The sequence below is a fragment of the Carassius carassius genome, chromosome 15 (assembly GCF_963082965.1).
Source record: "Carassius carassius chromosome 15, fCarCar2.1, whole genome shotgun sequence".
Classification (NCBI taxonomy): domain Eukaryota; kingdom Metazoa; phylum Chordata; class Actinopteri; order Cypriniformes; family Cyprinidae; genus Carassius; species Carassius carassius.
In genome coordinates, this window is record NC_081769.1 from 34,361,616 (window position 1) to 34,433,704 (window position 72,089).

Below are 72,089 nucleotides of genomic sequence, written 5' to 3' on the forward strand. Positions count from 1 at the left end.
GCTCATTATACCATGGTGTCAAGTGTATAGGGGCAACTGTATTTAAAATGCTAGAAAAGAGAGAGTCCATAGTTTCTGTTACATCATCCAGTTGTTCTGAGGTTTTGGATATGCTAAGGAATTTGGATACATCAGCAAGATAACTCAAAAAGCAGTCTTTTGTGGTAGAAGTGATGGTTCTTCCATAATTGTAACATGAAGTAGAATTTACAATTTTGGCTATATGAAGTTCGCACAACACTAAATAATGATCTGAGATATCATCACTTGGCTGCATAATTTCAACACCATCAACATCAATTCCATGTGACAGTATTAAATCTAGAGTATGATTTCGACAATGAGTAGGTCCTGAAACGTGTTGTCTAACCCCAATAGAGTTCAGAATGTCTATAAATGCGGATCCCAATGCATATTTTTCAGTATCAACATGGATATTAAAATCACCAACTATTAAAACTTTACCTGCAGCCAGAACTAACTCAGATATAAAATTACCAAACTCTTTAATAAAGTCTGTATGGTGCCCTGGTGGCCGGTATACAGTAGCCAGTACAAACATAACAGGGGATTTATCATTGATATTTGTTTCTCTGGATAATGTTATATGATGCAACATTAATTCAAACGAGTTATACTTGAAGCCTGGCCTCTGAGAAATCCTGAAAACATTGTTATAAATTGAAGCAACACCTCCCCCTTTACCTTTTGGATGCAGCTTATGTTTATAAAAGTAATCTTGGGGCGGTGGACTCATTTAAAATAATGTAATCATCAGGTTTTATACGGGTGTGACGAGTTGGGCGGGGCCAAGGGACGTGGGAGCGAGGCCGGTGGAGTGATTGGAGATGAGCTACACCTGTTCGACCCGCTGGTCTCGAGGCCCACGGAGGAGATGGAAGGATATAAAACTGGAGCGACGACAGTGAAGGACGAGAGAGGACCAGGCCTGGGCTTTATTTTAAGTTTTGGTTTTATTTTGTGCGCATCAGTCGTCCGTGAGGGGCTGGTGCGCTGTTTTGTGTTTATTTGGATTATTAAAGTTTCAGTTGAGTGTCCGCCGGTTCCCGCCTCCTTCTTCCCGAAGATTTCGACGGTTTAATTCATTACAACGGGTTTCTGTCAAACAAAGCACATCTAGCTTATGATCAGTGATCATATTATTTATAAAAAGTTATTTCGTAGAAAGGGATCTGATATTCAATAAGCCAAGCTTTATCATATGTTTGTCCGTATTGCATCTGTTTTTTATTTCGTGAAACCTCAATTAAATTGTTACTCTTGAATTGGTTTGGACGTTTTTTTGTATTTTCTAGTTCGGGGAATGGACACAGTCTCTATAGTGTGATATCTAGGTGAAAGAGTCTCTATGTGCTGATAATTAGCTGACCTCTGTGACGTGGCTAGAGACGGTCGGTTTAGCCAGTCTGTCTGCTTCCTGACCTTGGCCCCAGTTAGTCAAGTATAAACTATATTTCTAGAGAGACGAGCCAGGAGGGATGAAGACCATCTCTTTTAAGCAGGTCAGGTCTGCCCCAAAAGCTCGTCCAATTGTCTATGAAACCTATGTTATTCTGCGGGCACCACTTAGACATCCAGCCATTGAGTGATGACAATCTGCTATGCATCTCGTCACCACGGTAAGCAGGGAGGGGACCAGAGCATATTACAGTGTCTGACATCGTGCTTGCAAGTTCACACACCCTTTTAATGTTATTTTTTGTGATCTCTGACTGGCGAAGTTGAACATCATTAGTGCCGGCATGAATAGCAATCTTACTGTATTTACATTTAGCATTAGCCAGCACTTTTAAATTTGCCAAGATGTCAGGCACTCTGGCTCCCGGTAAACATTTGACTATGGTGGCTGGTGTCTCTATATTCACGTTCTGTACAATAGAATCACCAATAACTAGAGCACTTTCATCAGGTTTCTCAGTGGGTGCATCACTGAGTGGGGAGAACCTGTTTAATGTTTTGATCGGAACAGAAGAGTGGTGTTTTGACCCACGACTACGCTGCCTCACCGTCACCCAGTTGCCCTGCTGCAGGGGCTCTGTTTCCGGAACCGAACAATGTACAGGAATCCCTGAGCTAGATGCATCCAAAGCCGTATCTAGAGCCCTCACATTCTTACTGTCCTTAATTAAAGTTTGGATGCGTGTCTCTAATTCTGAAATCTTCTCTGTCAGCCTAACTATTTCCCTGCATTTATTACATGTGAATCCCTCATCAGCGACAGAGATAGATAAACTGTACATGTGGCAAGCAGTGCAAATAACAATAGCATGAGAAGCCATTACTCACCGTGCTTGATGAAATATTACCAGAGTTGTTTGATAAACTTGTGAAAAACTGGAGCGAGAGAGAGCAGAGGAGAAAAGAAATAAGCGATAGGTATGAATGGAAACGCTATCGACAGGCTAACGAATGCTAACGCCAATGCTGAATAAAGTCGTTATTTTTGTTATTTTTGGACCGAATGTTATTTTCAATGCTTTAACAAATTCTAACTGATCATCTAACTGATGTCATATGGACTATTTTTGATGATGTTTTATTACCTTTCTGGACATGGACAGTATACCGTACATGCATTTTCAATGGAGGGACAGAAAGCTCTCGGACTAAATCTAAAATATCTTAAACTGTGTTCTGAAGATGAACGGAGATCTTACAGGTTTGGAACGACACGAGGGTGAATCATTAATGACAATTTTAATATTTGGGTGAACTAACCCTTTAATTAGGAAAACAATCTGTCAATAATGCAAAATGACAGTTAAAGGCAGTTCATCATTGAATTCAGTGATGTCATCATCTCAGTTCAGTTTAAATATTATCTGTGAAATCATTTGCAATCAAGTCAACAATATCGCTGTAAATGAAGTGGCCTCAACTAAGCAAGCCAGAGGCGACAGCGGCAAGGAACCAAAACTCTGTCTGTGACAGAATGGAGAAAAAACCTTGGGAGAAACCAGGCTCAGTCGGGCGGCCAGTTTCCTCTGACCAGACGAAACCAGTAGTTCAATTCCAGACTGCAGCAAAGTCAGATTGTGCAGAAGAATCATCTGTTTCCTGTGGTCAGTCACCACTGACAAGCTACTACTAAATATATTGTAGAAACGTAATTTCCGGTAAAGCTGCTTTGCAATCATTTGTATCGTGAAAAGCACTAAACAAATAAACTTGAGTTGAATTTAATATAATGAGGAAGAGGAGCCTGCTTTACAGATTCACAGACACTGACAATGATTTACACAAGCACATAAACAGGAAACAGGAAACACGTGAGTTCAAGGAAATAGAAACTGAAGTGTGCTTGAGCTGTTGTGTGTTGTGTCTCTGTATTCATGCAGTAAAATGGCAGAAGCCAGAATTTTTCAGGATGAGTTCTTGTGTCCAGGGTGTCAGGATCTCCTGAAGGATCCAGTGACCATCCAGTGTGGACACAGTTACTGTAAGATCTGTATTACAGACTGCTGGGATCAGGAGGATCAGAAGAGAGTCTACAGCTGTCCTCAGTGCAGACAGACCTTCAGTTCAAGACCTGATTTAGCCACAAACACCATACTGGCTGAAGTGGTGGAGAAACTGAAGAAGAGGAAACGTCCTGCTGACTGTGACGCTGGAGCTGGAGATGTGCAGTGTGACGTGTGTACCGAAAGAAAATACAAAGCCATCAAGTCCTGTCTGATGTGTCTGAACTCTTACTGTCTGAATCACCTCGAACAACATGAGAGTTGGTTTAAAGGAAAGAGACACACTTTGATTGATGCGACTGGACGACTGCAGGAGATGATCTGCCAGAAACATGAGAAGCTCCTCGAGGTTTTCTGCCGCACTGATCAGAAATGTATATGTATGCTGTGTACGATAGATGAACATAAAAACCACGACACTGTATCAGCTGCAGCACAGAGGACAGAGAAACAGGTATTAAAGATCAAGTTAATACTCAGTGCAGTCGTCCAATAGTCTGTTTATTTTCTGTGTAGAGCTGCAGCTTAATTACACAGAAACACTGTCAGTGTGAAGCTCTACTGTTTCATTTTCATGATACTTAAGCTTACAGTGTGAAACATACCTTAATATTCATCATAATTCATGTCGGATGATTTAAAAAAAATCATCAATTCTGGAGTTTGAACCTACAGCCATATCAGTTCCACTTTTCTTAGATACATTGATGAGTTAGTGGCAGTAGTTTACTGTGATATTCAGTATCTTCCATTTGTCATGTAGCACCAGCTGAAGGAGACACAGAAGACGTTCCAGCACAGAATCCAGCAGAGAGAGAAAGATCTCCAGCAGCTGAGAGAGACTGTGGAGTCTCAGAAGGTGAGTCTGGAGAAGAAGAGAAGTTTGTGTCAGTCTCAGTTCAGACTCACTGAAGCTGAATCACAGTGTGTCCTAACAGCGCTCTGCACAGACAGCAGTGGAGGACAGTGAGAAGATCTTTACTGAGCTCATCCGCTCCATTGAGAAACGCTGCTCTGAGCTGATACGACTGATCAGAGATCAGGAAAAGACTGCAGTGAGTCGAGCTGAAGAACGACTGGAGCGACTGGAGCAGGAGATCAATGATCTGAGGAGGAGAGACGCTGAGCTGGAGCAGCTTTCACACACACAGGATCACATCCAGTTCCTGCAGGTAACACAGATCTAGAAGAACAGGATCATAGTGGACTTGAGCAGATCCTGCTGTGACAGAGACTCACAGAGAAACCGTTCATGATTGTCTTATTATATAATCATCAGTCAGACTCTCATCTCATCATCTTTTGAAAGAGATGCCACTTACAAATATCTTTCAGCTCTGGAAATCTCTTAGTAATCATTTCTCTGAGCTCTTTTATATTGAAGATACTTTTAGCTGTGAAACACCACTAGCGCATCCAACAGTTTAAAACTTATTACCAAATTTTGCATCTCATTCTTTATTTTTCAGTGAAATCAGTATTTTTCAGACTTGATAGTACTGATTCTGAGTAACGTTTATCAAAACTGGATCAGACAATCCCGAATCCTGATAAAATTTAACCATGAAGACCCCAAACATAAAGTAGTCTGTATATTAGCAATACTTCAGTGTATTCAAACCAAATCAAACCTGGTTGTGCATTAGGGGTCCTTGTGAAGTTTCAGCATCTCTAACCACTCTAAAGTTATAAATGATGGTCAATCTAATCGTAGCCTTGGAGCTTCTTTTGAATGAGACCAATTAGACTCCATTGATGTGCTTGAGCTGTTAGATGGACATGTATGTTCTCAGCAGAAATTTTATCATCCACACAAATTCCTAAAAGTTGACATATAGTATAAGTGAAAAAAGACTAGAATCTGACATCAAATCTGATGTTCCTGTAGGTTATTCATGAGGTGTGGAGCTGATGAGTTTTGATTACTGTTTTCTGTAGAGTTTCCAGTATCTCTCAGCACTTCCTGAATCTACACATGAAAATAAAGATCTCCTGAGTTCTGTCTTCTCTTCTGATGGTCTGAGAGAATCTGTCCATCAACTGAGAGACAAACTGGAGGATTTCTGCAAAGAGGAGCTCAAGAAGATCTCAGGCAGAGGTAAATACCTGGAGATTCATCTGCTCTCATAAACCAGTCCATCAACATCTCATATCATGGAGAACATCATATTAGAAATCTCTTAGGAATGGATGCAGTATCACGAGAATCACACTGTTCATGTCTGTTAATTTCTACAGTCACATTCACCAACATGGTTCCCAGAACCAGGGACAACTTCTTACAATGTAAGTCAGTAACAAGCAAGCGGTTAACAAGCAGAAAATCTCACTGATTATGTCCATGTTCTTCCTGAAGGTGAAAGAATAGTTTTATAATTGATGAGGCAAATCATTATTTGCACAGGATAATTGTTTATCCATGCTGAGACACTTAGGATACAATGAACATGAAGAGTTCAGCTACATGAAAAGATCACACAGATTCATAATTCGTAATTCTGATGTGTTTTATCTCCATCAGATTCCCATCAGCTCACTCTGGATCCAAACACAGCACATAAAAACCTTCGTCTATCTGAGAGCAACAGAGTGATTGTTCACACTTACAGAGAGCAGTCATGTCCTGATCATCCAGACAGATTTGATGTGTATCGTCAGGTGTTGTGTAGAGAGAGTGTGTGTGGACGCTGTTACTGGGAGCTGGAGTGGAGTGGAAATAATGGTGTGCGTATATCAGTGTCATATAATAGCATCAGCAGGAAGGTAGGTGTTGAGTGCTTGTTTGGATCTAATGATCAGTCCTGGAGTTTGATCTGCTCTCCCTCCAGATACTCATTTTGGCACAATAAGACACAGACTGCTCTCCCTGTAGAGTCCATCAGCAGTAGAATAGGAGTGTATGTAGATCACAGTGCAGGTACTCTGTGCTTCTACAGCGTCTCTGACACAATGAGCCTCATCCACACAGTCCAGACCACATTCACTCAGCCGCTCTATCCTGGGTTTGGGTTTGGATCTGGATCATCTGTGAAACTCATCAGTGTTGATGAATCAGATTAGATTGACAAGAGATTCTACAGTGAGATATTATAAAGTCTTTTCTTTTCTCTTCATGGCATTTATACTACAGTGAAATAACATGTGTGTAATAAATACTTATATAGACAGTAAAATGCATGTGTGAGTCCTGCAGAGTGACCATGTGTTTCTGTGCTTATCTCAACCTCTGTTTGTGTTGATTTAGTTTTTGATGTAGTGTCACACCTATCATTTTCTTATCACTATAATAATTACCTTTCAATTAAGATTATCACACACAGTCAATAAATCATTTTCATTATTCACTTTATGGAGCTCCGGCCCTTGTGTTCTTTTCTGGTGTCACAAGACTCTGTTTTTAAAGTCACACATTTAATTATTGACTGTGAAATTTGTCTTAATTTTAGTTAAATTTAGTTAATTTTAGCTCGTTAATAATATATTCTAACATTTATCAGTGGTTGAAACCTGTAAATGACATGAAATTTCAAGTTTTTAAAACTGTGAGTGTGTGTGTTCTTGTTTATGGTACATTGTAGGGACCAAATGTTCCCCCAAGGACAGTAAAACCTGACATTCTTTACATTGTGGGGTCTGTCCTGCGGTCTCCATGAGGGGAAAAAATAACTAAAAATAGTAAATGATGTTTAACTGAAAGTGCAACAATGCAAACAGGTTTTCTGTAAGGGTTAGGTTTAGTGGTAGGGTTGGGTTACAGAAAATGAATAGAAAATGGTCAGTATAAAAAAAAAAAAAAATTCAATTCAAAGGGGACATCAGAAGCCTGAAATCGTTTTAATTTAATATTTAGCTTTTATGCAAAATCTGCGAGTGCAGCACACCTGCAGCGCGTTAGCATTTGTTTGCTTGTCATTAGCATTTCAATTCATGCCTTTTGCTGTTTTCTTTTTTCTTTTCTCCTCTCCTCTCTCTCGCTACTCTCTCACTTTGGTTTTTCATCAAACAACTGTGGTAAGAATCTTTCATCAAGCACGGTGAGTAATGGCTTCTCCTGCTATTGCTATTTGCACCGCTTGTCACATGTATAGTTTATATCTCTCTGTCGGCGATGAGGGATTCACATGTGATAAATGCAGAGATATAGTTAGGTTGACAGAGAAGATTTCAGAATTAGAGACACGCATCCGAACTTAAAATGAGGACAGTAAGAATGTGAGGGCTGTAGATATGGCTTTGGATGCGGCTAGATCAGGGATTCCTGTACATTGTTCGGTTCCGGTAACAGTGCCTTCACAGCAGGGCAACTGGGTGACTGTGAGGCGGCATAGTTGCGGGTCAAAACACTGCTCTTCTGTTCCGATCAAAAAATTAAACAGGTTCTCCCCACTCAGTGACACACCCACTGAGAAACCTGATGAAAGTGCTCTAGTTATTGGCAATTTTATTGAACAGAGCCTGAAAATAGAGACGCCAGCCACCATAGGCAATGTTTACCGGGAGCCAGAGTGCCTGACATCTTGGCAAATGTAAAAGTTCTGGCTAATGCTAAACGTAAATACAGTACGATTGTTATTCCCGACAGCACTAAAGATGTTAGACTTCGCCAGTCAGAGATCACTAAATATAACATTAAAGAGTTGTATGAACTTGCTAGCATGATGTCAGACACTGTAATATGCTCTGGTTCTCTCCCTGCTTATGGTGATAAGATACATAGCAGATTGTCATCAATTAATGGCTGGATGTCTAAGTGGTGCCTGCAGTATAACATAGGTTTCATAGACAATTGGATGAGCTTTTGGGGCTTACCTGACTTGTTGAAAAGAAATGGTCTTCATCCCTCCTGGGGTGGTGCCGCCCTTCTCTCTAGAAATATGGCACATAGTCTAAGAGTTCCGTAAATGTCCTGGAGGGAGGGGAGAGAGCCACCAATGATATTCTCAGCTGCTTTCACTTTTCGTTGAAGGGTCTTGAAGAGCCTCTGACGACCCTTCCGGCCACACTTACATTTGTTTGTGAACTGGTTTGGGGCTTTTAACGAGTGGTCTGTATGCAGGCATTAGCATGACAGTGATGTGGTCTGAGGCACCAAGGTGGGGGAGGGGGAGAGCATTGACTCTTTGACTTGTCTCCTGTGAAGAGGTCTGCATGTTACTCTCCATGTCCAAGGGCCTCCTTGACAGTCCATGTGTGCGGCCTGGTCTATATTTGATGATAAAATTGCAGTCAACCCACTATGCTATCCATGTTGTGGGTGGTGGCATTGAGCTTGGCCGTTGACAACACATATGTCAGCGGGTTGGTGTCTGTATTGACCACAAAGTAAGTTACTTGATAAAGGTATTCACTTCATTGCTCACAAATAGCCCACTTCATTGCAAGGAATTCCAGTTTCCCAGAGTGCAAATGATGATTCTTCCCAGGAACCGTTAGTGTCCGTGATCCATACCCAGCTTCCCTTCCTGCCTCTGATTCAGAATGGCACTCTTGTGATGCATCACAATGCAAGATGAAGGGCTGTTCAAAACCAGGGTAGCCTATGATCGGCGGGTGAAGCAAGAACTCAAGAAGCTGGTTGAAGACATTCTGGTGTTGTTCTTTCCAAGTTATAGACTGACTGGAATTAAGTTGTGAGGTGGTTTTCTCCCTTTTCCCGTGCCCTTCTTACAGATTTCCCATTTACCAGCTGCCACATTTCCTGGAGGCTTTCCTGCTGACAATAGTTCAAAGAGGGATTTGGCAATTGGGGAAAACTGGTAATGTATGTGCGATGATATGACAGGGACCCCAGCAGTTGTCTCAGGTAACCCACAGTCTTAGGCTTACAGTCTTTTAGTGCTTGAATGGGTCCAATGTTTTTAGGGTCAATAGTGTAGTGCCCTTTAGAGACTATTTTACCACTGGAACTTTACCTCAGCCCTGAACAATTCAGACTTCTTAGCGGGGAGCTACACCCCATGTCTCTGGTAATGGTGTAACGGCTCTCCGACATCACAGAGATTCTCCTTGAATGTCTTACTGTGCACAAGGTTATCATCCAAGTATGGAAGGCAGGTGTCATCCCTAAATCCTGATAAACATTTATCCAAACTCCGCTTGAACTCAGTGGGGGCAGATCGGGACCCATTCATAAAGGCTCCAAGGCATTATAAAGCTGTGTATAGTCTGCTTCCCTCCTCCACAAACCCTTGATGATATGCGTTCCACTGATCCAGGACTGAGTGTGCTGAGCCCCCTCCTCTTCACTCTGCTGACCCATGACTGCACACTGTCACACAACTCCAACCTCTTCATTAAGTTTGCAGATGACACAACTGTGGTGGGTCTCATTAGCAACAAAGATGAGACAAACTACAGGAGCGAGGTGAGCCGCCTGGCCAAGTGGTGCAGTGACAACAATCTCTCTCTGAATGTGGAGAAGACGAAGGAGATTGTTGTTGACTTCAGGAGAGCACATTCAGCACGTTCCTCTGACCATCAACGGTGCGACTGTGGAGAGAGTGAGCAGCACCAAGTTCCTGGGTGTGCACATCACAGAGGACCTCTCCTGGACTGAAAACACCGCAGCACTGGCCAAGAAATCACAACAGCGTCTCTACTTCCTCCGCAAACTGAGAAGAGCCAGAGGCCCACCCCCCATCATGTACACCTTCTACAGAGGCACCATCGAGAGCATCCTGATGAGCTGCATCACTGTGTTGTAAGGCGCCTACTACGCGTCCTGCCGAAAGACTCTGCAACGCATAGTGAGAGCAGCTGAGAAGATCATTGGTGTCTCTCTCCCCTCCCTCCGGGACATTTATGGAACCCGTCTCACCTGCAATGCCCTCTGCATCACAGGTGATCCCATTCACCCATTACACAGCTTCTTCAGCCTGCTGCCATCATGGAGGAGACTGCGGAGTCTCCAGGCCAGGACCAGCAGACTGAAGGACAGCTTCATCCACCAGGCTGTCAGGAAGCTGAACTCCCTCCCGAACTTGGCCCCCCTCCCCTCTTCTGCCCCAGGAACCACTGAACTATGAACCCCTCCCCCCCAGATCCTACATCCCCAGGTCCTTCCAACCCCCCCCACTTATATACGATGACATGTTCCAGTCACTTTGTGCAGCATTGGTCTGCTCACTACCTAATTCAGCATGTAACTGTAGTCGTTCCACTACTTCATCAGTCAGTTAAATAAAATAATTCCTCTTGAGCCCTTTGTCACTTTAATCAGACTTAATAAGCTTCTTTTTTTTTGCACTAAAAATCAATTGTTCACTTCATTGATTTGCACTCTATCTGCCATTTGCCTTGCGCTGCTTTATTTAACTTTATTTTTTATTTTATTATATGTCTTTTTTACATTCCCTTATTGTATAGTTGTATCTACATTTTATATTTGATGTAGATTTTTAGGCTTTAATGTTAATGTTATCTGTATGCAACGGGGTATGAGAGTAACGCAATTTTGATTCTCTGTATGTATGTACTGTATATGTGGAAGAATTGACAATAAAGCAGACTTGACTTTACTTGACTTATTACTCTCTAACACCTCATAGAACCAGGAAACAGGAAATGCTGAATACAGGGTAAAGAGAAACTGAAATGTAGTTGAACAGTTGTGTGTTTGTCACTGAAAGCAGTAACATGGCAAGATCCAGAGATTTTCAGGTTGAGTTTATCTGTTCAGTGTGTCAGGATCTCCTGAAAAATCCAGTGACCATCCAGTGTGGACACAGTTACTGTATGATCTGTATTACAGACTGCTGGGATCAGGAGGATCAGAAGAGAGTCTACAGCTGTCCTCAGTGCAGACAGACCATCAGTCCAAGACCTGCTTTATCTAGAAACATTATGCTGGCTGAAGAAGTGGAGAAACTGAATAAGAGGAAACGTCCTGCTGACTGTGATGCTGAAGCTGGAGATGTTCAGTGTGACATGTGTACTGGAAGAAAATACAAAGCTGTCAAGTCCTGTCTGATGTGTCTGGACTCTTACTGTCAGAATCATCTTGAACAACATGAGAGTTGGTTTAAAAGAAAGAGACACAATTTGACGGATGCCACTGGACGACTGCAGGAGATGATCTGCCAGAAACATGAGAAGCTCCTCGAGGTTTTCTGTCGCACTGACCAGAAATGTATATGTGTGCTGTGTATGGATGAACATAAAAACCACGACACTGTATCAGCTGCAGCACAGAAGAGAGAGAAACAGGTATTAAAACTACAGATGAAGTTAATACTCAGTGCAGTGATCCAATAATCTGTTCATTTTCTGTATAGAGCTGCAGTTAAATTAAACAGAAACACTGTCATTGTGAAGCTCTATGTCTGTGTCTGTTTCTCTTTCATGATACTTACCCCTGCAATGTGAAACAAACCTTAATATTTACGATCATTCATGTTTAATTGTAACCAATCATCATTTCTGGAATTTGAACTTACAGCCATTAGTTATCAGTTACACTTTTCCTGTAATCTCTGATGATTTAGTTCCAGTTGTTTTCTGTGAAATTCAGTACATTCTGTGACCTTTGTCATGTAGCACCAGCTGAATGAGACACAGAAGACATTCCAGCAGAGAATCCAGCAGAGAGAGAAAGATCTCCAGCAGCTGAGAGAGACTGTGAAGTCTCATAAGGTGAGTCTGGAGAAGAAGAGAAGTTTGTCTCCATCTCAGTTCAGACTCACTGAAGCTGAATCACTGTGTGTCCTAACAGCGCTCTGCACAGACAGCAGTGGAGGACAGTGAGAAGATCTTAACTAAACTGATACGACTGATCAGAGATCAGGAAAAGACTGCAGTGAGTCGAGCTGAAGGACGACTGGAGCGACTGGAGCAGGAGATCAATGATCTGAGGAGGAGAGACACTGAGCTGGAGCAGCTTTCACACACACAGGATAACATCCAGTTCCTGCAGGTAACACAGATCTAGAAGAACAGGATCATAACCCACGTTTCCACTGTTGGGCCAAAAGCGGGCGTAAAAATATAATAATGATTTTTTTGGTTTGGGAGCTTTTATAAAAATATAGAAATGATTCTTTCTAAATGTATTGTACTGTATATAGGGTACTGTGACTACAAATACACATAAACAGAGTCGACTGAATGAGCAGTATATGTTCATAACGCTTTATTTCTGTGTGACATTTTCAGTCCTGATAAATTAATTTATTAGACTTTATTATCAGCTTTTCAATGTATTACTTATTATAGTAAAACAATGATGCTTTTGGATTTAAGTATTTAACAAAGCATGAAAACAAGTGGTCGCTTTTATCATGTTCGTTTTATGATTGCACTAGTTCCAGTGACTTATTTCTTATTAGGTTTCTGATAACTTCTCTTTGTTGGTGTAATGATGGGTTTGCAAGACGTTGTTTCTGTGAGGCATGTAAAGGGCAGGTTTTAGTTAAGCGCGACGGAGCTTCTGGCCCAACAGTGGAAAGGCAGCACTATTTTGGCATCAGTGCGTGAGGTCCGAAGCTAGCCCCGCCCAGTCTGTTTAAAGCACTGGCTCGCACTGGCTAGACAGTGGAAAAGCAGCTATTGTGGACTTGAGGAGTTCCTGCTGTAACAGGAGACTCACAGAGAAACATTTCATGAGTGTCTTATTATATAATCATCCGTCAGACTCTCATCTGATCAGCTTCTTCTGAAGGAGATGCCACTTACAAATGGCTTTCAGTTCTAGAAATCACTATGGAATCATTTCACTGAGCTCTTTCATCTAGGACAGGGATAGGCAATGTTGGTCCTGGAGTGTCCTGCAGAGTTTAGCTCTAACCCTAATCAAACACACCTGAACAAGCTAATCAAGATCTTCAGGATTACTAGGCTACAGACAAGTGAGTTTTTTTTTTCAGGGTTGGAGCTAAATGCTGCAGGACATTGGCACTCCAGGACCGACGTTGCCTATCCTTGATCTAGGAGATAGATACATTTAGCTGTCAAACACCACTTGTGCCACCAACAGTTCAAATGTTTCATCAAATTTTTGTTTCTGATTTATTATGTTTCAGTGAAATCAGTGAGCTTGAAAGTACTGATTCTGAGCAAGGTTCATCAAAATTAGATTAGGTGATCCTCAAAACTGATAATATAGTGTAAGTGAAAAATACTAGAATCTGTATCTCTAATGTGATATAATGAATATGAGAAAAATGAAGCTAATGTTGTTAAAGTGCTGGATTGAGTTACTAAAGATCAGTCAAGTCAACAAGAGACACACAAATCTGATATTGAGCCGGTTATTCGGTGTAGTGTGGAGCTGATGAGTTTTGTTTTCTGTAGAGTTTCCAGTCTCTCTCAGCACCTCCTGAATCTACAGATGTAAATGATGACCCCTTCAGTTCTCTCAACTCTTTTGATGTCCTGAGAGAATCTGTCCATCAGCTGAGAGACAAACTGGAGGATTTCTGCAAAGAGGAGCTCAAGAAGATCTCAGACAGAGGTAAAGTCCTGGAGATTCATCTGCTCTCAGAAACCAGTCCATCATCATCTCATATCATGGAGAACATCATATTAGAAATGTCTAAGGAATTAATTCAGGATCATGAGAATCACACTGTTCATGTCTGTTGATTTCCACAGTCACATTCACCAACATTGTTCCCAGAACCAGGAACGACTTCCTACAATGTAAGTCAGTTAGAAAACAAGTAGAAAATCTCACTGAGTATGTTCATGTTCTTTCTGTAGAAGGTGAAATAATAGTTTTATAATTGATGATGTAAATGATGATTTTCACAGATATCTGTTCATCTGTACTTAGACACTGATGATACACTGAACATGAAGAGTTCAGCTACATGAAAGGAACAAACAGATCCATAATTCCTGATTCTGATGTGTTTTATCTCCATCAGATTCCCATCAGCTCTCTCTGGATCCGAACACAGTGAATAAATACCTCCGTCTTTCTGAGAGAAACAGAGTAATTACTGCCACTTTCACAGTCCAGTCGTATCCAGATCATCCAGACAGATTTGACTTTTGGCGTCAGGTGTTGTGTAGAGAGAGTGTGTGTGGACGCTGTTACTGGGAGCTGGAGTGGAGAGGAGACAGAGGTGTGCATATATCAGTGTCATATCAGAGCATCAGCAGGAAGGGAGCAGGTTATGAGTGTTTCTTTGGATCTAATGATCAGTCCTGGAGTTTGTTCTGCTGTCCCTCTAGTTACTCATTCATATACAATAACATAAAGACTGTTCTCCCTTTAGAGTCCATCAGCAGTAGAATAGGAGTGTTTGTGGATCACAGAGCAGGAACTCTTTCCTTCTACAGCGTCTCTGACACAATGAGCCTCATCCACACAGTCCAGACCACATTCACTCAGCCGCTCTATCCTGGGTTTTATATTTATAAAGGATCATCAGTGAAACTGTGTTGATAAATCAGAATAGACTTCCCATAATGCTTTGAGCTGCATGATAAATCAGTAACAGTGAGATGTTATAGAGTCTCTTCTTTTCTTTTCATTATATTAATACTGCAGCTGAACTTAAGGGCATATAAGCAAAGTCAGAAAGTCAGCTTGATTTAAAATGCGCTTCGTACAATATAGATATAATGTAAACTGAAATGCAAGGGGGTATCAAACTGAGTTTAAAGCATGTAATGTGCTTATAGTTTTGCAGACTTGGTCTAAAGCTTAGGTATATGATTGAATGTTTCCCCTAAATGGACCACAAGTATCATTTTTAGTGTCTATGCAATTAAAAAAAACTGTATTACTAGCATAATTGCTTTTCAGTTCAAATGTTCACTGTCAATAAATAATTTACATTCACCTTATGGAGCTCCGGCTTTTCAGTGTTTTGTGTTCTTGTGTCTTCCAGTGTCACGAGTGTCTGTTTTTATTGTCACACATTTAATTATTAAACTGTGGAATTTTCATTTTTAAGTTACAGCTTGTTAATACTGTATTCTATTATAGATCAGTGTTGTGAAAACATGAAAAACAAAGATGTTTATCTGAACGTTTAACAGTGTGAACAGGTTTTCTGTAAGTGTTAGGGTTAGGGTTGGATTAGGGATAGAAAATGGCATTTGGCCAGTATGAAAACAACCAGAGTCTATGAAAGTCCCCTCAATTCAAAGAAAGTTAATGTGTGTGTGTGTGTGTGTGTGTCAGAGAGAGAGAGAGAGAGAGAGAGAGAGAGAGAGAGAGAGAGAGAGAGAGAGAGAGAGAGCACTGGTATATATGGATTATGAAATAATATAATATATTATAAAACAAAAGGCTTAAAAAAATACAAAATTGTGTTTTATAAAATAAAAACATTGCCAGTAGTTTTCTTTAAGTGCTAGGGTTAGGTGTAGGGTTGGTGTAGGTTGATAGAAAAACAGTTTGTACAGTATACAATCTTTTCCCCCTGTGGAAAGTACCCACAAATTACAGAAACCTAACATGTGTGTGCGTGTGTGATAGAGTGTGTTCTTGTTTATGGTACATTGTGGGGACCAAATGTCCTCAGGTAAAACCACAAATTTTTGAGGGAACAAAAATATAAAGAAATACTAAATTATGTTTATCAAAAAGTGTAAAAAATGCATACAGGTTTCCTGTAAGTGGTAGGTGTACGATTGGGTTAGGGGACAGAAATAAGGTTTTCACCATAAAAACAATAGAAATCTGTGGAAAGTCCCAAAGTTCACAGAAACCTAACGTGCGTGTGTGTGTGTGTGTGTGTGTGTGTATTTTTTTTTATTTACTCTGATCTCATTTAGTAGTTTATTCCTGGCCTGGCTGTACAATATTTTACCCCACTTCTGTAAACATCTTTTTTGGCATGACAAAGCTGCTTGAGTTTTACAGCAAATCCTGGTTATCATTATTGAATGACAATAATGTCCTGATAGAAATGCACATCATCACAGAAACTGATATAAAAAACTGATATTCATCCTTTATTTTGGTGTAACAGCCTTGCAAACAAGCCTGCACTGGCCCTTAATGGGCTCAGCTCAGGTTCCTGACCCTTGATTTTTAACTATAATGTTTCTCTGTCTGTTATAACTCTCTGAAGCACATTTGTTATAGCAAAAGTTGTGAGAGGACAAACTGAGCAGATGGTGATGGTTACTTACTGATGATTCTGTCATCATGTAGTGTCCTGAATCACTAATATCACCCAGAGGCTGATCTCTGAGAAAATTATTTAGATTTAATCATCTCACTTTACATTAGCCCTAGAATACCACCACGTGAAATTTTGTCCTGGTTTAATATTGTGAACATTTTTAAGTCATTATGCAGAAATTATTTGGACAGAATCATATAGATTCACTCATATATCAAGTTCATTCAGGACCACTTCCGTCAAGTATATTTATGACAATTATATTGCATACAGTTAGTGTTGACGGTATAGTTATGTTCTGGGCAACACTGGCTGCATGGACAGAGCGGGGAGAGCAGCAAGACAAACCCCCCGGGGTACAGAACAGAACCATTATATGCATACATAATTACAATTCACGAATACATGAGTTGTTAACAAAATGTGATAGAGGCTGCTTCCAATGAAGTGACTGTAGAGAAAGAACAAAGAATTACAGGTTCAGTTGGTGGAGTTGGGGTTGGAAGAGGAAGTTAATTGCAAGCAGCGATGCAATGAAAGAGACGCTGAAGAATGGGAATTTAAATAGACCACATGTGATAGGTGTCAACATTGGATTGGTACAAGTCAGGAACAGCTGACTGTCAGCTGACGCAAGCTTGAACAACCTGGTCTGCCTGAACTAACGCAATGCTGAATTTCAATCAGGACCACTTCCGTCAAGTATTTTTATGACAATTAAATTGCATACAGTTAGTGGTGGCAGTATGGTTATGTTCTGGGCAACACTCCACACGCCTGTCCATGCAGCCATGCAGCAAGACAAACCCCCAAAACAACAATATGCCAAAACTCCCCAACACAACTGATGCAATTTGAATGGCCAGCAATGAGAAATGTTGCTTAATACTATATTTATGGGGGAAGCTTCACCCCAACTCAAGGCAAGGCAAGTTTATTTATATAGCACATTTCGTACACAAAAGTTCAAGTGCTTTACATAAAAAAGTTAAAATAATCATGAAAAAAAACAAACAAGCAATTTTAAAATTTTGGGACTTATTTAAATATTTCATATTTAAAATGAATTTAAAACAGTTAAAAATAGAAAATGATTTTACATAAAATATAGTGAATACGTAAAATATAGTGCAATCAGTTCGGATTGGAACTCAGAAAGGAAGCATACAACAAGCATGTTCCTTAAGCTGCTCATACAGCAGCAGCAGTCTAATACAACGGCAGTTTTTATATCATACAATTTTAAATGTCTAACATGCTGTAAAATCACATTAAGGGGGAAACGTCACCCCAAGTTAAGCAATCGAGGATGTGCAACAAGCATGTTTCTTAAAATCCTTAAAGAGTACATAACATACACAGTTTCCCCTAATATCATGTTAAACTTGAGTACGTATAGAGTAGAATTTCATCCTTATGTCCAAAAAGCCGTTAGTTTTGTCATATTTGTAAAAGAAAAATATAGCTTTCCAATTCTCTCCGGAAAAAGCCGAGCTCCTGGAGGCACGTTTATGGGAGCGGTCTCGCTCTCCTCTGATCGACATATGCACGGGGATGCTTTTCTGAGAGAAATGCTCACATAAGGAGTTCCACCATCGTCTACATCATTAGATCCACTATCGAAAAAAAAAGCAGCCAAAACTTGTACCAACCCGGAAGTAAGTTATTTTTTTTTAAACTTTGGCCATGTTTAGCCTGAAAATCCATCTCTTTAACTCTGTAAACAACTCTGAATACATAAAACACCATTGTAAGCACCCCTTTATAGCAAATGTGTGATTGTAAACGAGGAAGCATACGACCCTTTGCTGCGGCACGGGGAGCATGTAATTTTAAAACAGATGAGAATTTTTTTGTATTCTTTGATTAGAAGGATCCAGAGATTAGCATTTATATGAAATAAAAAGATTTTGCAACATTATACACTATATCATTCAAAAGCTTTGAGTCAGTATAAATTGTATTTTTTGGAAAATAAATGACGATAAAGACATCATTTTACAAAAGATTTCTATTACAGATAAATGACGTTCTTTTGAACTTTCTATTCAAAGAAACCTGAAAATTTCTACTCAGCTCTTTTCAACATTATCATAAGTTTTTTTTTTAGCAAATCAGAATTATTTCTGTATGATTGTGTGACTGGAGTAATGTTAGGATGTTAGGCATCAGGGAAGCACAATTACACACACAAAGTTTCACAGCAACAATGAAATACATCTTAGGATGTAACACCCCCACCCATAAATTTACAGATTACCACTGTAATTTGTAATAGAGCAACAAAACGTGTACTCGCATACAAAGAGGCAAAATATTCACAGGTCAACTGTCTTCACTATTGGTTCCAGACAGTGCATCAGCAATGACATTTTCGGAACCCTTTTTATGACTAATATGCAAGTTGTACTCTTGCACAATGAGGGACCAGCACATCAAGCAGTGATTAGAATTACACATTTGAGATAAGAAGGTCAGGGGATTGTGGTCAGTATAAACTAACACTGGGGTACAACTACCTCCAACATAAACTTCAAAACTTTGCAGAGCCATGAGGAGAGCTAAAGTCTCCTTCTCTATGGTGCTGTAATTCTGATGACATTTGGAAAGTTTTCTGGAAAAATAACATACTGGGTGGTCCACTACAAAAGCATCTTCTTGCAGGAGAACTGCTCCTACTCCAGTAGCACTGGAATCTATTTGAAATTGAAAAGGCAGGGCGAAGTTTGGGGCAGCAAGCACAGGGGCATTACACGATGTCTTTTGAAGCAGCAAAAGCATTGACACTCTGCTATCCATACGAATTTCTTAGAGGGACTCATCATTAACTACCGGTTTAGCGGCTTCTCTTGGAACAGCGATACTGAAAAAAAATCTGCTATCAGCAGCAAATCCTGCTTTCTACACTTATTATAGACTTCAATAGTAGGAGCTAAAGTAAACACTGTTAAATCGAACTCCATACTCACCCTCCAAGAGGTCTCCTCTCAATCGCCCAAAAACGGAAACAGTCAAGCAAAGTAGAGTAAGAAATAGTCTCTTTGAAAAAAAAAAAAAAGTTTTAGAGGAGCCCCCAAATATGGTATGTCCCCCTCTGTGTCTAGGGGCGACAAGGGGAGTCACATATGCTACTTAAAAAGAAATTAATTGTGTCGGTGAACGTACAAACAAAATGGACAAAAAAAAGTGAGAGAGAGAGATTTTATTTACAATGTAAAGTCTTTGTACAGCATTAAAGGGGAAGGGAAAATTAAAGGTTTAACAATATGGATAATTAAAAAAGAAAAAAGACACTTGTAGCTTCAGGAGAGGGTTAAGGCCAAAATAACAAACAAAAAGGCGATGCTAACTGAAAGTAAAGTAATCTAACTTACCAAGCAAACAAAACATCAAAATCAACAACATGTCTCTTTCCTGACTTCCTCACTGTTCCACAAAACCAGGAGAAAAGCATACGTTGAAAAAATAAAAGTGGCACCCACCTCCCTAATGCGTCTGCAGGCAGAAAAAGAAACAAATATCAAATCACTACAGCCAGTACAACAGGTTGTCTTGAAGATACACTACAGGCCCTGACCACAAAATAGCAATCAAATACAATAGGCTTTCATAAAGCAGCACGACTGCTTAAACCACCAACTGGGAAAACAGACAAGCCAAACTCTCTCTGGTGAAGTGTCCATTCCCTCTGTTTAAATACAAGCTCCTCTCCACAGCTCTGACGAGGTACAGGTGACATCAGTTAAGCTTCTGTGAGAGGACAGGGAGGAACAGAGGAAAACAGGCAAAAACGTCTCGGTTACGTACGTAACCCTCGTTCCCTGATGGAGGGAACGGAGACGTTATGTCGAACGACATATGGGGTCTCACTTGGGAGGCCAATCATCTCTGAATTTAAGAGAAAACGCCAATGAAAATTGGCTAGTGGATTAACACACCTGAGCCACTCCCCGTGCCACGGGTATAAATAGGGCGACAGGTGCATCCACTCATTAGGTTTTACGCTGAGGAGCCGAGAACGTGTCCCGGCAACAGCGAACGGTTCAAGGTTGTGGCATGGGGACATAACGTCTCCGTTCCCTCCATCAGGGAACGAGGGTTACATACGTAACCGAGACGTTCCCTATCTGTCGGTCACTACGAGTTATGTCGAATGACATATGGGGTCCTATGGAAAACGCCACAACCTGAACACCGTCACAACCCTGTGGCGCTGCAATTGTCGACAAGCCCTGGCGTGCCACAAAAGCTACGCTTAAGTTCGTAACCTTCCCAAAGCCCCAGCGCAAATTCACTGACCTTGGTACCGAAGGGGCCAAAGGGTGAGTACATCGCTGCTGGAGAAGGCCATGCTGCTGTTCCGCCCACATAAAGTTAATGGAAGGGATTTCAACCTTCAGAGAAAGATTGCTTCAAATCTTCCCTATTTGTTCTTTCAGCTGGCAAGACAATGGGAAAGCGAGCCTAGGAAAAGGTCGTTACGGAGACCACATCCTACACGTAGGGAGGTGACATGTGGATATACCGATATGGACTGACCCAGGGGGCAGTACTACATATGGAAGGGGTCTCTGAGGCAGGTCCTACCTTGGAGTAGGGATGGAACGGCTGCCAGAAGAGACTGACAGAACGGGTCTGCCAAGGGAAGACACGGGTTTGCCAAGAGGGAAACCTTACCGTGGAAGAATACACATATGGGATTACCCGTAGGGAACCAAGCCATATGAACACCTAGCCCAGTACAGGGGCTGACTGGAACTCCGGGCATGCTAACGCCAGTACTGGGCCTGGCGACAGACTGCTCCGCCAAGTCTGACTGCCGAGGGTGCTGGAAGATGCTCGACCAGGGTACGCCAACTGGGGAACTCTACTGGGAGAAGAAAGGCGCTCACATCCCCGTGTTAGGGGGAATGGCGCAGCAAGCGTGACACCCAGCCAGCCCTTCCCGCCAATTACCTGTTACCCAACACACGGGAAGAAACTGGCTCCACACGGAGGTTGTAAACCCTCGCAAAGGTGTTAAGTGTCGCCCAGCCCGCAGCTCGACAGATGTCTGCCAGAGAGGCGCCGTGCGCCAGTGCATAGTAGGAGGCCACACTCCGTGTGGAGTGGGCCCTCACCCCTAGGGGGCACGGCTCGCCTTGGGAATGGTAAGCCAAGGCGATGGCATCCACTATCCAGTGGGCCAACCTCTGCTTAGAGACAGCCTTCCCCTTCTGCTGACCTCCAAAGCAGACCAGGAGCTGCTCAGAGCTTCTGAAGCTCTGGGTGCGGTCCACGTATATGCGAAGCGCTCTTAAGGGACACAGCGACGCCAAGGCTGGATCTGCCTCCTCCAGGGGCAGCGCTTGCAGGTTCACCACCTGGTCTCGGAAGGGAGTGGTGGGAACCTTGGGCACGTATCCAGGCCGGGGTCTCAGGACAACGTGAGAGTAGGCCGGCCCGAACACAAGGCACTCTTCACTTACCGAAAATGCTTGGAGGTCCCCGACCCTCTTGATGGAAGTGAGCGCGATCAGGAGCGCTGTCTTGAGAGACAGGAACTTAAGCTCGTCTGAATCCAGCGGCTCAAAGGGACCCCTCTGAAGTCCCGCCAGGACTCTCAGCACGGGGCGGAGCTGGTGTGAAGGACGCAGAGGGGCGCCCACGGCGACGAGCAGGCTGAGGCGCTGCCCGCGACGGAATGGTGGCAACCGGAGGCACACGTCGGGGCAAGATGTGTTGGATGGCCTCAGTCTGCTTTTGCACCGCCGAGAACTGCTGGGCAAAGTCCTCGACAGTGTTGCCGAACAGGCCTACCTGGGAGATGGGAGCATCGAGAAAGCGGGCCTTGTCCATGTCCCTCATCTCAGCCAGGTTCAGCCAGAGATGCCGCTCCTGGACCACCAGCGTGGACATCGCCTTCCCGAGGGACCGCGCCGTGACCTTCGCCGCCCGTAAGGCGAAGTCAGTCGCCGTGCGCAGCTCCTGCATCAACCCCGGGTCGGTACCACCCTCGTGCATTGCTTTGAGCGCCTTGGCTTGGTGTACCTGCAGGATAGCCATGGCATGCAGGGCAGAGGCAGCTTGGCCCGCGGCACTGTAAGCCTTGGCAGCGAGCGCGGCCGACAGTTTACAGGCCTTGGACGGGAGACGCGGACGATTCCTCCAAGTGGCGGCGTTTTGTGGGCACAGGTGCACCACAACCGGTCTCTCCACCTGGGGAACATCCACGTACCCTCTGGCTGCCCCGCCATCGAGGGTGGTGAGGATGGAAGAGGGAGACGAGCGGCTTCTGGCCGTGAAAGGGGCCGTCCACGACTTCGTCACCTCTTCATGCACCTCCGGGAAGAAAGGCACCGGAGCAGAACGAGGTTGTGAGCCGCGTCCCGCGCCGAGAAACCAATCATCCAGCCGCGAGGGCTCGGGACTGGGCGGTGTAGTCACCTCCAGCGAGAAAACTTTAAAAGTACTACAATACCAGGAAGGAAGATTGTCTTGTTGAGGTTTGTCTGCCATTCTCGCTCTCAGCATGCTCTTGACGTGTCCTGTCTGCGTGAACAGGGTGCGCAGAGGTATGCAGATACAAACGTTGACAGGCAGGTAGGAAATCTAATTAAAAAGCTTGGACCAAGAGATTTGAATGGACGAACATTTCTTGGTCCTACGCCTTCCAACAGAACATTTAAATACAGATAAATACATTTAGACCACTTAACTTAATGATTACTATCGAAAAGTGAGGAGACTTTCAACCAGCATAACAAAAGACAATCACCTATTGTACCTTTAAATATGTTAAATAAGAGAAATATAATTTATGTATTTAATCCCATTTTATCAACCAATATCTTTTCCACTGACCTACGACGATCAAATTCAACAATACTAAGAAAAATGAAAAAAAATATTTTTCTCATTGCTGAATAGTGTTGAACTTTCTTCTCCTGTGTCATACTATTCTTCATGGAATTTGTTTGAGCTGCGGCCTCTAATGTACAGACATGAATTTACATTTCCATCAACCTGAGGCATATCAATTTCACTTTCGTTGTCTAAAGGCTTTTATATTTGTAAAAGAAGAACTTTTTTTATTAAAAACAAGCAAGCCCTGCCCAGATTTAAAAGGTAACTCAAAAGTAACGTAACACTTTACTTTCCATAAAAAGTAATTTGTTACTTTAAATGTAATTTGTTACTTTTTTAGGGAGTAACGCAATATTGTAATGCATTACTTTTTAAAGTAACTTTCCCCAACACTGAATATAACACACACACTGATCTTACTGTCTATACTGGCTATGTCTATGTCATTTGTAAAACTGCATTTTTCCATCTCAAAAATATATCTAAATTACGGCCTATGCTCTCAATGTCAAATGCAGAAATGTTAATCCATGCATTTATGACCTCAAGGTTAGATTATTGTAATGCTTTATTGGGTGGTTGTTCTGCACGCTTAGTAAACGAACTACAGCTAGTCCAAAATGCTATGTTCTCAAAACTCAGGCAATTTGATAATACCTAGAATATCAAAATCAACTACGGGCGGCAGATCCTTTTCCTATTTGGCGCCTAAACTCTGGAATAACCTACCTAACATTGTTCGGGAGGCAGACACACTCTTGCCGTTTAAATCTAGATTAAAGACCCATCTCTTTAACCTGGCTTACATATAACATACTAATATGCTTTTAATATCCAAATCCGTTAAAGGATTTTTAGGCTGCATTAATTAGGTAAACCTGCTACATCATTAGAAGAATTTCATCTACGCTAATATTAGTCTGTTTCTCTCTTGTTCCGAGGTCACCGTAGCCACCAGATCCAGTCTGTGTCCAGATCAGAGGGTCACTGCAGTCACCCGGATCCAGTACGTATCCAGACCAGATGCTGGATCAGCACCTAGAAAGGACCGCTACATCCCTGAAAGACAGCGGAGACCAGGAAAACTAGAGCCCCAGATACAGATCCCCTGTAAAGACCTTGTCTCAGAGGAGCACCAGGACAAGACCACAGGAAACAGATGATTCTTCTGCACAATCTGACTTTGCTGCAGCCTGGAATTGAACTACTGGTTTCGTCTGATCAGAGGAGAACTGGCCCCCAACTGAGCCTGGTTTCTCCCAAGGTTTTTTTCTCCATTCTGTCACCGATGGAGTTTCGGTTCCTTGCCGCTGTCGCCTCTGGCTTGCTTAGTTGGGGTCACTTCATCTACAGTGATATCGTTGACTTGATTGCAAATAAATGCACAGACACTATTTAAACTGAACAGAGATGACATCACTGAATTCAATGATGAACTTGTAACGACTGGGTGAAGGAGTGGCAGGAAGCAAGTGCGAGATTAATGAGATTTAATGAAGACAATGAGACAATACAAAACTGAGACACAAATAACGCTGGGAGGAATGCACAGTCCAAGATTGTGGTGAAGAATGACGAATCCAGAAGGCGGAGGTGAGTTGGCAGCAGGAGAGGGTGACACAAGAACTGCGGGGAAGCGAGCCGAAGGTAAGTGGTGTTGCTTGGTGGTGGGTTGCGTAGAGTGGACGGGGTTCCAGGGAGACACGGACATCCAACGCAGAAACACACAAGAAAGCAAGGCATAGGTTACAAACATGAAACAAAGCTCTCACGAAAACAAGACGCTAGACAAGCCAATATATAGGGATGAGTAATGAGTGACAGCTGTTGCTGATGACAATTAACGGAGACGCCCACAAACTAATCAGTGCTGACGTGTAACACACAGACTTCACCCACAAAGTGCTAAACCCAGAGATCACGGTTTACCAACCGTGACAGAACTGTCTTTAACTATCATTTTGCATTATTGACACTGTTTTGCTAATGAATGTTGTTCAGTTGCTTTGACGCAATGTATTTTGTTTAAAGTGCTATATAAATAAAGGTGACTTGACTTGACTGCTAAAATGATTGATGAAAATGTGCTTTCGGACAAAATGTTTGCTTCCAAAAGCAGATTTTACCTTTTTAATGCTGATAACCTCACACAGATATCAAGATGCAGCAATATCAATGATGACAGTCAACAAAATATTCAGATCAACTCAGAACATAAAAATCAAGGTTTTAATTAATTGTCACCATTGTTGATTTTCATATGCTGAATCGTGATATTTGTGTGAATCTACATGATTCTGTCCAAATAATTTCTGCACTATGACTTAAAAATATTTAAAATATTATATCATGACAAAATTTCATGCAGTGGTATTCTAGGGCTACTATAAAGTGAAATTATTAAATCTAAATAATGTTCTCAGAAATCAGCCATTGGCTTAAGGGGCCAATGTTTTGCCAATGAGCAAATTCTCAGGGCCCTGAGCTGAGCCGGGCCAGTGCAGGCTTGTTTGCAGGGCTGTTACAGCACAATAAAGGATGAATATCACTCTGTCCCCTGGGCAACTTTGGGGCTTTCTGATCACTGTTTCATTTTCGTTTTTTATAACAGTTTCTGTGATGATATGTGCATTTCTATCAGGACATTTCTGTCATTCAATAATGATAACCAAGGTTTACTGTAAAACTCAAGCAACTTTGTCATGCCAAAAATGATGTTTACAGAAGTGGGGATAAAATGTTGTACAGCCAGGCCAGGAATAAACTACTAAATGAGATCAGAGTGAATAAAAAAAACGACTCTGAAAAGCTAAGAAAAAATAAGTTTTCAGCCAATGACCCAATGTCAATAAGGACTGGTCTGAGTAACATCACCAAGAACAAGACACCATCCCCACAGTCTATGGAGAATCAACAACTGGCTGACGAACCCAGTCTCACACCCCCCACCTGCTCTAATCTGCACTTCACACATTCACCTAAACTGATTAAAAATTATAAAAAATGATTTGTGTTTATATAAAAATGGCTTAAACCACTATATTTCATATTCCAGGCGAGTAGTTGGCACTGTCACCTTGTAAGTAAACAGTACCTGTAGGGAAGTACATTTATATGTTGTATATGATGCATTTCTGGTGTTGGTTGTATTATTAGTTAATTAAATCCAAACTTTGCTGAAGAAGCGTTTGCAAATTCTTGGATGAAAGATGAAAGAACCTGAAAAACTTTGATCTCCAGAGAAACAGACAATACAAACATACACGGGCATCTTCGAGACAGCGCACAGAGTGAAGGTGCAGGAGACCTCCTTCCCTTCTGTCCATTTGTTTAATTTTAAATCATATCACCCATGCTTCCTTCTACTCAATCTGCTCAAAATGATAACATGAAAATGTCAATGCTAGTGAGCTAACAGTCATGTTTGGTGTCATTTGAATTGTCTCAGGGTGAGTGGTACAATGGTCTCAACCTTACAAAGTAGACTAAAAGATAATACATATCCTAAGAGATCCTAAGATATTTTGCTTACTGTAAAGGGAGTGCCTTTCCCAGGGTCCTCCATGTAAATTACCTTCTTTCCCTTTGAGGTGTAAACTACCCTGGTCTGGGACCTGACTTAATGCAAATTCCAATTATTTTTTTATGCCTCCATTTGGGGGATGTTTTATCTTGGTGTTGTATTTAACCCTCTGAAGTCGATGAACGTGTATACGCGTTATGAGTCATTTTCTCCTGATAACCCCGAAAAGAACTTAAATTACACTTTCAGTTTTGATCATACATCAATACATCAATCGAATCTGTAAAGGGTCTACTTCTTTGTATACAGACATAATAACAACAAAACTTTGTGCACTTATAAAATAAGTGGCTGTCTGCAGCCTTTGTCTGCGCTGATCTTCATTTACAATACTCAACAAAGAGACATGAGAGATATATCTATAGAAAGCCTGACATGTCTACTTTTAAACTAAACAAGTGCTGCCGAAAACAGATATTCTGTGATAAAGTAATCCATATGAAAACAATGCAATGTCCGTTTTTCAAGTCTCCCTTCATTATATTTAATGTGACCAACCCCCCTCGCTGAACGCCCTATTCAGATTCAAATGTTTCACTGAAGCGCGTGGCTTGAATACGCCACACAACAGAAGACAACGCAGCCAGACTGCTCTTCAAGTTCTTTTTATGTTAGTGTTTGTTTCACGATGAGAGGAATAAGACATAATTCACCCCAAAAAGATGTGATGTGGTTGAGGATTTGAGAAATGGATTTCTTCAGAAAAAAAAGAATGAAGTCTTGAGTAACTACATGAGTAAGTCTCTTTTTATTTATTTAAATACTTGTACTAGTTTTCACATAATGTGTAAACATTTTACTAGTTAGACTTTTTCCAAAGACTTTTTCCAAACTATAATTCCTGACTAAATGTATAATCAAGTGAAATATTATGAAGTTTCAATAACAATATACAATACTATACCATTCAAAAGCTTGATGTAAATAATATAAATGTAACAAATAAAATATAACTGTAACAAATGTAACAAACAATGTTGTTCTTTCAATTTATCCCCTCTAAAAAACCTGAAAAATATTCTCAGCTCTTTTCAACATTAATAATAATAATAATTATAATAATGATAATAATAACAATAAATGTTTTTTGTAGAAAATAAGATTGTTAAAAGGATTTCTGAAGGTTTGTGTGATTGGAGTAATGATGCAAAAAATTCAGTTTGAAAGTCAGCTTTGATTGTTCCTCATAAACTGTTTAATTGCACTCGCAAGTGGATATTAAATTATGTTGTGGGATAATTAAATATATTCTAAATAAACTACAAACATAAAATTATATAGATTTATTTTGTCCTCACATTCTTTCTTGTAACTCCTCCCTCTCAGTGACACTGCTCATTGCAGCTCATTATGCAGCTCATTATGCAGCTCATTATCCGGCTCATTATGCAGCTCATTATGCAGGCCTTTGTCTTCTCAGGTGTAAATCACAATGATATTCATGATAGTTGACGCCTACTCGCATATGACTTTTACCAACAAAAAGTATCTTAGAAAATATAAATCAATATATTGTTTTCTGTAAGTGAGTAAACAAGATGATTTTCACATAATTTAGAAAGAAAAATTCTAGGCTTCCCTCCTTAAATCTCACAGCGGTCGGCTGCGCCCCTGCCTTCATCTTCAGGCAGGAAATGCTGAATCCGTACCCTCAGACTGCTAGTTACGGATGGGGCCTAAGCCAAATACTATCATATATATAGCTTGCTGGGTCATTAATAAATGGATGATTTGTTACAATATATTCGCAGAGTCTTTCTGGTAGAGCCAATGTTCTGTATGTGTTTTATTGCCTTATTCAAGTGATTTAACATTTTTCGTTTTTCACTAACCATGTTTTTCTCAAAAACACAATCATGTACATACATGCTGCTCACACATTATTATAGCCCAGTATGTGCTAATTACAGTGAGATTAGACTTTAGCCATTTAGAAGTATAAGAAAAAATCACAAATGTCAGGGCATGACAAAACTTCTCCAGGCCCCAAAAATACCCTTAGACTCCAGAAGGATTGCAGCAAAAGGATCAGAGCGATTCTGTAGCCAGAAAGCCTGTAGTGTGTTGAGTGTCTCTTCACTTCATACTATGTATTTTCTAAGGTCAGGTATGCATATTTTACTTTTAGATGCATTTTTGAGAATTTGATGTTTTGTATTGATATGATTTTATATGTTTGAATTGGATATGTAATTGGCAGAATACATATTTACCTGACTGATAATAAATTGTTACATTTGTTTTTATTCTGTTTTACTCTGTAATTATTGACTATATTTACGTTGAATCCTTGTTAGCAACTTGAGCACCAGAATGAACGAGTTAATATAAAATAAAGAGTTTAACTAGAATAATCAAATGTCAGAAGAGTAGGCCTACTAATTAGCCGATTAACCGATTTGCATTCCAATCTAAATTCGAGGTCATAATAAAATGGACTCAGATTGAATAATAAAATGGAGTCAGATTTGAGTTTAACCTAAATTGAATAACTCTACATGCTGAAAAGACAGAACACACAGGAAACCTTCAGCCAGCACCGGATACCTTCCTTGGACCGTGTCCATGGACCTTACACTCTTAAGCAGCAACAACAGCAAAATGCACTGTGCAGTGCTTAATTTGAAAATTGCGAGGTCCCGGAAAAAAAACTAGAAATTTGGCTAACAGATCCAGCATGTGATTACAGAAGGGACAGGTAATGGAGCATTCCACATTGGTTGCATTCATCACATTGTTGGACTAGTTTGAGTGATTAACAGCGTTCATCAGTTGCTTTTAGGGTCTGTAAGGTCATGAGTAACATGGAAATGCCATGCAATTTTAAAACAGCAAGTTTAGAAAAAGTTCTCTGTAGGTCCTAAATTTCGGTGGGGGACTGTGTGTAGCTATATCCCATGGGTTTAATAATTCCTGAAGCATTTATAATGAGGGAAACTCTTGCATTTATTCAATATAGCATGTAGGTTAGAATACTAAAATAAATCCACACAAACTATAAGATTAAATCAGTAATTCGAGCATTTGAATCCATGAACTTTCTAAGAGAGTGATTCACATCATCGCATCTTGTCTGCACTACAGTGACCTGCTGCACGTTGCAATACAATACTTTCACTTGCATTTCGGGAAAGCTGACAGAATTGTCACTTGACTAATTGAGTCATTGTTGCATTGTTATTAAAAATGATAATTTGCACGCCTTTTTTAGTATTTTAAACCAATCTCCATAGGCTGTATTATGTACCGACACAGTCACATCCAAATTTCTAGGGTATTATACAAGAGTTATTTTTTGTAGTTTGTTGAGCTCAAGCAACCAAATACACACAATATGATATCTGTTGTGGGTGTTGAAAAATAAAACAATTTCATGGCACACTCAAATGAAATGCAGGTAGATAGATAGATAGATGGCAAATAACCTACTTCTCCGGTCTTCAAACACTCAAAAATATGAACCTTTACAGACACAGTGTTTTGTAAAGAAAATGCTGTACTATTCAAACATCAGTTATTTATTCAAACTTACATTGCTTTAAAGAGGAGATCTGTTTCATCCATGCTGTGCGTGGTGGGTCAATCTGAATGGAAGCGGGGTGAAGTTACGAGGTTTTGCTAAGGGCTTGAGGATCCAATGGCGTTACAAAGTTTTAATGACAAGCATTTAATACTTGCCATAGGTTTAATATTTGTAAAACCCTCTGATTTAAAATAATAAATAAGGAATTATAATAGAGATATGAAGTTTGGATAGTTTTCACAGCACAATTGACTGGGTTATAGGGTATGGCAATTGCCGGTCATGGAGGAGGGGGATCCGCTAAAATGAGGTGCCGGATCGGAGTTTGGAGGTGGCGGATCCAGATACAAAATAAGCCCTGCTACTGTGCCATAATTGTGTATGTTTGTTTACGTTTGCCTTTAAAATTGAAACGTACTACACATGTCTACATACCAAACACATAATATGCACACGCATGACGTCACCATTTTCAAATATTCCCGTAATGGGTGTTTAAATGGAAACAATAACGGTGGAATTTTCAAAAACTTGCACTTTGAAACTGTTTAAAAAAAATGCCTTTTCAGTCTCCAAAATGCTGTTGTCAGGGAAACAAGCAGGTAAAAAGCATAAAAAGTTTCCAATTTTTGGCTGAAAACATTATCGTGTGAATGGCCCCTAAGACATCCTCAGGCCCAGACACTGTGTTACCTGCCTGTTTAAAAGTCTGTACTGACCAACTTGCCCCCATCTTCACTACAGACCTGTTGCTCTCACGTATTTGGTCATGAAGTCACTTGAGAGACTGGATGCTGCGCACCACCCCCTAGATGATTTTTCCCGCCCCTGATGACCACTCAGGAACCAATGGAAGACCTCCGGGGCTCACCAGAGATGTTGGCTAGGGCCACAAGGGGCCACACGGAATGGAGACAAAGCTGTCCTCAGGTTTTGCACCTTTTGTTGCAATTTGGCAGGCGGCCACCTCCTTAACAGAGACCATCTTTGGGAGGTGCTTTGAATAGGTTGGAGGTGGGCATCCTCAGGCAGCCTAAACCTCCCACGGAGACCCTATGTGGCAAACAACTCCTCGTTGGCCCTCTGGTCATTTAAGAACTGCCCCAGTCCCTACCCACTGACCACAGACAGCTTATACATCCCCCTGATCACCTATATGACCATGGACAGCCTTTGTTACTACTTGCAATCTAAGTAACAGCCCGAGCCCTGCCTACTGACCATGAACAGCCTATTCATACCCTTGACTGCATCTATAACCCCAAACACAATTTTTGTCCCCCTGACCTGCTATGTGACCACGAACATCAAATTTGTCTACCTGACCACCTTTATGGCCACAAACAGCCTATTCCTCTGCGGGTATTCTAAAATCTGTGACCAAGAACAGCCTATTTGTCCCCCTAACCTCCTATGTGACTACAAACAGCCTATTTGTCCCCCTGACCACATATATGACCATGAACAGTTGGAGGGCTAAGGTGAGAGGACGCGGGTGCACTGTGGCTGCCGCTTATCCATCAGCACGTTAAATTGTTTATTTTAAGGTGCTGTTGAATGGTTTTTTTATTGGCTGATATCTGCTAACATGCAGCTTTGCTGGATTTTATTTGTTTTTATACTGGCATTATTTGGTGTCTACTGCAAGATTCACTTCTAGACTGCACTATGATAAAATACTCGGCCACGGAACTTTTACAGCTTCATCATTCCCAGCCACTGGTGTTTCGAAAACACCGCTACGATCGCTACAACTTCTCGGACAGCCAAAGTACGTTCATCGTGGCTCCTGCCGGAATCTGCATTCAAGCAGAGCAGTTTGGTCTTAGAGGCATCCGGATCGTCACATTTATCTTCGCGCCATTTGTCTGCTCTGCTAATTTCTCCTACCTCCATAAGTCCACTCCATCCAGCTGTGGTGTACACCTTGACACAATCAGGTTTGCACATCTGAACACTCGCTCTATTAACAACAAAGCGGCCTCACTTTGTGACATTGTTTTGGACAAACACTGGACTTGTTTTGCCTCTGTGAAACATGGCATCAGCTTAATGACTATCTCAATCTAATTATGTGTACTCTGCCTGGCTACACTTATCTTGACCGGCCATGCTCCACAGGCCGCAGTGGCCTTTTCCTTTTATAATACAATACAGAAAGAAATAGTGAAAGCCACTTAATAATCATAATGTCTGCATACATATAATGAGGAACTGGAACCTGCTTTACAGACTCATAGACACCTTACTTATACACATCCCTCAAACACAGAACAAGGAAACAAGAAACACGTGTGTTCAGAGAAAGAGAAACTAAAACGAGGTTGAGCTGCTGTGTGTTTGTGACTCTATATTCATACAGTAAAATGGCAGAGGCCAGAATTTTTCAGGATGAGTTCTTGTGTCCAGTGTGTCAGGATCTCCTGAAGGATCCAGTGACCATCCAGTGTGGACACAGTTACTGTAGGAGCTGTATTACAGGCTGCTGGGATCAGGAGGATCAGAATCAGGAGGATCAGAAGAGAGTCTACAGCTGTCCTCAGTGCAGACAGACCATCAGTCCAAGACCTGATTTAGCTAGAAACACCATGCTGGCTGAAGTGGTGGAAAAACTGAAGAAGAGGAAACGTCCTGCTGACTGTGACGCTGGAGCTGAAGATGTGCAGTGTGATGTCTGTACTTTAAGAAAATCCAAAGCCATCAAGTCCTGTCTGATGTGTCTGAACTCTTACTGTCAGAATCATCTTGAACAACATGAGAGTTGGTTTAAAGGAAAGAGACACAGTTTAACTAATGCCACTGGACAACTGCAGGAGATGATCTGTCAGAAACATGAGAAGCTTCTTGAGGTTTTCTGCCGCACTGATCAGAAATGTATATGTATGCTGTGTACGATAGATGGACAGAGAATCAGGTATTTTGTTTGATCAAGTTAATACTACGTGTAGTGATCCAATTGTCTAACGTGTCAAACTCAATACACCACATAATTTTATGTGGCCTGCGGGAGCATATGGTTGCCTTAAAATAAAAATCTATGCTGCTTTATATAGTAAATTATGAAAATTCTTATCATTTATATTTACATTTAGTAATTTAGCAGACACTTTTATCCAAAATGACTTACAAATGAGGTCAGTGGAAGCAATCAAATCATAATCAAATCACATTATCAGTACCACAAGCTTCTGTCTCTATTTGGTGTGCTATTGATATGCAATAATTAGGATTAGGGGTGTGGGAAAGGTGTGTGTATGCCAAAACTGCATATCATATGCACACCAAGACATTATGTTGAGTGCCTGAAGTTGGCCGGCACTTTTTCGTTTGTACTGGCACTTCCAAGGATCCAGTAAGTGAATGCCATCAGACAGTTAGATCAAAAAAGCATTAATGCAGAGAAAACACGGGCAATTTCATTGCAAATTTTGAAAATGAAATAAAATAAATTTTTAGTACTTTAGTTTGTATTTATTTTTTATTTTTTTCGGGTAGGGGAGTGGGTACCACCATTTCTTTTTTCCACTTCCAATACTGATTGCATATCATGTGCACACCAAAACTGCATATCTTATGGATGCCAATCAAACAAAGAGTAGTAACATATGTACTATCTTAAAACAGGCCCTTTGAGGGCAGCAATAATGTTGAAGTGTCCCTTAGTGAAAATGAGTCTGCCCCGCTGCAATAATCTGTTTATTTTCTGTGTAGAACTGCAGGTTAATTACACAGAAACACTGTCAGTGTGAAGCTCTACGTCTGTGTCTGGTTCACTCTCATGATACTTACGCCTGCAGTGAAACAGGCCTTAATATTAATCATAATTCATGCTTGATGATTGTAACCGATCATCAGTTGTGGAGTTTGAATCTTCAGCCATTGGTTTATTAGCTCCAAATTTACTGGATTCATTGATGATTTAGTGACAGCAATTTTTTGAGACATTTACAATCTTCTGTTTGTCCTCCAGCACCAGCTGAATGAGACACACAAGACGTTCCAGCACAGAATCCAGCAGAGAGAGAAAGATCTCCAGCAGCTGAGAGAGACTGTGGAGTCTCAGAAGGTGAGTCTGGAGAAGAAGAGAAGTTTGTCTCCGTCTCAGTTCAGACTCACTGAAGCTGAATCACAGTGTGTCCTAACAATGCTCTGCACAGACAGCAGTGGAGGACAGTGAGAGGATCTTTACTGAGCTCATCCACTCATCCATTGAGAAAAGCTGCTCTGAGCTGATACGGCTGATCAGAGATCAGGAAACGACTGCAGTGAGTCGAGCTGAAGAACGACTGGAGCGACTGGAGCAGGAGATCAATGATCTGAGGAGGAGAGACGCTGAGCTGGAGCAGCTTTCACACAAACAGGATCACATCCAGTTCCTGCAGGTAACACAGATCTAGAAGAACAGGATCATAGTGGACTTGAGCAGATCCTGCTGTGACAGAGACTCACAGAGAAACAGTTCATGAGAGTCTTATTATTATCAGTCAGACTCTCATCATCTTTTGAAAGAGATGCCACTTACAAATATCTTTCAGCTCTGGAAATCTCTTAGTAATTATTTCTCTGAGCTCTTTTATATTGAAGATACTTTTAGCTGTCAAACACCACTAGCACAGTTTAAAACTTATTACCAGATTTTGCATCTCATTCTTTATGTTTCAGTGAAATCAGTGAACTTGATATTACTGATTCTGAGTAACGTTTATCAAAACTGGATCAGGCAATCCCGAATCCTGATCAAATTTAACCATGAAGACCCCAAACATAAAGTAGTCTGTATATTAGCAATACTTTAGTGTATTCAAACCAAATCAAACCTGGTTGTGCATTAGGGGTCCTTGTGAAGTTTCAGCATCTCTAACCACTCTAAAGTTATAAATGATGGTCAATCTAATCGTAGCCTTGGAGCTTCTTTTGAATGAGACCAATGAGACTCCATTGATGTGCTTGAGCTGTTAGATGGATACATATAGTACATATAGATACATATAGTATAAGTGAAAAAAGACTAGAATCTATAGCTCTGATGTGATTTTGTGATTATGAGAAGAAAGATACTGATGCTGTGAAATGTTGGATTGAGTTACTAAGGATCAGTCAAGTCAACAAGAGCCGCACAAATCTGATGTTCCTATAGGTTATTCGGTGAAGTGTGGAGCTGATTTCTTTTCTTTTCAGTTTTGATTACTGTTTTCTGTAGAGTTTCCAGTATCTCTCAGCACCTCCTGAGTCTACAGATGAAAATAAAGATCTCCTGAGTTCTGTCTTCTCTTCTGATGATCTGAGAGAATCTGTGCATCAGCTGAGAGACAAACTGGAGGATTTCTGCAAAGAGGAGCTCAAGAAGATCTCAGGCAGAGGTAAATACCTGGAGATTCATCTGCTCTCATAAACCAGTCCATCATCATCTCATATCATGGAGAACATCATATTAGAAATCTCTTAGGAATGGATGCAGTATCACGAGAATCACACTGTTCATGTCTGTTAATTTCTACAGTCACATTCACCAACATGGTTCCCAGAACCAGGGACAACTTCTTACAATGTAAGTCAGTAACAAGCAAGCGGATAACAAGCAGAAAATCTCACTGATTATGTCCATGTTCTTCCTGAAGGTGAAAGAATAGTTTTATAATTGATGATGCAAAAGATGATTTGCCCAGGATAATTGTTTATCCATGCTGAGACACTTAGGATACAATGAACATGAAGAGTTCAGCTACATGAAAAGATCACACAGATTCATAATTCGTAATTCTGATGTGTTTTATCTCCATCAGATTCCCATCAACTCACTCTGGATCCAAACACAGCACATAAAAACCTTCGTCTATCTGAGAGCAACAGAGTGATTATTCACACTCACAGAGTGCAGTCGTGTCCTGATCATCCACACAGATTTGATGAGTATCGTCAGGTGTTGTGTAGAGAGAGTGTGTGTGGACGCTGTTACTGGGAGCTGGAGTGGAGTGGAAATAATGGTGTGCGTATATCAGTGTCATATAATAGCATCAGCAGGAAGGTAGGTGTTGAGTGTTTGTTTGGATCTAATGATCAGTCCTGGAGTTTGATCTGCTCTCCCTCCAGATACTCATTCTGGCACAATAAGACACAGACTGCTCTCCCTGTAGAGTCCATCAGCAGTAGAATAGGAGTGTTTGTGGATCACAGTGCAGGTACTCTGTCCTTCTACAGCGTCTCTGACACAATGAGCCTCATCCACACAGTCCAGACCACATTCACTCAGCCGCTCTATCCTGGGTTTGGGTTTGGACTTGGATCATCAGTGAAACTCATCAGTGTTGATGAATCAGATTAGATTGAAAAGAGATTCTACCCATAATGCTTTTATGCATGATAAATTAGTAACAGTGAGATATTATATTAAGTCTTTTCTCTTCATGGCATTTATACTACAGTGAAATAACATGTGTAATAAGTACTCATATAGACAGTAAAATGCATGTATGAGTCCTGCTGAGTGACCATGTGTTTCTGTGCTTATCTCAACCTCTGTTTGTGTTGATTTAGTTTTTGATGTAGTGTCACACCTATCATTTTCTTATCACTATAATAATTACCTTTCAATTCAGATTATCACACACAGTCAATAAATCATTTTCATTATTCACTTTATGGAGCTCTGGCCCTTGTGTTCTTTTGGTTTCTGGTGTCACAAGACGTGTCACACATTTAATTATTGACTGTGAAATTTGTTTTTATTTTAGTTTAAAGCTCGTTAATAATATATTCTAATATTTATCAGTGGCTGAAACCTGTAAATGACATGAAATTTCAAGTTTTTAAAACTGTGAGTGTGTGTGTTCTTGTTTATGGTACATTGTAGGGACCAAATGTTCCCCCAAGGACAGTAAAACCTGACATTCTTTACATTGTGGGGTCTGTCCTGCGGTCCCCATGAGGGGAAAAAATAACTAAAAATAGTAAATGATGTTTAACTGAAAGTGCAACAATGCAAACAGGTTTTCTGTAAGGGTTAGGTTTAGTGGTAGGGTTGGGTTAGGGAATAGAAAATGGTCAGTATAAAAAAAAAAAATTTCAATTCAGAGGGGACATCAGAAGCCTGAAATCGTTTTAATTTGATAGTTAGCTTTTATGCTAAATCTGCGAGTGCAGCACACCTGCAGCGCATTAGCATTTGTTAGCTTGTCATTAGCATTTCCATTCATGCCTTTTGCTGTTTTCTTTTTTCTTTTCTCCTCTCCTCTCTCTCGCTACTCTCTCACTCTGGTTTTTCATCAAACAACTGTGGTAAGAACCTTTTATCAAGCACGGTGAGTAATGGCTTCTCCTGCTATTGCTATTTGCACTGCTTGCCACATGTATAGTTTATATCTCTCTGTCTGCGATGAGGGATTCACATGTGATAAATGCAGGGAAATAGTTAAGTTGACCGAGAAGATTTCAGAATTAGAGACACGCATCCGAACTTAAAATGAGGACAGTAAGAATGTGAGGGCTCTAGATATGGCTTTGGATGCGGCTAGCTCAGGCAGTCCTGTACATTGTTCAGTTCCGGTAACATTGCCTTCACAGCAGGGCAACTGGGTGACTGTGAGGCGGCATAGTCGCGGGTCAAAACACTGCTCTTCTGTTCTGATCAAAAAATTAAACAGGTTCTCCCCACTCAGTGACCTGATGAAAGTGAAACCTGATGAAAGTGCTCTAGTTACTGGCAATTTTATTGTACAGAGCGTGAAAATAGAGACGCCAGCCACCATAGGCCAATGTTTACCGGGAGCCAGAGCGCCTGACATCTTGGCAAATGTAAAAGTTCTGGCTAGCATGATGTCAGACACTGTAATATGCTCTGGTCCTCTCCCTGCTTACCGTTGTGATAAGATACATAGCAGATTGTCATCAATTAATGGCTGGATGTCTAAGTGGTGCCTGCAGTATAACATAGGTTTATGGGTGGTGCCGCTCTTCTCTCTAGAAATATGTCACATAGTCTAAGAGTTTGTACTTGACTAACTTGGCCCAGGTCAGGAAGCAGACATACTGGCTGAACCGACCATCTGCTAGCCGCCTCACATCACAGAAGTCAGTTTATTCTCAGCACATAGAGACTCTTTCACCTAGATATAACACTACAGATACTGTGTCTGTTCAACGAACTAAAAATACAAAAAACATCCAATTTAAGAATAACAATTTAATTGAGGTTCAACAAATAAAAAACAGATGCAATACAGATAAACAAATGATAAAGCTTGGCTTATTTGATTATCAGCTACCTTTCTACGAAAGCACTTTCTGTAAATGATATGATCACTGTTCATAATCTAGATGTACTCTGTTTGACAGAAACCTGGCTAAAACCTGATGATTAGTCAAGTCAAGTCCACTTTATTTTCAATTCTTCCACATGTACAGTACATAACATACATACAGAGAATTGAAAATGCAATTGTAATTGCAATTGAAAATGCTCTCAGACTCATGGTGCATACAGATAACACTAAAAGTAGAGCCTAAAAAATCTATATAATGTAAAAGAACAACGATTCAAATAAGGGCATGTAAAAAAATAATACAAATAAAAATAAAGTTGTATAAAGCAGCGCAAGGCACATGGCAGATAGAGTGCAAACCAGTGAAGTGAACAAACAGTGCTGATTAAAGTGACAAAGGGCTCAGAGAGCGGTTCTTTTATTAAAACTGACTGAAGAGGTAGTAGAATGATGTCAGTTCTATGCTGAATGAGGTAATGAGCAGACCAATGCTGCACAAAGTGACTGGTGCATCGTATGTTAGTGGGAGGGGGGAGTGGAAGGACCTGGGGATGTGGAATCTGGGGTTATAGTTCAGTGGTGTCTGGGGCAGAAGGTGGGGGGGCAAGTTCAGGAGTGAGTTCAGCTTCCTGACAGCCTGATGAATGAAGCTGTCCTTCAGCCTGCTGGTCCTGGCCTGGGGACTCTGCAGTCTCCTCCCTGCCTTCAGCAGACTGAAGAAGCTGTGTGACGTGTGAGTGGGATAACCTGCAATGCAGAGGGCTTTACGGGTGAGATTGGTTCCGTAAATGTCCTGGAGGGAGGGGAGAGAGACACCAATGATATTCTCAGCTGCTTTCACTTTTCGTTGAAGGGTCTTGAAGAGCCTCTGACGATCCTTCCAGCCACACTTATATTTGTTTCTGAACTGGTTTGGGGCTTTTAACGAGTGGTCTGTATGCAGACATTAGCATGACAGTGATGTGGTCTGAGGTACCAAGGTGGGGGAGGGGGAGAGCATTGACTCTTTGACTTGTCTCCTGTGAAGAGGTCTGCATGTTACTCTCCATGTCAAAGGACCTCCTCGACAGTCCATGTGTGCGGCCTGGTCTATATTTTATTATAAAATTGCAGTCAGCCCACTCTGCTATCCATGTGGTGGGTGGTGGCATTGAGCTTGGCCGTGGACAACACATATGTCAGCGGGTTGGTGTCCGTATTGACCACAAAGTAAGTTACTTGATAAAGGTATTCACTTCATTGTTCACAAATAGCCCAGTTCATTGCAAGGAATTCCAGTTTCCCAGAGTGCAAATGATGATTCTTCCCAGGAACCGTTAGTGTCCGTGATCCATAGCCAATCACCACCAGCTTCCCTTCCTGCCTCTGATTCAGAATGGCACTCTTGTGATGCATCACAATGCAAGATGAAGGGCTGTTCGAAACCAGGGTAGCCTATGATCGGCGGGTGAAGCAAGAACCCAAGAAGCTGGTTGAAGACATTCTGGTGTTGTTCTTTCCAAGTTATAGACTGACTGGAATTAAGTTGTGAGGCGGTTTTCTCCCTTTTCCCGTGCCCTTCTTACAGATTTCCCATTTACCAGCTGCCACATTTCCTGGAGGCTTTCCTGCTGACAATAGTTCAAAAAGGGATTTGGCAATTGGGAAAAACTGGTAATGTATGTACAATGATATGACAGGGACCCCAGCAGTTGTCTCAGGTAACCCACAGTATTAGGCTTACAGTCTTTTAGTGCTTGAACGGGTCCAATTTTTTTAGGGTCCATAGTGTAGTCCCCTTTATAATAATAAATTGTCGGGGGTGTCGCTGTTGGACAGTGTTTTCTCTACTTCCTGTTGGCCTTCTGTAGCAAATCGTAGCTCCGTGTAGCTGTTTTTATTCTAGAATCTTTCTTCTGCTCTGAATTCTTTATTCTGCTCTAGAATCTTTATCTTACTATCACTCTCTGTTTATTTAAAGTGTTAGAATATAACTTAATTCACACCATATTTCTGATATTATCGATCAATCTTATCAGATTAACTTTGATCGTTCACTTTTATTTTATATCCGTGAGTGCAGTACACCTGCAAAGCGTTAGCACTCGTTAGCTTGTCATTAGCGTTTTCATTCAAACCTATCGCTGTTTTCTTTTCTACTCTCCTCTCGCTCCAGTTTTTCACAAGTTCATCAAACAACCGCAGTAAGAATATTTCATCAAGCACGGTGAGTAATGGCTTCTCCTGTCATTGTTACTTGCACCTCTTGCCACATGTACAGTTTATCTATCTCTGTCGCTGATGAGGGATTCACATGTGATAAATGCAGGGAAATAGTTAGGATGACAGAGAAGATTTCAGAATTAGAGACACGCATCCAAACTTTAATTGAGGACAGTAAGAATGTTAGGGGCTCTAGATACGGCTTTGGATGCATCTAGATCAGGGATTCCTGTACATTGTTCGGTTCCGGAAACAGAGCCCCTGCAGCAGGGCAACTGGGTGACGGTGAGGCAGCGTAGTCGTGGGTCAAAACACCACTCTTCTGTTCCGATCAAAACATTAAACAGGTTCTCCCCACTCAGTGATGCACCCACTGAGAAACCTGATGAAAGTGCTCTAGTTATCGGTGATTCTATTGTACGGAACGTGAATATAGAGACACCAGCCACCATAGTCAAATGTTTACCGGGAGCCAGAGTGCCTGACATCTTGGCAAATTTAAAAGTGCTGGCTAATGCTAAACGTAAATAGAGTAAGATTGTTATTCATGCCGGCGCTAATGATGTTCGACTTCGCCAGTCGGAGATCACTAAAAATAACATTAAAGAGGTGTGTGAACTTGCAAGCACGATGTCAGACACTGTAATATGCTCTGGTCCCCTCCCTGCTTACCGTGGTGATGAGATGCATAGCAGATTGTCATCACTCAATGGCTGGATGTCTAAGTGGTGCCCACAGAATAACATAGGTTTCATAGACAATTGGACGAGCTTTTGGGGCAGACCTGACCTGTTTAAAAGAGATGGTCTTCATCCCTCCTGGGGTGGCGCCACTCTTCTCTCTAGAAATATGGCAAATAGTCTTAGTGTTTGTACTTGACTAACTGGGGCCCAGGTCAAGAAGCAGACAGACTGGCTAAACCGACCGTCTGCTAGCTGCCTCCCGTCACAGAGGTCAGTTAATTCTCAGCACATAGAGACTTTTTCACCTAGATATCACACTATAGAGACTGTGTCTGTTCCCCGAACTAGAAAAAACAAAAAACGTCCAAACCAAGTTAAGATTAACAATTTAAATGAGGTTCAACAAATAAAAAACAGAAGCAATATGGATAAACAAATGATAAAGCTTGGCTTATTGAATATCAGATCCCTTTCTACGAAAACACTTTTTGTAAATAATATGATCACTGATCATAATATAGATGTACTCTGTTTGACAGAAACCTGGCTAAAACCTGATGATTACATTATTTTAAATAAGTCCACCCCCCAAGATTACTGTTATAAACATGAGCCACGTCTAAAAGACAAAGGTGGAGGTGTTGCTTCAATTTATAACAACGTTTTCAGGATTTCTCAGAGGGCAGGCTTCAAGTATAACTCGTTTGAAGTAATGGTGCTTCATATAACATTATCCAAAGAAACAAATGTTAATGATAAATCCCCTGTTATGTTTGTACTGGCTACTGTATACAGGCCACCAGGGCACCATACAGACTTTATTAAAGAGTTTGGTGATTTTACATCCGAGTTAGTTCTGGCTGCAGATAAAGTTTTAATAGTTGGTGATTTTAATATCCATGTTGATAATGAAAAAGATGCATTGGGATCAGCATTTATAGACATTCTGAACTCTACTGGGGTTAGACAACACATTTCAGGACCTACTCATTGTCGAAATCATACTCTATGTTTAATACTGTCACATGGAATTGATGTTGATGGTGTTGAAATTATTCAGCCAAGTGATGATATCTCAGATCATTATTTAGTTCTGTGCAAACTTCATATAGCCAAAATTGTAAATTCTACTTCTTGTTACAAGTATGGAAGAACCATCACTTCTAACACAAAAGACTGCTTTTTAAGTTATATTCCTGATAGGGTTAGTTACCCTAACCCTAACCCCTAACCAAATTCCTTAGCATATCCAAAACCTCAGAACAACTTCATGATGTAACAGAAACTATGGACTCTCTCTTTTCTAGCACTTTAAATAAAGTTGCTCCTTTACGCTTAAGGAAGGTTAAGGAAAACAGTTTGACACCATGGTATAATGAGCATACTCGCACCTTAAAGAGAGCAGCCTGAAAAATGGAGCGCAGCTGGAGGAAAACAAAACTAGATGTATTTCATATTGCTTGGCGGGAAAGTAACATATCCTACAGAAAAGCATTAAAAACTGCTAGATCCGATTACTTTTCTTCTCTTTTAGAAGAAAACAAACATAACCCCAGGTATTTATTCAATACAGTGGCTAAATTAACGAAAAATAAAGCCTCAACAAGTGTTGACATTTCCCAACACCACAGCAGTAATGACTTTATGAACTACTTTACTTCTAAAATCGATATTATTAGAGATAAAATTGCAACCATTCAGCCGTCAGCTACAGTATCACATCAGACAGTGCACTATAGATCCCCTGAGGAACAGTTCCACTCATTCTCTACAATAGGAGAGGAAGAATTGTATAAACTTGTTAAATCATCTAAACCAACAACATGTATGTTAGACCCTATACCATCTAAGCCCCTAAAAGAGGTGCTTCCAGAAGTCATAGATCCTCTTCTGACTATTATTAATTCCTCATTGTCATTAGGATATGTCCCCAAAACCTTCAAACTGGCTGTTATTAAGCCTCTCATCAAAAAAACCACAAAGAACTAGTTAATTATAGACCAATCTCGAATCTCCCTTTTCTGTCCAAGATACTAGAAAAGGTGATATCCTCACAATTATATTCCTTCTTAGAGAAAAATGGTATATGTGAGGATTTCCAGTCAGGATTTAGACCGTATCATAGTACTGAGACTGCTCTCCTTAGAGTTACAAATGATCTGCTCTTATCATCTGATCGTGGGTGTATCTCTTTATTAGTTTTATTGGATCTTAGTGCTGCGTTTGACACAATTGACCACAACATTCTTTTGCATAGACTTGAACACTTTGTTGGCATCAGTGGAAGTGCATTGGCATGGTTTAAATCGTACTTATATGACCGCAATCAGTTCGTAGCAGTGAATGAAGATGTATCCTATCGATCACAAGTGCAGTATGGAGTACCTCTAAGCTCAGTACTAGGGCCGCTACTCTTCAAGCTTTATATGTTACTCTTGGGAGATATCATCAGGAAACATGGTGTTAGCTTTCACTGTTATGCTGATGATACTCAGCTCTATATTTCTTAGCAGCCCGTTGAAACACACCAATTTGAAAAACTAATGGATTGCATAGTCGATATTACAAACTGGATGACGAGTAATTTCTTACTGCTAAATTCTGAAAAAACAGAGGTGTTAATTATAGGACCTAAAAACTCCGCTTGTAATAACCTAGAACACTGTCTAAGACTTGATGGTTGCTCTGTCAATTCTTCGTCATCAGTTAGGAACCTAGGTGTGCTATTTGATCGCAATCTTTCCTTAGAAAGCCACGTTTCTAGCATTTGTAAAACTGCATTCTTCCATCTCAAAAATATATCTAAATTATGGCCTATGTGCTCAATGTCAAATGCAGAAATGTTAATCCATGCATTTATGACCTCAAGGTTAGATTATTGTAATGCTTTATTGGGTGGTTGTTCTGCACGCTTAGTAAACAAACTACAGCTAGTCCAAAATGCAGCAGCAAGAGTTCTTACTAGAACCAGGAAGTATGACCATATTAGCCCGGTCCTGTCAACACTGCACTGGCTCCCTATCAAGCATCGTATAGATTTTAAAATATTGCTTATTACTTATAAAGGCCTGAATGGTTTAGCACCTCAGTATTTGAATGAGTTCCTTTTAAATTATAATCCTCTACGTCCTCTACGTTATCAAAACTCAGGCAATTTGATAATACCTAGAATATCAAAATCAACTGCGGGGGGCAGATCCTTTTCCTATTTGGCGCCTAAACTCTGGAATAACCTACCTAACATTGTTCGGGAGGCAGACACACTCTTGCAGTTTAAATCTAGATTAAAGACCCATCTCTTTAACCTGGCATACACATAACATACTAATGTGCTTTTATTATCCAAATCCGTTAAAGGATTTTTAGGCTGCATTAATTAGGTAAACCGGAACCGGAAACACTTCCCATAACACCCTATGTACTTGCTACATCATTAGAAGAATGGCATCTACGCTAATATTTTTCTGTTTCTCTCTTGTTCCGAGGTCACCGTGGCCACCAGATCCAGTCTGTGTCCAGATCAGAGGGTCACTGCAGTCACCCGGATCCAGTACGTATCCAGACCAGATGCTGGATCAGCACCTAGAAAGGACCTCTACATCCCTGAAAGACAGCGGAGACCAGGACAACTAGAGCCCCAGATACAGATCCCCTGTAAAGACCTTGTCTCAGAGGAGCACCAGGACAAGACCACAGGAAACAGATGATTCTTCTGCACAATCTGACTTTGCTGCAGCCTGGAATTGAACTACTGGTTTCGTCTGGTCAGAGGAGAACTGGTCCCCCAACTGAGCTTGGTTTCTCCCAAGGTATTTTTCTCCATTCTGTCACCGATGGAGTTTCAGTTCCTTGCCGCTGTCGCCTCTGGCTTGCTTAGTTGGGGACACTTCATCTACAGCGATATCGTTGACTTGATTGCAAATAAATGCACAGGCACTATTTAACTGAACAGAGATGACATAACTGAATCCAATGATGAACTGCCTTTAACTATTGTAACCCCCTAGAGTTTAACACTGTTTCAATCTGTTTAGTTGTATGCAGTACCGTAGTTTCCCTGTAGGGGCCGCTATACAAATGAGTAGACTGAGAAGAAAATATAGAGAGAAGAAGACTGTTGAATAGCTTATGAGCATGAGGTGATCAAGCGCTGCTTTTGAATTACTGAAAAAAGAGTGTATTTTTCTGAACAAAAAGAGTTTAAACTTTCCATAAGTCTTGTGAAGTATGTTCGTGAGTCCAAAAGGAATTCCATTTGATTCTAGTGAGAATTTTCTGCGAACTCTGGTGTGTTTCTGTGTTTAAAGAAATGTTTAGTTGATGTGCTTTAACTGATTAATGATCAGAATTGTATATATGTTATACTGAATAGAAAAAAAACAGTCAGAGTTAAAATGTGATGTTTATTGAAAGTCAAAAGGTTTTTTGTATTTGAATTCACATTATACAAACGGAGATAGGGGAAACTGATAGATTTGATTCTTGATGCATTTATTTTATGATGTTTCCTGTACACATATGGAGGACAAATAATGTATTTATACATGAAAGTGTATTTTGAAGTTGCAGATGATAAATCTGTGTGTTGAGTAGACTTATTTGTGCTTAATTAGTATGCTCACGTGTACTGACGTTAATCTCACGTGTACTGATGTTAATTAGCTGAGCTAACACGTGTATAAACATGTGAGTGTGCTGTTGCGATCTCGTAAGGAGTTTATTGAATGAGAAAAGAAGAGAAAACATATTTGAATTTTTGAGAGATGTTAACTGTGAACTGTAAATTGTGTTTTGTGTAGACTGTTTTTTTTTTTTGTTGCCTGATTCGATCCTGTGAAAAGATCTGTGAAGTGAGCCAAGGCGAGCCAGTCCCGTGATTTAGAGAAGGCCCTACTGCATTCCACTTGACGTCCAACCCGGACCAGTTTGCATCTGTTTGCATCGTGGGATTCTGTGAAATTACAGCTAAGCTGTTGCTTTATAAACACACTACCCAGGTAGTAGTAGAAAAAGGCCTTAAACATAATTAACTTTACACACACACTCATTTTCCAAGGAACGAGGAGAACTTTGGACATTTTATTTTTTTATTTTTTTATTTTTCCTTTTATTCTCAGACTTTGTGTACACAACCTGGACTAAATACTGCTTTTCCCCTTTTCAGAGTGTTGTGACGAGTCCTGAATATATTTTTCTTTTTATTTAATTTGTTCTATGTACAATAAATGTGCTGGCTGTTGCTGATTTACACTATTTGGTCTAACTTAATATCTATCCTCCCAAGAGTCGAACCTAGTCCTAAATATTCAGTGATACAACCCTTATGGTATTGGGTTGACTTTAACAAGTGTTACATAACCTTTTTGTGGCGAGCCAGCCAGGAGGATTTATTTAAAATAGCCGGTTACAAGCAAATTTTGAGAGTGGTGAAGTTCTAAACTTTAGTCTCTGAAGAATTTTTTTTTTGATTGAGCACAATGAGTATGTCAGACATCGAAAAGTGTTACAATGTGAAAGCACGGCATTCATTATGTGTATTAGGCATTACTGATAATGACACAGATGACGACTTGATTATTGCAACTTTTGATAATTATGGGGTTATTGTGAAAGTAGTGAGAGTAGCCCCCCCTACTAAGCAGACAGGACAGCCCATCATTATAGTTGAGTTTGATGCACACACTCCTGTCACACTTCTTGAGCCTAATTTCCCCCTAGAAATTAAGAGTGTGCGAAACCCAGCAGTTGCATGGTATGCAGATAACATCAAAGTGCTAGCACAGCCATCAGCACAGCCCCATGCCCAAGCACAAAGGTTATCCTTTGAGTCAAGTGATGACAGTGATAATGTTGTTCCCGAAGAGGTCTCTTCTGACAACAGTGACTTTATTCCAAAGAGGTACATAAAAAGACAACCACTTAAGAAGCCAAAGTCAATGTCACGTGTCCTTATCTCAGACAGCCAGCCTAATCCTGCTGTGAGGAAAAAAACACCAAAACCTGCCTTTAACACACTTACCAATGACGACCTAAACCCTCCTGAGATTCAGCGCATTGTAGTCGAGCACGTCATCAAAAATGATGCTTTTTCTGCCCAGACACACTCCAAATGGCTGCATTCCTTCTCAGGAAAAGTACCAAAGCCCCCAGGTGAAGCTGATTTTGATACCTGGTGTCTTCATGTTGACCTTCTGTTGCAGGATTCTCTTCCAATATATATCCAGCGAAGGAAAATCTTAGAAAGCCTCTTGCCACCTGCTTCTGATGTGGTTAAACAGCTTGGTTCTACAGCTCCTCCTAGAGACTACGTGAAACTCCTAGACTCTGCATATGGCTTAGTTGAAGATGGTGATGAGATCTTCGCCCGTTTCCTGAACACCAACCAAGATCCTGGTGAGAAACCATCTGATTACTTACAAAGATTACAAAAACTGCTCAGTATTGCGGTTAGGAGAAATGGTCTAAAGCAGGCATCTGCGGATCGTCAGTTGCTGAAACAATTTCAGCGTGGCTGCTGGGATCACTCGTTAATACTTACCCTTCAGCTGGAAGCCAAAGCCAAGACACCACCTGACTTTGCAGAGCTTTTGCTGCTGCTCAGGACTGAGGAGGACAGACGTGCAGCAAAACTGGACAGGATGCAACGACACTTGGGCAGTTCAAAACACAAAGCTGCAATTCACAAACAATCTGTTGTTGACATGTCTCCTTACAGTGATTCAAGTGTGTTGCAGACCTACATTTCGGAAACAGAGGCTTTGAGAAAACAGGTGGCTGATCTCCAGATGCAGCTTGGATCCTCCAAATCTGAAAAAAAGAAGAAAACCGAGTCCAAATTGACAGAATACCCAAACACAGTGGCACCTAAAGTGGAGATGCAAGCTCAACAGGTAACAGCTAAATCACCAAAACCCTGGTTTTGTTTCAGATGCGGCGAAGATGGCCACATAGCCAGACAATGTGAAGGCTCCATTAACAAAGCCCTAGTAGACCAGAAATACAAAGAGCTTAAAGTCAAACAGGATGATTGGACAAAGAGAAACGGGATGCCTTTAAACCGGGTCGGGTTTCAGTAATGGGACATACTGGGGCCCTTTGCAGAAATAATCGTCCCAATGGATTAAATGAGGAAAGAAAAGAGAGTCAAGCTCATTCCAGTCTTCTAGGAAATGACAGTGAGTTAAATCCTAGTATTGTAGGTCCCAGATGCACTGCTGAAATTGTCATTGAAGGAAAGCCCTGTATCTCCCTTCTCGATTCAGGATCACAGGTGACAACTGTGTCCAAGTCTTTCTATGACACTCACTTGTCATTCCATCCGATCCTCTCCATGAACAATCTCATTGAAGTCGAAGGAGCTGGAGGGCAGACTGTGCCCTATTTGGGGTACATCGAAGTGAGCATGCATTTTCCTGAAGATATCACTGGAAAAGCTGAAACTGTCACCACGCTGGCACTCGTGATTCCAGACTACAAATTCAATCTTGAAATCCCGGTACATATTGGTACAAACACCCTAGACATCTTGTTCAAGTCCTGTGTCACAAGCAGTAATGGCCATGCCGTTCTTAACAGGCGTTGTCCATACTCGCCTCTAGTCCAAAGTCTTTTGCACAGATACACCATTGAGCAACAAAATGGTAAAGTGGGTCATGTCAAGTTGAAAGGGAAACAGAACATCAGAATACCTGCAGGCCAAAAGATAGTCCTGGATGGATATGTTAGAGGCGTGTCTACAGCCAGTGATTCTCCCCTTGTGGTAGAGCCGTGTGCTCACTCCAGTCTCCCTGGTGGGTTGCTTCTTTGCAGCTATGTCCTCACAAGTCCCAGAAGAACATCATTCAAAGTTCCTATCCTCCTTCAGAATGAAACTTCTCACGAAATCACCCTTCCAAGAAAGTGTTGCTTAGCTGAGCTTTATATTCCATCTGCTCTGTCTTCGCTGAAAGATACCCCTGATAAAGAGGAGAAAGAGACAAAACTCCTACCTCCCTCCGCTGTTAGCTGCAACGCTGTGTGTTCTGCCAGCCATGATAAGATCACTTTTGATTTCACCGACTCACCCCTCTCTGAAGAATGGAGAAACCGAATTGCAGAAAAGCTCAATTCCATTCCTGAGGTTTTTGCTTTGAATGATCTTGACTACGGACACACCACGGCAGTTAAGCACAGGATTCGCCTTTCTGACCCAACCCCTTTTAAACAAAGGGTAAGGCCCATCCACCCTTCTGATTATGAGGCTGTCAGACTTCACCTTCAGGAACTCAAGGACGCTAACATCATCCGGGAGTCTGAAAGTCCATTCGCTTCTCCCATAGTGGTCGTGAAGAAGAAAAATGGTTCTATTCGGCTCTGCGTAGACTACAGAAAGCTAAACAATCAGACAATAAAAGACGCCTATGCACTGCCAAACATTGAAGAAACTTTCTCCGCCCTAACAGGATCTAAATGGTTTTCTGTTATGGACTTGAAATCAGGGTACTATCAAGTTGAAGTTGAGGAAGAGGACAAATATAAGACCGCGTTTGTGACACCCATGGGATTCTGGGAGTTCAACAGGATGCCACAGGGGGTGACGAATGCACCTAGCACATTTCAGCGTGTTATGGAGAAATGTGTTGGCAGCTTGCATCTGAAGGAAGTCCTTGTCTTTCTTGATGATTTAATCGTTTTTTCAAGTAGTCTAGAGGAACATGAGGAACGCCTTATGAAAGTCTTAAACCAATTGAAAGAGTTTGGTCTAAAGCTGTCCCCCGACAAATGTCGTTTCTTCATGAAGTCAGTGAAGTACCTTGGACATATTGTTTCCGAAAACGGCGTGGAGACTGACCCCGATAAAATCTCAGCACTTACCACCTGGCCGAAACCCACTAACATCAGTGAGTTAAAATCCTTCTTAGGGTTCACTGGATATTATCGGAGGTTTGTCAAGGACTACTCCAAGATCGCAAAGCCTTTAAATGCACTGACAGCTGGTTACTGTCCACCCAGAAAGAAAAAGGAGTCCAAACCTCTCTCCAGTGCTGACTTCAGGAAGCCTTTTGGCAGTAGATGGACATCTGAGTGTGATGTTTCCTTTCAGACATTGATTGAAAAGCTCACCACTGCCCCAGTGTTGGGGTTCGCAAACCCAAAGTTGTCATATATTCTCCACACGGATGCCAGTCTGCACGGCCTGGGTGCTGCCTTGTATCAAAACCAAGAGGGCCATCTCAGGGTTATTGCATTTGCCAGCAGAAGGTTATCAAATTGTGAAAGACGTTACCCCACCCACAAGCTAGAATTTTTAGCCTTGAAGTGGGCGATAACAGATAAATTCTATGATTACCTATATGGAGCAGAGTTCGTTGTCCTGACAGACAATAACCCGCTGACATATATATTGACATCAGCCAAGCTCGACGCTGCTGGACACCGTTGGCTTGCATCCTTATCAAATTTCAATTTCAGTCTTCAGTACCGAGCCGGAAGGAAAAATCAAGATGCCGACGGTCTGTCCCGGCGACCTCACCCTCAACCAGAAGTGGATTTCAGTTCCAAGACTGAGGATGAACGGATTTCTCATTTCTCAGTTCATGAAGGAAGGAAATGGAACTTCATTCCCTAATGAGGCAGTAAAAGCCATATGTCAGAAGCACCAGTTACATGAGCTGGAGGAGGCAGAAAAAGAGGAAAGTTCTTTACCTGCTGCTTTGGGATGTTTGGCCATGAATGCTGATGCTATTCCAGCAGAGTTCTTACAGGCCAATCTACTCCCTGGATCAAGCACTCTCCCCAGAATGTCATCGCAAGAGTGGGTTGCTGAACAGTCAAAGGACCCCACAATAAGTAGGGTGAGAGAACTCTTGAATACCGGAAAGAGACTCCCTTATCGTGTCAGATGTCATGAACCTCGAGAAGTTCAGCTGATGCTCAGGGTGATGGATCAATTCACATTCATAGATGGAGTACTGTACAGAAAACGGATGAACCAAGGGAATTCATCCTCTCAGCTTGTTCTTCCTCAGAAGTTCAGAGAGATTGCATTAGAAGCCCTGCATGACTCAGTAGGTCATATGTCAATGTCAATGTCAATGTCACCTTTATTTATATAGCGCTTTAAACAAAATACATTGCGTCAAAGCAACTGAACAACATTCATTAGGAAAACAGTGTCAATAATGCAAAAATGATAGTTAAAGGCAGTTCATCATTGGATTCAGTTATGTCATCTCTGTTCAGTTAAATAGTGTCTGTGCATTTATTTGCAATCAAGTCAACGATATCGCTGTAGATGAAGTGTCCCCAACTAAGCAAGCCAGAGGCGACAGCGGCAAGGAACCGAAACTCCATCGGTGACAGAATGGAGAAAAAAACCTTGGGAGAAACCAGGCTCAGTTGGGGGGCCAGTTCTCCTCTGACCAGACGAAACCAGTAGTTCAATTCCAGGCTGCAGCAAAGTCAGATTGTGCAGAAGAATCATCTGTTTCCTGTGGTCTTGTCCTGGTGCTCCTCTGAGACAAGGTCTTTACAGGGGATCTGTATCTGGGGCTCTAGTTGTCCTGGTCTCCGCTGTCTTTCAGGGATGTAGAGGTCCTTTCTAGGTGCTGATCCAGCATCTGGTCTGGATACGTACTGGATCCGAGTGACTGCAGTGACCCTCTGATCTGGACACAGACTGGATCTGGTGGCCACGGTGACCTCGGAACAAGAGAGAAACAGACAAATATTAGCGTAGATGCCATTCTTCTAATGATGTAGCAAGTACATAGGTTGTTATGGGAAGTGTTTCCGGTTCCGGTTTACCTAATTAATGCAGCCTAAAAATCCTTTAACGGATTTGGATAATAAAAGCATATTAGTATGTTATGTGTATGCCAGGTTATAGAGATGGGTCTTTAATCTAGATTTAAACTGCAAGAGTGTGTCTGCCTCCCGAACAATGTTAGGTAGGTTATTCCAGAGTTTGGGCGCCAAATAGGAAAAGGATCTGCCGCCTGCAGTTGATTTTGATATTCTAGGTATTATCAAATTGCCTGAGTTTTGAGAACGTAGCGGACGTAGAGGATTATAATGTAAAAGGAGCTCATTCAAATACTGAGGTGCTAAACCATTCAGGGCTTTATAAGTAATAAGCAATATTTTAAAATCTATGCGATGCTTGATAGGGAGCCAGTGCAGTGTTGACAGGACCGGGCTAATATGGTCATACTTCCTGGTTCTAGTAAGAACTCTTGCTGCTGCATTTTGGACTAGCTGTAGTTTGTTTACTAAGCGTGCAGAACAACCACCAACCATATGGGAGGGGAACGGACATTAGATCTTGTCCGCACACGTTTTTACTGGCCAAGGATGTACTCCGATGTTGAACGCAAAGTACATACCTGTGAGAGGTGCATCAGGGGGAAGGCCAGAGCCGAAAGAGCATTCCCCTTAGTCAATATAGAAACCAGCAGGCCTCTGGAACTTGTCTGTATGGACTATCTCTCTCTCGAGCCAGATCGACGTGGTACAAAGAACATCCTAGTTATCACGGACCATTTTACTAAATATGCTGTGGCAGTTCCAACAGCCGATCAGAGAGCAAAAACCGTTGCCAAAACTCTGTGGAATAACTTCTTTGTGCACTACGGGATTCCAGAGCGTTTGCACAGCGACCAATGTCGTGATTTTGAGTCTGCTGTGATTAAGGACCTTTGTCTCTTGCTGGGGATAAAGAAGACTCGAACAACTCCCTACCACCCACGCGGGAATCCCGTAGAATGTTTTAACCGCACGCTCCTTCAAATGCTGGGAACTCTCCAAGAGGAAGACAAAGTGAGATGGCGGGACCACGTTCAACCGCTGGTACATGCCTATAATTGTACCAAGAACGATACAACTGGGTTCTCTCCGTATCAGTTAATGTTTGGGAGACAGGCAAGCCTCCCAATAGACGTGGCTTTTGGTATCAAACCAGAAGGGGAGAAGAAAGTTACCCACACAGAGTACGTCAAAAGGTTGCAAGAGAGTTTGCAAGAGAGTTACAAGATTGCTGTTGAACACAGTGAGAAGACAGCTCTTCGTAACAAACAAAGGTACGATCTGAGAGTGAGAGAGTCTACCCTGCATGTTGGGGACCGTGTCCTTGGCAAAAATGTGGGAATAAGAGGTAAACATAAGCTAGCGGATCGATGGAGCAACACAATCTATCAAGTGGTCAAACAGATAAATGAATCTCCTGTTTATGTAGTGAAGCCTCTTAAGACAAATGGTCCAGAGAAAACTCTTCATCGAGATTTGCTTTTGCCCTGTGGATTCTTGACTTCCACCAATTCCACTGATGAAAGTGACAAGGAGGAGAGAAAGGAGAAGATCTCTTGTCCCAGGGAAACCTTTTTAGTGAATGAATGTCTTAACCCAGATGTTATTCAAGAACCAGATGTTATTCAAGTCACTGACCATGGAGCAGAGGTAGATTATTATTATTTCCCTCAAACCACACAAGACACATATCCTACCGTAACCATTATCAGAGAAGTGCCTTACAACAAACCCATGATTGAGAATGCAAGTGGGACCACATTGGATCCTAATGCAAGGCCATTTGAACCTTCTGGTAGTAAGGAGGATGTGCTCTTACCTGGAGAAACCCTGACAGAGGAAATCTTACCTGGAAAGTCCTTGGAGTGATGATGAATAACTCACCTGTCAAGGAACTGGATTCAAAGTCCATGGATCGCAGTGATGATGAGTCCGATCAGGAGTTGCTTGTTAATGACACTGAACCTGTAGAGAAAAAGAATGAAGCAAGAGAAAATAAACAAAACAACAGCGAAACTGTGAATGAGGATTGTGATGTAGGAAATGAAGAAATACCTGTTCAAGAGATGCCAGAGCTCAGACGTTCTACACGACATAAGGAACAACCTGATAGACTGAAGTATAAGTCATTAGGAAACCCTTTAGTATTAGTTATGCATTCCCTATTTGAAGGTCTAAACCAAGCTTTCACACGAGCTCTTGAAGCTGATACTTTCCCTCAAGTTCGAGCACTAGCGCCTGATACATCTGAACTCTTATAAAAGCACTACATGCAGAGACGCATGCAGGTTCAGGAGGGGAGGATGTAACCCCCTAGAGTTTAACACTGTTTCAATCTGTTTAGTTGTATGCAGTACCGTAGTTTCCCTGTAGGGGCCGCTATACAAATGAGTAGACTGAGAAGAAAATATAGAGAGAAGAAGACTGTTGAATAGCTTATGAGCATGAGGTGATCAAGCGCTGCTTTTGAATTACTGAAAAAAGAGTGTATTTTTCTGAACAAAAAGAGTTTAAACTTTCCATAAGTCTTGTGAAGTGTGTTCGTGAGTCCAAAAGGAATTCCATTTGATTCTAGTGAGAATTTTCTGCGAACTCTGGTGAGTTTCTGTGTTTAAAGAAATGTTTAGTTGATGTGCTTTAACTGATTAATGATCAGAATTGTATATATGTTATACTGAATAGAAAAAAAACAGTCAGAGTTAAAATGTGATGTTTATTGAAAGTCAAAAGGTTTTTTGTATTTGAATTCACATTATACAAACGGAGATAGGGGAAACTGATAGATTTGATTCTTGATGCATTTATTTTATGATGTTTCCTGTACACATATGGAGGACAAATGTATTTATACATGAAAGTGTATTTTGAAGTTGCAGATGATAAATCTGTGCATTGAGTAGACTTATTTGTGCTTAATTAGTATGCTCACGTGTACTGACGTTAATCTCACGTGTACTGATGTTAATTAGCTGAGCTAACACGTGTATAAACATGTGAGTGTGCTGTTGCGATCTCGTAAGGAGTTTATTGAATGAGAAAAGAAGAGAAAACATATTTGAATTTTTGAGAGATGTTAACTGTGAACTGTAAATTGTGTTTTGTGTAGACTGTTTTTTTTTTGTTGCCTGATTCGATCCTGTGAAAAGATCTGTGAAGTGAGCCAAGGCGAGCCAGTCCAGTGATTTAGAGAAGGCCCTACTGCATTCCACTTGACGTCCAACCCGGACCAGTTTGCATCTGTTTGCATCGTGGGATTCTGTGAAATTACAGCTAAGCTGTTGCTTTATACACACACTACCCGGGTAGTAGTAGAAAAAGGCCTTAAACATAATTAACTTTACACACACACTCATTTTCCAAGGAACGAGGAGAACTTTGGACATTTTATTTTATTATTTTTTTATTTTTCCTTTTATTCTCAGACTTTGTGTACACAACCTGGACTAAATACTGCTTTTCCCCTTTTCAGAGTGTTGTGACGAGTCCTCAATATATTTTTCTTTTTATTTAATTTGTTCTATGTACAATAAATGTGCTGGCTGTTGCTGATTTACACTATTTGGTCTAACTTAATTTCTATCCTCCCAAGAGTCGAACCTAGTCCTAAATATTCAGTGATACAACCCTTATGGTATTGGGTTGACTTTAACAAGTGTTACACTATCATTTTTGCATTATTGACACTGTTTTCATAATGAATGTTGTTCAGTTGCTTTGACGCAATGTATTTTGTTTAAAGCGCTATATAAATAAAGGTGACTTTGACTTTGACTTTGTTTGCAGGGCTGTTACACCACAATAAAGGATGAATATCACTCTGTCCCACGGGCAGCTTTGGGGCTTTCTGATCACTGTTTCATTTTCGTTTTTTATATCAGTTTCTGTGATGATATGTGCATTTCTGTCAGGACATAATTGTCATTCAATAATGATAACCAAGATTTACTGTAAAACTCAAGCAGCTTTGTCATGCCAAAAAAGATGTTTACAGAAGTGGGGTAAAATGTTCTAAAGCCAGGCCAGGAACAGACTACTAAATGAGATCAGAGTGAATAAAAAAATACATGCACACAACACACACACACACACACACACACACACACACACGCACGTTAGGTTTCTGTGAACTTTGGGACTTTCCACAGATTTCTATTGTTTTTATGGTGAAAAACAATTTTCTGTCCCCTAACCCAATCGTACACCTACCACTTACAGGAAACCTGTATGCATTTTTACACTTTTGGATAAACATAATTTAGTATTTTTTTATATTTTTGTTCCCTCAAAAATTTGAGTTTTACTTGGGGACATTTGGTCCCCACAATGTACCATAAACAAGAACACACTCTATCACACACGCACACACATGTTAGGTTTCTGTAATTTGTGGGTACTTTCCACAGGGGGAAAAGATTGTATACTGTACAAACTGTTTTTCTATCACCCTACACCAACCCTACACCTAACCCTAGCAATTAAAGAAAACTACTGGCAATGTTTTTATTTTATAAAACACAATTTTGTATGTTTTTTAAGCCTTTTGTTTTATATTATATTATATTATTTCATAATCCATATATACCAGTGCACTCTCTCTCTCTCTCTCTCTCTCTCTCTCTCTCTCTCTCTCTGACACACACACACACACACACACACACACACACATTAACTTTCTTTGAATTGAGGGGACTTTCATAGACTCTGGTTGTTTTCATACTGGCCAAATGCCATTTTCTATCCCTAATCCAACCCTAACCCTAACACTTACAGAAAACCTGTTCACACTGTTAAACGTTCAGATAAACATCTTTGTTTTTCATGTTTTCACAACACTGATCTATAATAGAATACAGTATTAACAAGCTGTAACTTAAAAATGAATTAAAAAATTCCACAGTTTAATAATTAAATGTGTGACAATAAAAACAGACACTCGTGACACTGGAAGACACAAGAACACAAAACACTGAAAAGCCGGAGCTCCATAAGGTGAATGTAAATTATTTATTGACAGTGAACATTTGAACTGAAAAGCAATTATGCTAGTAATACAGTTTTTTTTAATTGCATAGACACTAAAAATGATACTTGTGGTCCATTTAGGGGAAACATTCAATCATATACCTAAGCTTTAGACCAAGTCTGCAAAACTATAAGCACATTACATGCTTTAAACTCAGTTTGATACCCCCTTGCATTTCAGTTTACATTATATCTATATTGTACGAAGCGCATTTTAAATCAAGCTGACTTTCTGGATACTGAGAGCGATGCTCGCTCGGCGCCGCTACGCCCTGGAACACTGGCAGGGTTGGCAGAACGACCCCCAGAGGGCGCTGAGGCGGGACGGGCACCGTGTACTGCGGTGTGTACCGTTCTACCCCAGTGGAGGCTGCCCTCTGAAACCCCGGGCCTTTGGCGTCAGGGTTTCTTGGCCGAGGACTTTTTGGCTTCAATAACTGCCCTTAGATCTAAATTGGGCTTAGAAGACCTCGGCCGAGAGCGTCTCTGAGACTCTCATTCCCGACGCGGAGGAGCACGAGAGGCGACGCTCTGCTTTTGGGCCTCGCGGTGTGAGGAGATAGGGTGCCGCTGGGGCATCTCCTTCCCAGATGCCCGAGGGAGCGACGAGGGAGGAACTTATGGAATGCCGCCGCCTGTTTGCGGGCCTCCTGGAACCTGTCGACGACAGAATTGACTGCGTCACCGAACAGGCCAGTCGGCTGAATCGGGGCGTCCATGAGGCAGACCCTGTCCCGCTCTTTCATATCGGACAGGGTCAGCCATAAGTGCCTCTCCGCGGCCACCATAGCTGCCATGGACCGCCCAATCGCTCGGGCGGTCTCCTTGGTGGCGCGGAGGGAGAGATCAGCGGTCCTTCTTAGCTCAGAAATATCGTTGGACTTGATCTCCTCTCCCTCATCTAGCTCCTTAAGCAGGTCGGCTTGGTACGACTGTAACACCGCCATGGTGTGCAGACACGCACCAGCCTGACCTGCAGCCGCATACCCTTTGCCCACCAAAGCCGAAGTTGTTCTAAGTGGCTTTGAGGGCAATGCCGGAGCCCTATCGAGCGACTCCACATCGACCTCCTCAGAGGAAGAGAGGCGGAGCGTCGATCCCTCACCCTGAGTGGAAGGAACCGCTGTGCGTGCTTCCGACTGTAGAAATTGGGTGCCGGATCTGGCAGAAGTGGAAGGAGATAGGGACTGGCCAGTCTCCATTCCCTCCACCAGATCGACTTGCGTCCCCACGAGTGCAGCCGCCGTTCTGCCTCGGCAGAAGCGGGACCAGCACCGCGGGGAACGCTGGCGAAGGCCCCCTCCTCGAAGAGGGCTCTCCGGGAACGAAGCAGCCGCACCGACATTCGCTCGCAGTGCGGGCAGTCGGCCCCCTCGAGAGCCGACTCAGCGTGCTTCGAACCCAGGCAAACCACGCACAGGCTGTGTGTATCCCCACCCGTTATATATCTAGGGCAGGGAGGAACACACAGCCTATAACGCGATTTGGAATCGCCAACAGAGTGCTTAACTTTCGCCTTGCTTTTTGGCATGTCTAGGAGCTCTTTTTAACTGGACAGACAACAGTAAATAAGACACACAAGACGGACAAAATGACATTCACACACAGAGCGCTTGCTAAAAGACGCAAAGCTGACCCCAGCTGCGTGGCACGTGCTTTTATAGCTTCCTGGTCGCTTACGTCACCCCGTTGGTGACGTCACGCTCTTCCATTGGACTGATTACACACGATATTCAGAGTCGCACACTCTGGACACGTTCCCCAAAGCGCTTTCGACGCAGCTCGAGTTCCTGAAGAGGAACCTGCCCTTTACATGCCTCACAGAAACAACGTCATGCAAACCCATCATTTCACCAACAAAGAGAAGTTATCAGAAACCTAATAAGAAATAAGTCACTGGAACTAGTGCAATCTAAGTCAAAGTCAAAGTCACCTTTATTTATATAGCGCTTTAAACAAAATACATTGCGCCAAAGCAACTGAACAACATTCATTAGGAAAACAGTGTCAATAATGCAAAAATGATTGTTAAAGGCAGTTCATCATTGGATTCAGTTATGTCATCTCTGTTCAGTTAAATAGTGTCTGTGCATTTATTTGCAATCAAGTCAACGATATCGTTGTAGATGAAGTGTCCCCAACTAAGCAAGCCAGAGGCGACAGCGGCAAGGAACCGAAACTCCATCGGTGACAGAATGGAGAAAAAAACCTTGGGAGAAACCAGGCTCAGTTGGGGGGCCAGTTCTCCTCTGACCAGACGAAACCAGTAGTTCAATTCCAGGCTGCAGCAAAGTCAGATTGTGCAGAAGAATCATCTGTTTCCTGTGGTCTTGTCCTGGTGCTCCTCTGAGACAAGGTCTTTACAGGGGATCTGTATCTGAGGCTCTAGTTGTCAAAGTCAAAGTCACCTTTATTTATATAGCGCTTTAAACAAAATACATTGCGTCAAAGCAACTGAACAACATTCATTAGGAAAATGGTGTCAATAATGCAAAAATAATTGTTAAAGGCAGTTCATCATTGGATTCAGTTATGTCATCTCTGTTCAGTTAAATAGTGTCTGTGCATTTATTTGCAATCAAGTCAACGATATCGCTGTAGATGAAGTGTCCTGGTCTCCGCTGTCTTTCAGGGATGTAGAGGTCCTTTCTAGGTGCTGATCCAGCATCTGGTCTGGATACGTACTGGATCCGGGTGACTGCAGTGACCCTCTGATCTGGACACAGACTGGATCTGGTGGCCACGGTGACCTCGGAACAAGAGAGAAACAGAAAAATATTAGCGTAGATGCCATTCTTCTAATGATGTAGCAAGTACATAGGGTGTTATGGGAAGTGTTTCCGGTTCCGGTTTACCTAATTAATGCAGCCTAAAAATCCTTTAAGGGAATTGGATAATAAAAGCATATTAGTATGTTATGTGTATGCCAGGTTAAAGGGATGGGTCTTTAATCTAGATTTAAACTGCAAGAGTGTGTCTGCCTCCCGAACAATGTTAGGTAGGTTATTCCAGAGTTTAGGCGCCAAATAGGAAAAGGATCTGCCGCCCGCAGTTGATTTTGATATTCTAGGTATTATCAAATTGCCTGAGTTTTGAGAACGTAGCGGACGTAGAGGATTATAATGTAAAAAGAGCTCATTCAAATACTGAGGTGCTAAACCATTCAGGGCTTTATAAGTAATAAGCAATATTTTAAAATCTATACGATGCTTGATAGGGAGCCAGTGCAGTGTTGACAGGACCGGGCTAATATGGTCATACTTCCTGGTTCTAGTAAGAACTCTTGCTGCTGCATTTTGGACTAGCTGTAGTTTGTTTACTAAGTGTGCAGAACAACCACCCAATAAAGCATTACAATAATCTAACCTTGATTAATTTAGATATATTTTTGAGATGGAAAAATGCAGTTTTACAAATGCTAGAAACGTGGCTTTCTAAGGAAAGATTGCGATCAAATAGCACACCTAGGTTCCTAACTGATGACGAAGAATTGACAGAGCAACCATCAAGTCTTAGACAGTGTTCTAGGTTATTACAATCGGAATTTTTAGGTCCTATAATTAACACCTCTGTTTTTTCAGAATTTAGCAGTAAGAAATTACTCGTCATCCAGTTTTTTATATCGACTGCAATCCATTAGTTTTTCAAATTGGTGTGTTTCACCGGGCTGCGAAGAAAGCTGAGTATCATCAGCATATCAGTGAAAGCTAACACCATGTTTCCTGATGATATCTCCCAAGGGTAACATATAAAGCGTGAAGAGTAGCGGCCCTAGTACTGAGCCTTGAGGTACTCCATACTGCACTTGTGATCGATAGGATACATCTTCATTCCCTGCTACGAACTGATGGCGGTCATATAAGTACGATTTAAACCATGCTAATGCACTTCCACTGATGCCAACAAAGTGTTCAAGTTTATGCAAAAGAATGTTGTGGTCAATTGTGTCAAACGCAGCACTAAGATCCAATAAAACTAATAGAGAGATACACCCACGATCAGATGATAAGAGCAGGTAATTTGTAACTCTAAGGAGAGCAGTCTCAGTACTATGATACGGTCTAAATCCTGACTGGAAATCCTCACATATACCATTTTTCTCTAAGAAGGAATATAATTGTGAGGATACCACCTTTTCTAGTATCTTGGACAGAAAAGGGAGATTCGAGATTGGTCTATAATTAACTAGTTCTTTGGGGTCAAGTTGTGGTTTTTTGATGAGAGGCTTAATAACAGCCAGTTTGAAGGTTTTGGGGACATATCCTAATGACAATGAGGAATTAATAATAGTCAGAAGAGGATCTATGACTTCTGGAAGCACCTCTTTTAGGAGCTTAGATGGTATAGGGTCTAACATACATGTTGTTGGTTTAGATGATTTAACAAGTTTATACAATTCTTCCTCTCCTATGGTAGAGAATGAGTGGAACTGTTCCTCAGGGGGTCTATAGTGCACTGTCTGATGTGATACTGTAGCTGACGGCTGAATGGTTGCAATTTTATCTCTAATAGTATCGATTTTAGAAGAAAAGTAGTTCATAAAGTCATTACTGCTGTGGTGTTGGGAAATGTCAACAATGTCAAACAAGCCTGCACTGGCCCTTAACGGGCTCAGCTCAGGTTCCTGACCCTTGATTTTTAACTATAATGTTTCTCTGTCTGCTATAACTCTCTGAAGCACATTTGTTATAGCAAAAGTTGTGAGAGGACAAACTGAGCAGATGGTGATGGTTACTTACTGATGATTCTGTCATCATGTAGTGTCCTGAATCACTAATATCACCCAGAGGCTGATCTCTGAGAAAATTATTTGGATTTAATCATCTCACTTTACATTAGCCCTAGAATACCACCACATGAAATTTTGTCCTGATTGTGAACATTTTTAAGTCATAATGCAGAAATTATTTGGACAGAATCATATAGATTCACTCATATATCAAGTTCATTCAGGACCACTTCCGTCAAGTATATTTATGACAATTATATTGCATACAGTTAGTGTTGACGGTATAGTTATGTTCTGGGCAACACTGGGCAACACTGGCTGCATGGACAGAGCGGGGAGAGCAGCAAGACAAACCCCCCGGGGTACAGAACAGAACCATTATATGCATACATAATTACAATTCACAAATACATGAGTTGTTAAAAAAACGCGATAGAGGCTGCTTCCAATGAAGTGACTGTAGAGAAAGAACAAAGAATTACAGGTTCAGTTGGTGGAGTTGGGGTTGGAAGAGGAAGTTAATTGCAAGCAGCGATGCAATGAAAGAGACGCTGAAGAATGGGAATTTAAATAGACCACAGGTGATAGGTGTCAACATTGGATTGGTACAAGTCAGGAACAGCTGACTGTCAGCTGACGCAAGCTTGAACAACCTGGTCTGCCTGAACTAACGCAATGCTGAATTTCAATCAGGACCACTTCCGTCAAGTATATTTATGACAATTATATTTCATACAGTTAGTGGTGGCAGTATGGTTATGTTCTGGGCAACACTCCACACGCCTGTCCATGCAGCCATGCAGCAAGACAAACCCCCAAAACAGCCATATGCCAAAACTCCCCAACACAACTGATGCAATTTGAATGGCCAGCAATGAGAAATGTTGCTTAATACTATATTTATGGGGGAAGCTTCACCCTCACCCTTCACCCACAACTCAAGGCAAGGGAAAGTTTATTTATATAGCACATTTCGTACACAATGGTAATTCAAAGTGCTTTACATAAAATAAATTAAAATAATCATGAAAAAAAGCAATTTTTAAATTTTGGGACTTATTTAAATATTTCATATTTAAAATGAATTTAAAACAGTTAAAAATAGAAAATGATTTTATATAAAATATAGTGAATACGTAAAATATAGTGCAATCAGTTCGGATTGGAACTCAGAAAGGAAGCATACAACAAGCATGTTCCTTAAGCTGCTCATACAGCAGCAGCAGTCTAATACAACGGCAGTTTTTATATCATACAATTTTAAATGTCTAACATGCTGTAAAATCACATTAAGGGGGAAACGTCACCCCAAGTTAAGCAATCGAGGATGTGCAACAAGCATGTTTCTTAAAATCCTTAAAGGGTACATAACTGTAATAATTAAAACTCCATAATCTTCGGAAAGAAGGAGGCGGGAACCGGCGGACAATCAAATAAGACTTTAATAACAAAATAAACACAAAACAGCGCATCAGCCCAACAAATCAACAAATAAAAACCAAAACATAAAATAAAGCCCAGGCCTGGTCCTCTCTCGTCCTTCACTGTCGTCGCTCCAGTTTTATATCCTTCCATCTCCTACGTGGGACTTGAGACCGGTGGTGGGTCGCAGGTGTAGCTCATTTGCAATCACTCCACCAGCCTCACTCCTCGTTCCCACGTCCCTCGGTCCCGCCCCACTCGTCACATACCCCCATCGCCCCTTGCAGGCCGGGGGGTACCCTCGAGACTGCGCTCTAACACCCCCCAATCCCCCCCGCTCACGGGGACCTGTGGGAACCTGGGGGTAGGACAGACGAGGCGAGAGAAAAGGAGATGGAAGGTGGAGTGACAGAGACGAGAGAGGGGAGAGAGGAAAAAAAAAAATTCCGGTTCCCAGACGCACTGCTGCTCGGCCCTCCACCAACTGGGTGATCTCCTCCGCGGTGCCTGGCGGTGGCACTGGACGGCCCTCCTCGGACGGTACGACACTCCTCCGCCGTCCGGTGGACGGCGACGGCTCCTCTGGTTTTGGGCAGCCGGCAGGAGTCCCCCGTTCCCTGCTCCTCCCCGTTCAGGCGGACGGCAGCAGGCTCCGGCTCTCTGGCGAACGGCACCGACTCCTCCGGGCCGTCACGGATGGCAGCAGCCCATCAACATTGCGGCCGACCGGCAGCGAGCTCTCCCGTCCCCGGCAACTCACTCCAGCCCACCGCCTCGAGCGTCCATGGCGGCACCCTGCTTGCCTGCTCGATGGCACCGCGTATTCACCACAGCAGCGAGGGATCTTCAGTAGCGCGTCCCTCCTTCTCCCGGGTTTCGGCACCATTGTAATAATTAAACCTTCATATTCATCAGGAAGAAGGAGGCGGGAACCGGCGGACAATCAAAATGAAACTTTAATTACAAAAATAAACACAAAACAGCGCATCAGCCCCTCACGGACGACTGATGCGCACAAATAAAAAACCAAAACATAAAATAAAGCCCAGGCCTGGTCCTCTCTCGTCCTTCATTGTCATCGCTCCAGTTTTATATCCTTCCATTTCCTACGTGGGACTCGAGACCGGTGGTGGGCAGCAGGTGTAGCTCATCTCTAATCACTCCACCGGCCTCACTCCTCATGTCCCTCGGCCCCGCCCCACTCGTCACAATAACATACACAGTTTCCCCTAATATCATGTTAAACTTGAGTACGTATAGAGTAGAATTGCATCCTTATCTCCAAAAAGCTATCAAAAAAAAAAAAACAGCCAAAACTTGTACCAACCCGGAAGTAAGTTATTTGTTTTAAACTTTGGCCATGTTTAGCCTGAAAATCCATCTCTTTAACACTGTAAACAACTCTTAATACATTAAACACCATTGTAAGCACCCCTTTATAGCAAAAGGAAGCATACGTCCCTTTGCTGCGGCACAGGGAGCATGTCATTTTAAAACAGATGAGTAAATTGTTTTGTATTCTTTGATTAGAAGGATCCAGAGATTAGCATTTATATGACATAAAAAGCTTTTGCAACATTATACACTATATCATTCAAAAGCTTAGAGTCAGTATAAATTTAATTTTTTGGAAAATAAATGATAGAAATTAATACTTCTATTTGACAAGAATTCTTTCAAATGATCAAAAGTGATGATAAAGACATAATTTTACAAAAGATTTCTATTACAGATAAATGACGTTCTTTTGAACTTTCTATTCAAAGAAACCTGAAAATTTCTACTCAGCTCTTTTCAACATTATCATAAGTTTTTTTTAGCAAATCAGAATTATTTCTGTATGATTGTGTGACTGGAGTAATGATGCTAAAAATTCAGCTGTGAACTCTCAATAAATTACATTTTGAAATGTATTGTTACGTCCTCCTCTAGACAAAAACTACACTTCCCAACAGGATGTTAGGCATCAGGGAAGCTCAATTACACATACAAAGTTTCACAGCAACAATGACATACATCTTAGGATGTAACACCCCAACCCATAAATTTACAGATTACCACTGTAATTTGTAATAGAGCAAAACGTGTACTCACATACAAAGAGGCAAAATATTCACAGGTCAACTGTCTTCACTATTGGTTCCAGACAGTGCATCAGCAATGACATTTTCGGAACCCTTTTTATGACTAATATGCAAGTTGTACTCTTGCACAGAGGTGGAAAGAGTACAAAAATATTCTACTCAAGTAAAAGTACCATTACATTAATGAAATTTTACTTAAGTACAAGTAAAAGTACCAGTCTAAAAATCTACTCAAGTAAAAGTAAAAAGTAGCTCATTTAAACTTTACTCAGAGTAAAAATTACTTAGTTACATTTTAACAGTGGGAGGGAGTCAAAATGGGACAGGCCAAGGGTGTCAAACTCAGTTCCTGGAGGGCCACAGTCCTGCACAGTTCAGATTTAACCCTAATTAAACACACCTGATCCAGCTAATCTAATCATTTATGTTTATTTGAAAACTACATGATATGTGTGCTGGAGCAGGGTTAGAACTAAACTCTGCAGGGCTACGGCCCTCCAGGAACTGAGTCTGACACCCCTGGGATAGGTCTATTACTCTCAAACTAGTTGTTTTTAATTAAAGGAATCAGTTATTTAGAATAATAAAACATTTGGGCTGTTACCAGGCAAATCAGTATCAACAAACTCATCTTTTAATGCAGAGGAAATGCAGAAGATTCATTGGAAGTGGCATTTAGATGTATTACACTGTTTAGTGCAGGACAAGAATGCATTTAACCTGCAGTTACAAATGCATGAATAATGTTTTGATATACAAGACATAAAATGTTGAATACTCATTTGAAATGATAAGAAATTAATTATTTAAAAAAATCAAAAGATACTTTAAATGTGAAATTAAAATGGCCAGTATGTGTCAGCAAGTCACTGTTAATAAGTGAGTCATTGCGATTGAACCGAATCATTTAAACGATTGATTCATTCAGGAACGAAACACTGTCACGTTGCTCAGAGACGCAAAACTGTGCTTTGGTGGCTGTGTTTGGAATTATTTTCTGTTGTAGAAATAGAGCTAAAAAGGCAATATGGCGTCTAAAACGCAAGTCTCTTAATTAACTTGTTTACTGAACTGTTATATATATATGTATGTATGTATATATTCATGATGATTTTTGGAGGAAACGATGGCATTCTTTGTGTGATTTTGATTTAATATATGAAATTATATAAATATGTGAATTTTCTGCCCCTATATCTTCAATTTTGTGATCATTCTAAATGCATATTAGGAGACTGAATCACACAGTGAAAGAACGCACTATAAATGCGCGCGCACATCATTAAAACAAAAATAGCACACTCCTCACCACGGTCTTTTTGGCTAATTTGTGCAAAGCCTCTTGCTAAAATGTCAAAGCTTCATTTTAACCACCAATGCAACGATGCAATTACTTAGCTTACCTCTACATTCTTGCGAAGGGTTGATGTCTTGTCGAGATTTTATAAGCTGCTAGTTTGGTCTTCCTAGGCAAGTACAGCTTACACTGCATAATAGAGCATACATATGGCCAGGGGTTCACTTCATTTCCTTCGAGTTCAACTTCAGAATATGACGGGGTTTCGTTTTCAGCGGTGTCTGCACCACTAACGCCTGTTTTGTCCGTCTGCATCTTTCTTGTGATTTTAGCGCCAGTTTGCCCTCCTGCCCATTATGCCGTAGTTTCCAGGGAGCGATTTATTTATTTATTTTTATTTATTTTTTTTACTCAGTAATTAATGTGTTTTAAAATGTAGCGAAGTACAATACTTCAAACAAAATATACTTAAGTAAAAGTAAAATTACAGATTTAAAAAATTACTTTAAAAAGTATTAGTACACAAAAAAGCTACTCAATTACAGTAACGCGAGTAAATGTAATTCGTTACTTTCCACCTCTGCTCTTGCACAATGAGGGACCAGCACATCAGGCGTTGATTAGAATTACACATTTGAGATAAGAAGGTCCGGGGATTGTGGTCAGTATAAACTAACACTGGGGTACAACTACCTCCAACATAAACTTCAAAACTTTGCAGAGCCATGAGGAGAGCTAAAGTCTCCTTCTCTATGGTGCTGTAATTCTGCTGACATTTGAAAGTTCTCTGGAAAAATAACATGAAAAATAACTGGGTGGTCCACTCCAAAAGCATCTTCTTGCAGGAGAACTGCTCCTACTCCAGTAGCACTGGAATCTATTTGAAATTGAAAAAGGCAGGGCGAAGTTTGGGCCAGCAAGCATAGGGGCATTACACAATGTCCTTTGAAGCAGCAAAAGCATTGACACACTCTGCACTCCATACGAATTTCTTAGTGGGACTCATCGTTAACTACCGGTTTAGCGGCTTCTCTTGGAAAATCTGCTATCAGCTGCAAATCCTGCTTTCTACTAGGGGTGCTCGGCCGATCGTTAATGCGCATCTCATCAGTAAAGCCGGTTCGCTAATCAGCGGTAAATTCCCTCAGGTGCGTGGTTTCACATTGAGCAGCTGTTACTACACAGAGCCGTTGTTAAATGAGAAGATGTGCAAATAAACGCTGAAAATGAATGTGGATTTGCGCAGCTTCTCAGTTAACAATGGCTCGGTGTAGTAACAGCTGCTCTATGTGAAATCACGCACCTGATGGAATTTACAGCGGATTAGAGAACCGGCTTTACTGACTAGATGCACATAACGATTGGCCGATCGTGATCGGAGCACCCCTACTTTCTACACTTATTATAGACTTCAATAGTATGAGCTAAAGTAAACACTGTTAAATCGATCTCCATACTCACCCTCCAAGAGGTCTCCTCTCAATCGCCCAAAAATGTAAACGGTCAAGCAAAGTAGAGTAAGAAATAGACTCTTTGAAAAAAAAAAAAAAGGTTTTAGAGGAGCCCCCAAATATGGTATGTCCCCCTCTGTGTCAAGGGGTGACAAGGGGAGTCACATATGCTACTTAAAAAAGATTTAATTGTGTAAGGGAACATACAAACAAAATGGACAAAAAAAGTGAGAGAGATTTTATTTAGAATGTAAAGTCTTTGTACAGCATTAAAGGGGAAGGGAAAATTAAAGGTTTAACAAAATGGATAATTCGAAAAGAAAAAGACACTTGTAGCTTCAGGAGAGGGTTAAGGCCAAAATAACAAACAAAAAGGGGATGCTAACTGAAAGTAAAGTAATGTAACTTACCAAGCAAACAAAACATCAAAATCAACAACATGTCTCTTCCCTGACTTCCTCACTGTTCCACAAAACCAGGAGAAAAGCATACATTGGTAAAATAAAAGTGGCACCCACCTCCCTACTGCGTCTGCAGGCAGAAAAAGAAACAAATATCAAATCACTACAGCCAGTACAACAGGTTGTCTTGAAGATACACTACAGGCCCTGACCACACAATAGCAATCAAATACAATAGGCTTTCATAAAGCAGCACGACTGCTTAAACCACCAACTGGGAAAACAGACAAGCCAAACTCTCTCTGGTGAAGTGTCCGTTCCCTCTGTTTAAATACAAGCTCCTCTCCACAGCTCTGACGAGGTACAGGTGACATCAGTTAAGCTTCTGTGAGAGGACAGGGAGGAACAGAGGAAAACAGGCAAAAACTACACTTCCCAACAGGATGTTAGGCATCAGGAAAGCACAATTACACAAAGTTTTACAGCAACAATGACATACATCTTAGGATGTTACAATATTCAAATAGATAACAGTTATTTTAAATAGGTTAGTAAAAATATTTCAAAATGTTACTGTTTTGCTGTACTTTATGATCAAATAAATGCAGGCTTGGTCAACAGAAGAGACTTCTTTAAAAAACAATAATAAGCTTACTGTTCAGAAACTGTTGACTGGTAGTGGATACTATAGGCAACTTACATTTTTCTCTAATTCCTAGCTTTTAATTGGCTTAGAAATCCATAACTGCTGAACAATAACAAATAATAATTATTTGTTTATATACTACACACACTTTTTTATCACATAATAAGGCAGAATAGTTTCTATATTGTTCATGTACTTTATTTACCACCTGCTGGAGATGGCTTGAAAAATCATATATTGACACAATTGTATGTTTAATGTCTTCGTGTTTCAAAAAGTTTCAGTTTTTCTGTGAAAACAGCTGCTTTCATACAGCGATAGCTGAACTCGTTTATCCATATAAGGGATTTCCTGGTACGACTTTTCTGCGTGAGAGTGCCCTCAGGCATGAGTGTTTGGCACTCCATAATGTTCATCCATAATGTCATAATGACAGTGTTTTCTCTACTTCCTGTTGGCCTTCTGTAGCAAATTGTAGCTCTGTGTAGCTGTTTTTATTTTATTTTTTTCTCTAGAATCTTTATCTTACTATCACTCTCTGTTTTTTAAAGTGGTAAAATATAAATTAATTCACACCATATTTCTGATATTATCGATCAATCTTATCAGATTAACTTTGATCGTTCACTTTTATTTTATTTCCGTGAGTGCAGTACACCTGCAAAGCGTTAGCACTCGTTAGCTTGTCATTAGGGTTTTCATTCGAACCTATCGCTGTTTTTTTTTCTCCTCTCCCTCGCTCCAGTTTTTCACAAGTTCATCAAACAACCGCAGTAAGAATTTTCATCAAGCACGGTGAGTAATGGCTTCTCCTATCATTGTTTCTTGCACCTCTTGCCACATGTACAGTTTATCTATCTCTGTCGCTGATGAGGGATTCACATGTGATAAATGCAGGGAAATAGTTAGGATGACAGAGAAGATTTCAGAATTAGAGACACGCATCCAAACTTTAATTGAGGACAGTAAAAATGTTAGGGCTCTAGATACGGCTTTGGATGCGTCTAGCTCAGGGATTCCTGTACATTGTTCGGTTCCGGAAACAGAGCGCCAGCAGCAGGGCAACTGGGTGACGGTGAGGCAGCGTAGTCGTGGGTCAAAACACCGCTCTTCTGTTCCGATCAAAACATTAAACAGGTTCTCCCCACTCAGTGATGCACCCACTGAGAAACCTGATGAAAGTGCTCTAGTTATTGGTGATTCTATTGTACGGAACGTGAATATAGAGACACCAGCCACCATAGTCAAATGTTTACCGGGAGCCAGAGTGCCTGACATCTTGGCAAATTTAAAAGTGCTGGCTAATGCTAAACGTAAATACAGTAAGATTGTTATTCATGCCGGCGCTAATGATGTTCGACTTCGCCAGTCGGAGATCACTAAGAATAACATTAAAGAGGTGTGTGAACTTGCAAGCACGATGTCAGACACTGTAATATGCTCTGGTCCCCTCCCTGCTTACCGTGGTGATGAGATGCATAGCAGATTGTCATCACTCAATGGCTGGATGTCTAAGTGGTGCCCACAGAATAACATAGGTTTCATAGACAATTGGACGAGCTTTTGGGGCAGACCTGACCTGTTTAAAAGAGATGGTCTTCATCCCTCCTGGGGTGGCGCCACTCTTCTCTCTAGAAATATGGCAAATAGTCTTAGTGTTTATACTTGACTAACTGGGGCCCAGGTCAACATTTTCCTGTTATGTCTGTAAAGCTGCTTTGAAACAATATGTAAAAAAAAAAAAAGCACTTGTTCAGCTCACATTTATTTACATGTCCCCTCTGGTTTAATCATTTCTGACGCACCTACTGTAGTTACTGTATCTACACTATATTTGCTCTCACAGACACATTCACAACAGACCCGTATATCTTCTCCTCTTCTCTTTGTGCAGTCTGAATCAAAACATCGTCTTGCCTACTATTACCGGAAGATTACGGAATCAATTCGAAGTTGAATGGTTAACGTTAGTGTCATGAACACACCGCTGTCAATTTTGAGAAGAACCACCTTCAAACAAGTTAATAGCAAGCATTTAAGGGGCCTGCTAAAAAGGAAGCTATTAGCGTTAGAGTAACGTAACCAGCCTGAATTCACCAAATTGTTCTCTGGACCTGAGGGTAGCCTCTTCTTCCTTGCTTCTCTCTTAATTCTCATCAGCAGGACTAGCGCTATCGCTCGCTTCTTACAACGGGACAGATGCATGTTTGCTGCTGATCGAAAGGAGGAGGAACAGACTATGAAAGAGCTCCCGCTAAACATTTTTAAAACTCCGCCTATGCCATAGCGCAGCGCAAATCGCGTTTTTATCTGAAAGGCAACGCTGAGCCCAGCGGCAAGCGCCGTGCATACCGCGTACTGTGTGAAAGGCCCAATTACGCGGCCATTATGTGGGAAACACACCGCAATAGAATAAGAATAAGTTAAACGCTAACGTTATAGTTTGACCTCCTATTAACGTTCGCGCTCTTCCACTGATAAACATGGTATTAGCTTTGTGGCTAATCTAATATAGCAATGCATTAGCGGCTGTAAGTGATGTTACAGAATATTTAGAAGTAATAATGATAGGACCGTTAGCTAGAACTACCACACAGTT

The 72,089-nt window shown here is 41.3% G+C and overlaps 2 protein-coding genes across 3 annotated transcripts; both read left to right on the forward strand.

The window, feature by feature from the left end:
- The first annotated feature begins 3,288 nt into the window (after positions 1-3,288).
- LOC132158976 (tripartite motif-containing protein 16-like) lies at positions 3,289-6,554 on the forward strand. The gene is made up of 6 exons (XM_059568623.1): positions 3,289-3,936; positions 4,246-4,341; positions 4,421-4,654; positions 5,421-5,580; positions 5,721-5,768; positions 6,004-6,554. The coding sequence occupies exons 1-6, from the start codon at positions 3,364-3,366 to the stop codon at positions 6,540-6,542; spliced, it is 1,650 nt and encodes a 549-aa protein (XP_059424606.1). The 5' UTR covers positions 3,289-3,363; the 3' UTR covers positions 6,543-6,554.
- Positions 6,555-10,772: 4,218 nt separating this feature from the next.
- Positions 10,773-37,092, forward strand: LOC132158978 (tripartite motif-containing protein 16-like). Of its 2 annotated transcripts, none has more exons than XM_059568626.1 (6): positions 10,773-11,687; positions 12,018-12,113; positions 12,193-12,393; positions 13,770-13,929; positions 14,070-14,117; positions 14,345-15,254. In XM_059568626.1, the coding sequence occupies exons 1-6, from the start codon at positions 11,118-11,120 to the stop codon at positions 14,866-14,868; spliced, it is 1,599 nt and encodes a 532-aa protein (XP_059424609.1). In that variant the 5' UTR covers positions 10,773-11,117; the 3' UTR covers positions 14,869-15,254. The 2 variants fall into 2 exon arrangements, with proteins under 2 accessions (XP_059424609.1, XP_059424608.1); XM_059568625.1 differs by lacking the exons at positions 14,070-14,117; positions 14,345-15,254 and adding exons at positions 36,014-36,061; positions 36,297-37,092 and having other exon boundaries at positions 10,778-11,687.
- The last annotated feature ends 34,997 nt before the right edge of the window (positions 37,093-72,089 follow it).

Excerpts from the sequence above, each read along its gene's own strand:
- LOC132158976 (XM_059568623.1), top strand. The coding sequence starts at position 3,364 with ATGGCAGAAGCCAGAATTTTTCAGGATGAGTTCTTGTGTCCAGGGTGT. Across the intron at positions 4,342-4,420 it reads AGACTGTGGAGTCTCAGAAG|CGCTCTGCACAGACAGCAGT; the intron begins GTGAGTCTGGAG and ends GTGTCCTAACAG. Across the intron at positions 4,655-5,420 it reads ATCACATCCAGTTCCTGCAG|AGTTTCCAGTATCTCTCAGC; the intron begins GTAACACAGATC and ends TGTTTTCTGTAG.
- LOC132158978 (XM_059568625.1), top strand. The coding sequence starts at position 11,118 with ATGGCAAGATCCAGAGATTTTCAGGTTGAGTTTATCTGTTCAGTGTGT. Across the intron at positions 11,688-12,017 it reads CACAGAAGAGAGAGAAACAG|CACCAGCTGAATGAGACACA; the intron begins GTATTAAAACTA and ends TTTGTCATGTAG. Across the intron at positions 12,114-12,192 it reads AGACTGTGAAGTCTCATAAG|CGCTCTGCACAGACAGCAGT; the intron begins GTGAGTCTGGAG and ends GTGTCCTAACAG.